The following is a 72,089-nucleotide window of genomic DNA, read 5'->3' as shown; positions in this document are numbered from 1 at the left end:
TAGTCTATATAACCATTGCATCATGCTATGTATATAACCATATTGGTGGCTATAGTCTATATAACCATTGCATTATGCTATGTATATAACCATATTGGTGGCTATAGTCTATATAACCATTGCATCATGCTATGTATATAACCATATTGGTGGCTATAGTCTATATAACCATTGCATCATGCTATGTATATAACCATATTGATGGCTATAGTCTATAAAACCATTGCATCATGTTATGTATATAACCATATCGGTGGCTATAGTCTATATAACCATTGCATCATGTTATGTATATAACCATATCGGTGGCTATAGTCTATATAACCATTGCATCATGCTATGTATATAACCATATTGGTGGCTATAGTCTATATAACCATTGCATCATGTTATGTATATAACCATATTGGTGGCTATAGTCTATATAACCATTGCATCATGCTTTGTATATAACCATATTGGTGGCTATATTCTATATAACCATTGCATCATGCTATGTATATAACCATATTGGTGGCTATAGTCTATATAACCATTGCATCATGCTATGTATATAACCATATTGGTGGCTATAGTCTATATAACCATGGCATCATGTTATGTATATAACCATATTGGTGGCTATAGTCTATATAACCATTGCATCATGCTATGTATATAACCATATTGGTGGCTATAGTCTATATAACCATTGCATCATGCTATGTATATAACCATATTGGTGGCTATAGTCTATATAACCATTGCATCATGCTATGTATATAACCATATTGGTGGCTAGTCTATATAACCATTGCATCATGCTATGTATATAACCATATTGGTGGCTATAGTCTATATAAACATTGCATCATGCTATGTATATAACCATATTGGTGGCTATAGTCTATATAACCATTGCATCATGCTATGTATATAACCATATTGGTGGCTATAGTCTATATAACCATTGCATCATGCTATGTATATAACCATATTGGTGGCTATAGTCTATATAACCATTGCATCATGCTATGTATATAACCATATTGGTGGCTATAGTCTATATAACCATTGCATCATGCTATGTATATAACCATATTGGTGGCTATAGTCTATATAACCATTGCATCATGCTATGCATATAACCATATTGGTGGCTATAGTCTATATAACCATATTGGTGGCTATAGTCTATATAACCATTGCATCATGCTATGTATATAACCATATTGGTGGCTATAGTCTATATAACCATTGCATCATGCTATGTATATAACCATATTGATGGCTATAGTCTATATAACCATTGCATCATGTTATGTATATAACCATATCGGTGGCTATAGTCTATATAATCATTGCATCATGTTATGTATATAACCATATTGGTGACTATAGTCTATATAACCATTGCATCATGCTATGCATATAACCATATTGGTGGCTATAGTCTATATAACCATATTGGTGGCTATAGTCTATATAACCATTGCATCATGCTATGTATATAACCATATTGGTGGCTATAGTCTATATAACCATTGCATCATGCTATGTATATAACCATATTGATGGCTATAGTCTATATAACCATTGCATCATGTTATGTATATAACCATATCGGTGGCTATAGTCTATATAATCATTGCATCATGTTATGTATATAACCATATTGGTGACTATAGTCTATATAACCATTGAATCATGCTATGTATATAACCATATTGGTAGCTATAGTCTATATAACCATTGCATCATGTTATGTATATAACCATATTGGTGGCTATAGTCTATATAACCATTGCATCATGCTATGTATATAACCATATTGGTGGCTATAGTCTATATAACCATTGCATCATGCTATGTATATAACCATATTGGTGGCTATAGTCTATATAACCATTGCATCATGCTATGTATATAACCATATTGGTGGCTATAGTCTATATAACCATTGCATCATGCTATGTATATAACCATATTGGTGGCTATAGTCTATATAACCATTGCATCATGCTATGTATATAACCATATTGGTGGCTATAGTCTATATAACCATTGCATCATGCTATGCATATAACCATATTGGTGGCTATAGTCTATATAACCATATTGGTGGCTATAGTCTATATAACCATTGCATCATGCTATGTATATAACCATATTGGTGGCTATAGTCTATATAACCATTGCATCATGCTATGTATATAACCATATTGATGGCTATAGTCTATATAACCATTGCATCATGTTATGTATATAACCATATCGGTGGCTATAGTCTATATAACCATTGCATCATGTTATGTATATAACCATATTTGTGACTATAGTCTATATAACCATTGAATCATGCTATGTATATAACCATATTGGTAGCTATAGTCTATATAACCATTGCATCATGTTATGTATATAACCATATTGGTGGCTATAGTCTATATAACCATTGCATCATGCTATGTATATAACCATATTGGTAGATATAGTCTATATAACCATTGCATCATGCTATGTATATAACCATATTGGTAGCTATAGTCTATATATCCATTGAATCATGCTATGAATATAACCATAGTGGTAGATATAGTCTGTATAACTATTGAATCATGCTATGTATACAACCATATTGGTAGATATAGTCTATATATCCATTGAATCATGCTATGTATATAACGATATTGGTAGCTATAGTCTATATAACCATTGAATCATGCTATGTATATAACGATATTGGTAGCTATAGTCTATATAACCATTGCATCATGCTATGTATGTAACCATATTGGTAGCTATAGTCTATATAACCATTGCATCATGCTATGTATATAACCATATTGGTGGCTATAGTCTATATAACCTTTTGGTCATGCTATGTATATAACCATATTGGTGGCTATAGTCTATATAACCATTGCATCATGCTATGTATATAACCATATTGGTGGCTAGTCTATATAACCACTGCAGCATGCTATGTATATAACCATATTGGTGGCTATAGTCTATATAACCATTGCATCATGCTATGTATATAACCATATTGGTGGCTATAGTCTATATAACCATTGCATCATGCTATGTATATAACCATATTGGTGGCTATAGTCTATATAACCATTGCATCATGCTATGTATATAACCATATTGGTGGCTATAGTCTATATAACCATTGCATCATGCTATGTATATAACCATATTGGTGGCTATAGTCTATATAACCATTGCATCATGCTATGTATATAACCATATTGGTGGCTATAGTCTATATAACCATTGCATCATGCTATGTATATAACCATATTGGTGGCTATAGTCTATATAACCATTGCATCATGCTATGTATATAACCATATTGGTGGCTATAGTCTATATAACCATTGCATCATGCTATGTATATAACCATATTGGTGGCTATAGTCTATATAACCATTGCATCATGCTATGTATATAACCATATTGGTGGCTATAGTCTATATAACCATTGCATCATGCTATGTATATAACCATATTGGTGGCTATAGTCTATATAACCATTGCATCATGCTATGTATATAAACATATTGGTGGCTATAGTCTATATAACCATTGCATCATGCTATGTATATAACCATATTGGTGGCTATAGTCTATATAACCATTGCATCATGCTATGTATATAAACATATTGGTGGCTATAGTCTATATAACCATTGCATCATGCTATGTATATAACCATATTGATGGCTATAGTCTATATAACCATTGCATCATGTTATGTATAGAACCATATCGGTGGCTATAGTCTATATAACCATTGCATCATGTTATGTATATAACCATATCGGTGGCTATAGTCTATATTACCATTGCATCATGTTATGTATATAACCATATTGGTGGCTATAGTCTATATAACCATTGCATCATGCTATGTATATAACCATATTGGTGGCTATAGTCTATATAACCATTGCATCATGCTATGTATATAACCATATTGGTGGCTATAGTTTATATAACCATTGCATCATGCTATGTATATAACCATATTGGTGGCTATAGTCTATATAACCATTGCATCATGCTATGTATATAACCATATTGGTGGCTAGTCTATATAACCACTGCATCATGCTATGTATATAACCATATTGGTGGCTATAGTCTATATAACCATTGCATCATGCTATGTATATAACCATATTGGTGGCTATAGTCTATATAACCATTGCATCATGCTATGTATATAACCATATTGGTGGCTATAGTCTATATAACCATTGCATCATGCTATGTATATAACCATATTGGTGGCTATAGTTTATATAACCATTGCATCATGCTATGTATATAACCATATTGGTGGCTATAGTCTATATAACCATTGCATCATGCTTTGTATATAACCATATTGGTGGCTATAGTCTATATAACCATTGCATCATGCTATGTATATAACCATATTGGTGGCTAGTCTATATAACCATTGCATCATGCTATGTATATAACCATATTGGTGACTATAGTCTATATAACCATTGCATCATGCTATGTATATAACCATATTGGTGGCTATAGTCTATATAACCATTGCATCATGCTATGTATATAACCATATTGGTGGCTATAGTCTATATAACCATTGCATCATGTTATGTATATAACCATATTGGTGGCTAGTCTATATAACCACTGCATCATGCTATGTATATAACCATATTGGTGGCTATAGTCTATATAACCATTGCATCATGTTATGTATATAACCATATTGGTGGCTATAGTCTATATAACCATTGCATCATGCTATGTATATAACCATATTGGTGGCTATAGTCTATATAACCATTGCATTATGCTATGTATATAACCATATTGGTGGCTATAGTCTATATAACCATTGCATCATGCTATGTATATAACCATATTGGTGGCTATAGTCTATATAACCATTGCATCATGCTATGTATATAACCATATTGGTGGCTAGTCTATATAACCACTGCAGCATGCTATGTATATAACCATATTGGTGGCTATAGTCTATATAACCATTGCATCATGCTATGTATATAACCATATTGGTGGCTATAGTCTATATAACCATTGCATCATGCTATGTATATAACCATATTGGTGGCTATAGTCTATATAACCATTGCATCATGCTATGTATATAACCATATTGGTGGCTATAGTCTATATAACCATTGCATCATGCTATGTATATAACCATATTGGTGGCTATAGTCTATATAACCATTGCATCATGCTATGTATATAACCATATTGGTGGCTATAGTCTATATAACCATTGCATCATGCTATGTATATAACCATATTGGTGGCTATAGTCTATATAACCATTGCATTATGCTATGTATATAACCATATTGGTGGCTATAGTCTATATAACCATTGCATCATGCTATGTATATAACCATATTGGTGGCTATAGTCTATATAACCATTGCATCATGCTATGTATATAACCATATTGATGGCTATAGTCTATATAACCATTGCATCATGTTATGTATATAACCATATCGGTGGCTATAGTCTATATAACCATTGCATCATGTTATGTATATAACCATATCGGTGGCTATAGTCTATATAACCATTGCATCATGTTATGTATATAACCATATTGGTGGCTATAGTCTATATAACCATTGCATCATGCTTTGTATATAACCATATTGGTGGCTATATTCTATATAACCATTGCATCATGCTATGTATATAACCATATTGGTGGCTATAGTCTATATAACCATTGCATCATGCTATGTATATAACCATATTGGTGGCTATAGTCTATATAACCATGGCATCATGTTATGTATATAACCATATTGGTGGCTATAGTCTATATAACCATTGCATCATGCTATGTATATAACCATATTGGTGGCTATAGTCTATATAACCATTGCATCATGCTATGTATATAACCATATTGGTGGCTATAGTCTATATAACCATTGCATCATGCTATGTATATAACCATATTGGTGGCTAGTCTATATAACCATTGCATCATGCTATGTATATAACCATATTGGTGGCTATAGTCTATATAACCATTGCATCATGCTATGTATATAACCATATTGGTGGCTATAGTCTATATAACCATTGCATCATGCTATGTATATAACCATATTGGTGGCTATAGTCTATATAACCATTGCATCATGCTATGTATATAACCATATTGGTGGCTATAGTCTATATAACCATTGCATCATGCTATGTATATAACCATATTGGTGGCTATAGTCTATATAACCATTGCATCATGTTATGTATATAACCATATTGGTGGCTATAGTCTATATAACCATTGCATCATGTTATGTATATAACCATATTGGTGGCTATAGTCTATATAACCATTGCATCATGTTATGTATATAACCATATCGGTGGCTATAGTCTATATAACCATTGCATCATGCTATGTATATAACCATATTGGTGGCTAGTCTATATAACCACTGCAGCATGCTATGTATATAACCATATTGGTGGCTATAGTCTATATAACCATTGCATCATGTTATGTATATAACCATATTGGTGGCTATAGTCTATATAACCATTGCATCATGTTATGTATATAACCATATTGGTGGCTATAGTCTATATAACCATTGCATCATGTTATGTATATAACCATATTGGTGGCTAGTCTTTATAACCACTGCATCATGCTATGTATATAACCATATTGGTGGCTATAGTCTATATAACCATTGCATCATGCTATGTATATAACCATATTGGTGGCTATAGTCTATATAACCATTGCATCATGTTATGTATATAACCATATCGGTGGCTATAGTCTATATAACCATTGCATCATGTTATGTATATAACCATATTGGTGACTATAGTCTATATAACCATTGAATCATGCTATGTATATAACCATATTGGTAGCTATAGTCTATATAACCATTGCATCATGTTATGTATATAACCATATTGGTGGCTATAGTCTATATAACCATTGCATCATGCTATGTATATAACCATATTGGTAGATATAGTCTATATAACCATTGCATCATGCTATGTATATAACCATATTGGTAGCTATAGTCTATATATCCATTGAATCATGCTATGAATATAACCATAGTGGTAGATATAGTCTGTATAACTATTGAATCATGCTATGTATACAACCATATTGGTAGATATAGTCTATATATCCATTGAATCATGCTATGTATATAACGATATTGGTAGCTATAGTCTATATAACCATTGAATCATGCTATGTATATAACGATATTGGTAGCTATAGTCTATATAACCATTGCATCATGCTATGTATGTAACCATATTGGTAGCTATAGTCTATATAACCATTGCATCATGCTATGTATATAACCATATTGGTGGCTATAGTCTATATAACCTTTTGGTCATGCTATGTATATAACCATATTGGTGGCTATAGTCTATATAACCATTGCATCATGCTATGTATATAACCATATTGGTGGCTAGTCTATTTAACCACTGCAGCATGCTATGTATATAACCATATTGGTGGCTATAGTCTATATAACCATTGCATCATGCTATGTATATAACCATATTGGTGGCTATAGTCTATATAACCATTGCATCATGCTATGTATATAACCATATTGGTGGCTATAGTCTATATAACCATTGCATCATGCTATGTATATAACCATATTGGTGGCTATAGTCTATATAACCATTGCATCATGCTATGTATATAACCATATTGGTGGCTATAGTCTATATAACCATTGCATCATGCTATGTATATAACCATATTGGTGGCTATAGTCTATATAACCATTGCATCATGCTATGTATATAACCATATTGGTGGCTATAGTCTATATAACCATTGCATCATGCTATGTATATAACCATATTGGTGGCTATAGTCTATATAACCATTGCATCATGCTATGTATATAACCATATTGGTGGCTATAGTCTATATAACCATTGCATCATGCTATGTATATAACCATATTGGTGGCTATAGTCTATATAACCATTGCATCATGCTATGTATATAACCATATTGGTGGCTATAGTCTATATAACCATTGCATCATGCTATGTATATAAACATATTGGTGGCTATAGTCTATATAACCATTGCATCATGCTATGTATATAACCATATTGGTGGCTATAGTCTATATAACCATTGCATCATGCTATGTATATAACCATATTGGTGGCTATAGTCTATATAACCATTGCATCATGCTATGTATATAACCATATTGATGGCTATAGTCTATATAACCATTGCATCATGTTATGTATAGAACCATATCGGTGGCTATAGTCTATATAACCATTGCATCATGTTATGTATATAACCATATCGGTGGCTATAGTCTATATAACCATTGCATCATGCTATGTATATAACCATATTGGTGGCTATAGTCTATATAACCATTGCATCATGCTATGTATATAACCATATTGGTGGCTATAGTCTATATAACCACTGCATCATGCTATGTATATAACCATATTGGTGGCTATAGTCTATATAACCATTGCATCATGCTATGTATATAACCATATTGGTGGCTATAGTCTATATAACCATTGCATCATGCTATGTATATAACCATATTGGTGGCTATAGTCTATATAACCATTGCATCATGCTATGTATATAACCATATTGGTGGCTATAGTTTATATAACCATTGCATCATGCTATGTATATAACCATATTGGTGGCTATAGTCTATATAACCATTGCATCATGCTATGTATATAACCATATTGGTGGCTAGTCTATATAACCACTGCATCATGCTATGTATATAACCATATTGGTGGATATAGTCTATATAACCATTGCATCATGCTATGTATATAACCATATTGGTGGCTATAGTCTATATAACCATTGCATCATGCTATGTATATAACCATATTGGTGGCTATAGTCTATATAACCATTGCATCATGCTATGTATATAACCATATTGGTGGCTATAGTTTATATAACCATTGCATCATGCTATGTATATAACCATATTGGTGGCTATAGTCTATATAACCATTGCATCATGCTTTGTATATAACCATATTGGTGGCTATAGTCTATATAACCATTGCATCATGCTATGTATATAACCATATTGGTGGCTAGTCTATATAACCATTGCATCATGCTATGTATATAACCATATTGGTGACTATAGTCTATATAACCATTGCATCATGCTATGTATATAACCATATTGGTGGCTATAGTCTATATAACCATTGCATCATGCTATGTATATAACCATATTGGTGGCTATAGTCTATATAACCATTGCATCATGCTATGTATATAACCATATTGGTGGCTATAGTCTATATAACCATTGCATCATGTTATGTATATAACCATATTGGTGGCTATAGTCTATATAACCATTGCATCATGTTATGTATATAACCATATTGGTGGCTATAGTCTCTATAACCATTGCATCATGTTATGTATATAACCATATCGGTGGCTATAGTCTATATAACTATTGCATCATGCTATGTATATAACCATATTGGTGGCTATAGTCTATATAACCATTGCATCATGTTATGTATATAACCATATTGGTGGCTATAGTCTATATAACCATTGCATCATGTTATGTATATAACCATATCGGTGGCTATAGTCTATATAACCATTGCATCATGCTATGTATATAACCATATTGGTGGCTAGTCTATATAACCACTGCAGCATGCTATGTATATAACCACATTGGTGGCTATAGTCTATATAACCATTGCATCATGTTATGTATATAACCATATTGGTGGCTATAGTCTATATAACCATTGCATCATGTTATGTATATAACCATATTGGTGGCTATAGTCTATATAACCATTGCATCATGTTATGTATATAACCATATTGGTGGCTATAGTCTATATAACCACTGCATCATGCTATGTATATAACCATATTGGTGGCTATAGTCTATATAACCATTGCATCATGCTATGTATATAACCATATTGGTGGCTATAGTCTATATAACCATTGCATCATGCTATGTATATAACCATATTGGTGGCTATAGTCTATATAACTATTGCATCATGCTATGTATATAACCATATTGGTGGCTATAGTCTATATAACCATTGCATCATGCTATGTATATAACCATATTGGTGGCTATAGTCTATATAACCACTGCAGCATGCTATGTATATAACCATATTGGTGGCTATAGTCTATATAACCATTGCATCATGCTATGTATATAACCATATTGGTGGCTATAGTCTATATAACCATTGCATCATGCTATGTATATAACCATATTGGTGGCTATAGTCTATATAACCATTGCATCATGCTATGTATATAACCATATTGGTGGCTATAGTCTATATAACCATTGCATCATGCTATGTATATAACCATATTGGTGGCTATAGTCTATATAACCATTGCATCATGCTATGTATATAACCATATTGGTGGCTATAGTCTATATAACCATTGCATCATGCTATGTATATAACCATATTGGTGGCTATAGTCTATATAACCACATTGGTGGCTATAGTCTATATAACCATTGCATCATGCTATGTATATAACCATATTGGTGGCTATTGTCTATATAACCATTGCATCATGCTATGTATATAACCATATTGATGGCTATAGTCTATATAACCATTGCATCATGTTATGTATATAACCATATCGGTGGCTATAGTCTATATAACCATTGCATCATGTTATGTATATAACCATATTGGTGACTATAGTCTATATAACCATTGAATCATGCTATGTATATAACCATATTGGTAGCTATAGTCTATATAACCATTGCATCATGTTATGTATATAACCATATTGGTGGCTATAGTCTATATAACCATTGCATCATGCTATGTATATAACCATATTGGTAGATATAGTCTATATATCCATTGAATCATGCTATGAATATAACCATAGTGGTAGATATAGTCTGTATAACTATTGAATCATGCTATGTATACAACCATATTGGTAGATATAGTCTATATATCCATTGAATCATGCTATGTATATAACGATATTGGTAGCTATAGTCTATATAACCATTGAATCATGCTATGTATATAACGATATTGGTAGCTATAGTCTATATAACCATTGCATCATGCTATGTATGTAACCATATTGGTAGCTATAGTCTGTATAACCATTGCATCATGCTATGTATATAACTATATTGGTAGCTATAGTCTATATAACCATTGCATCATGCTATGTATATAACCATATTGGTGGCTATAGTCTATATAACCATTGCATCATGCTATGTATATAACCATATTGGTGGCTATAGTCTATATAACCATTGCATCATGCTATGTATATAACCATATTGGTGGCTATAGTCTATATAACCATTGCATCATGCTATGTATATAACCATATTGGTGGCTATAGTCTATATAACCATTGCATCATGCTATGTATATAACCATATTGGTGTGTATATAACTGATTTACTAGTTCACTCTGAGATCATTTTCTTCAAAGTCACTGTCAGTGTCACTGGTGATATTAACATCTCTGGACACTGTCATTACAGGTTGATTTCCAGCTCACGCAATTTGTTAGCTAGTTTACCTGCCCCCCCCCCCCCCTTTTCATTTATCATGCTGAAACAGTGATTCTGCACCCTCAACCACGCCATCAACGGTAAGAAATCAATCGAGACTTGGAGACCTCTGCCAGCAGACAAAGTTTTAACTTTTTTCACCAGATCGCACAGGTTTATATGAAACTTGTATGTCGCCTAAATGCCTTAATAATTGTAATTATCTTGATTATTTTGACTCCAGCACCAATTCTTTCACAGACAACCGAAACTGAAATATCCATGACGACAAGCAAAATATGCAATATTTCCGGTAACCATGATTACTTACATTTTCCAAATTCTTGCAAGTTAGCTACATTAACCCAATGTTAATATTCGATTTTGTCTATGATGATTTGTTTATAGTTATAACAAAATAACAAACATTCTATTTACCTACACAGTATATTTTATCATGTTTTTGTTTGGTTTTACTTTTGTTTTCTTTTGGAATGAAAAATATTTTGTGATGTGGTAGGTATATTTCACACATTGCGGGTTTTACACTATGAACTGCGTCTGGGTTGTCGCAATCATGGTTATTGTGTTTCAGACGCAATGAAAACATTATAAGCTGCATGTGTTGTTGAAATCTTGTTATTTTCAATTGCACACTACTCTATGTCATAGAATTAATCCTAAGCTTTGCAAAGCGCCATGATTAGTCTGAATGTTTTTTTTATATAGTGAATGTTTTTTGACATTAAATAGAACTATAAAAATACAAAATATATTGTGTTTCTGGTAACCCGATCTTGCCTATTTTTTTTTTCAATTCGGCCCTGTATCTTTTTATGACGAAACTGGACAATGGACATTTGTACGCAGACCTGTCATTTCTACTTGAAAATCTTCACGTTTGAACCAACATGTCAACCTGTACATGCAAGATGTGGTGTATTATTCAAAAATATTCTCATATAATAGTATGGGCAAAGTGGCAGCGCGGAATAATGAATTGTGAATAATTAGATATTTTTTGTAAAATAAATGGTTATTATTATAAAATAAAATAAATCCTTCCATCCTTCTCTTACTTCTGTTTCCAATGTTACCAGAAACACACTATTTTATTTGGCCTCATCTCCAAATCAAATATAAATAAATGTCATACAAGTTTCAGATTATTTGATCTCTATTGAATGGCAAAAAAACAAATCATTATTAGTTTCGAAAATCTGCTCAGACTAGCGAGTATATGACCCAGATCAAAATGCTAGGTTTCGGGAGATTGTAGTGCGCCCTCAATCAATTGAATCGTTTTGTAAGCACGAGGGCTTCCTCTGTGGCACATGGTTACACTACAGACGGCTGGCAGTGATGTATGACTGAGGCTGATGGATTGTTTCGCGATTTGATTTGATGTGTGTTATTTCTCATGGATGCGAGTCTAATTTCCACGAAGTTTTATTGTCGTAATGTGGGCCCCAGCTTGGACGTTTTTTTTTTTCTTCTTTTGTATAAGTGGTCCAGCCACTAGTGTTTCTTTTATGAGATTTTACGGCATTTCGCTTTCGTACATCCAAAATGAAGGAATTTTAAGATAAAAGAATTACCAAGATTAGTATCAACAAATCTTGAAATTGCTTTACTGGAAATGTTTTACTATTTACGATTCTACGATAAATGTAACAAGCTACGCATTCCAGTTTGTTGCCACTTTTTTAATATTTATTCAAAACTATTACATTGGTTTTAGAAATGTTTATTTACAAATTCTATTTTAAAATAATTATAGTATGAGACTGGTTATTACACGTTGTGGTCTAATTGGTTAGCTGCTAAATAGGACTAGGTCATCGGGGAAATAGTAAATGGGTCGTTTATATTCACTGGGCAGTGAATACGTTATGTTTTGTTTATATAAACAGCGATTTTCATGAAGGCATGTACTTTATCATAATCAATGTGTAAACTCAATTTACAGTTTTAGGCGATAATAAGTGACAAGTTTGTTTACACATCCATCATCCAGTAAGAATCCAGTATAAGTAATATACTTCTGACGTCATCAAAGATGGGGGAATGAATCTTGACTTTACAGTGAATCCCATTTGTAACATTTTGACAGATTTATACTACCTATAACATTAAAGCACAGCACTTTATTTACACTTATACAAATATACTCTGAAAAAATAAAAACATTTTCGTATTTTTACAAATTCTAACCAAACCTTTCTAGAGTATTCAAGCCAATTCTCGCCCGGAGACTAAAAACTATCACGTGATGCCCTAATGACATCACGATTCCTCTTTGAAAATATTTGAGCACATTACTAGTCACTGTATTAAAGCGGGGGAATCGTCACCTGCGCATGCGTCAGATGGCCATAGCGTGTCGTTGTTTACAAACGAGCGTCTACCCATGAGCCTTTGCGTTTTAGCGTGTGTTGTTATCGTCGCCTGGGACTCAAGTCCCGCGCGTGCGATGTCAAGATGTCAATCAACTGAGTTACATTCAGGACAAAATTCAGAATCCTTCGAACTCAACAAAAAGCTAACAAACCACATGTGTACAAACACCGCTGTTATATTGTACTAAACATTGCAAGTTCCCTGCTGGCTCTGTCTAAACGTTCTCTTTTGGCTTCCAGGGAAAGTCGTCTTTCTTCCACGGCTGCATCTTCTCGCAGGAACTCGTCAATGTTTCTCTCGATCAGGAACTTTGCCATTTCCACCTTGATATCATTTCCGAGTTCTTGCAACAAATAGAATGTTATCATCAAAGGTATATCGTCCATCAGTCGAGTCGTAGCAACCTGCCAATATATAGAAAACATTACTCGTTGGGAGAGATTTATGTACATAAGTTTACTGCCCTATACCATTAACTTATTTTCACAACAATTGCCGAAAATGCAGAATGGTGTACCATGTAACTGTTAACAAATAATAATTAAATTAAATACAGTACCGGTTCTGTAACATCTTGCGTATGACTTGCGTATGATTCATATCTCCACAATACAGTTTACAAACAAGTGTCTACCCATGAACCTTTACGTTTTTAGCATGCGTGGTTATCGTCGCTTGGAACTCTATTCTCGCGCGTGTGCAGGTGACGATTCCTCCACTTTAATAACATTGTCAAACTTACTTTAAGATACACCTGTAAAGCCCTTAGAATTTTATCGGCCTGATAATCCTCGTCATAATCACGGGAGTGGCTATCCATGTTATTATCCGGTGGACTGTTGCTTACACCAGGTCGACTGCCTCCAGTGGTAGGCTGAGCCTGCGCTGACATCGAGTGTAACATTCGCTTCTCAGTATCTTTATAGATCCTATCACGTGTATGGATCATATCCTCCATTTTAAATTTGTCTTCGATTGCTTTTTTCGAGTTTGCAACAGCTTTAGTTTGCAAATCGCAGAACTTACTCTAATGTAAAACGGGATAAACAATAACATTTAATTACTAGTTTGGCGATTTACATATCATATCCGAAATTTTGAAAACAATGAGTTGACCAATGTATATTTTCCGGAAGGATAAAGGACACTGGCCACCCGACAGCCAATTTAAAATCAGATTAATTCGTTGTCGTACCATCTATGAACAAATTCATGAAGCATGCCCGGCCAGTAAAAGTTCAGCTTTGGACTCTGATGGAATAAAGGAGATGTTCAATCGTTCGACATAGAGTTACGAACATTGGGTTACACGAATGACCACGCCCATATTTTAGAAACCATATATAGTAACTCAAACTTTAATTAACAGTTAACCGAATTTTGCGTTACGGGCAACATATATTTTTTGTTTTGTTCAACGTTGTATATTTCGCGTAATTCGGAGTTAAAGTTCAAGTTACTAAATGTGGACGTTTATCAGCATCACAGAATAAAGACATTCTCACTTGATTCACAATTGTTTTTTTATCAAAATACAATGTACCCGAACAAAACCTCAAAGATTCACTAGTACTTCATGTAAATTCCAGTTGCTATTACGACCGACCATAATCAATTAATGGTGTAACCAAGATTAAACATATATAGAGCCTGATTTTTATGTTAGATTGTAATATTGGATGATTACCATCACTGTTGCTTGTAGTCTTGGAAACTGACTGTATGTATCACGGACTAGCCTTTGTCCAATCCTTTCCACTTCCATGTTAACAGCCTGTAGCAACCTCTCTGCGGGGGGTATAAATTGTTTGAGAATTTGACGAATTAGATTCTCGCAAATTATTCTGTCCTTGACAAACGGTGGTAGCTCCAACCCTCTCTGTTCAACAAGCTCCTCTTTGATCTCTGGTAAGTGCTCATCGCCTGTTTGGAAGAGAAAACGCAAATAAGCTATCACCTATTTATTAAATTGTCTTATAATACGATGGCGGCCATCCATTTCTTGTCAGTCAATTGACATACACCCCTTGTATTTGTTATGTATAAAGCCGAGTTTCGTATTGTCCTGGATTCTTTTTTATACATATAACACCAGATTTGAGCTAATGTGATAGTCACATTCATATGGTAGCAATAATATCATCCATATTATTGAGTAAGGCTTATTTGAAATCAAACTAAAAATGGATATCTTAAATATATTGTCTGCTTATCTAGAGGAAGCAGTTCTTATTTGTTCTGGGCAATAGATTACTTTATCATTGCCTCGATACATGAGCAATGTTGGTATAACATGTCGTGGACTACACTGCATTTGTATTATTACAAATAACCTGCATGTATTATTAAGTATTACACATCTTCTAGAAAATCTATATAGAATCCATCATCGGACATAAACATTGTTTATGAAATTCTTTTGCAGAATGGATGATGTGTTTGAGTTATAGATGAAATAGAGTCTTGGTGTGCTTACTGTACCAACCACGACACAACACAACACAATGCGCAGTGTTAATACACTTATTAAGCAGATAAATCATTCTACGACTCAACCCTAATTATTTTATGGAGAACAATCAAAACAATTACTGAGAATATTTGCATACTACTTGCTTATAAATGTATTTATTCGGGATACCTAATTGTGAGTGCTGAAACATGATAGTGTCACGTGACGCCTCCTCCCCTCCACTTGAAGTGAGCTCCGGAGAACCACTGCATGGAACATCAGGTGCATTCGTAGCCTTATAAGACCGTTCCTCACACAATGTTTCATTCTCTTCATCACTGTCGTCCATAGGGTCTTCTGCTTCTGGATGACTCAAAACCTCTTCTCTGGGAGAATAATAGTCTGAACCATCTGAACTCGTGTCATCAGTCAATGATTCAAAAGATAAGTTTTCCATACTGCCATGTGAAGGTGTGGATATCGAATGGCCAGCTGATTGTTTGCCGGATGAACTTTCATGGAAACCTGATCCATGCTTATCAACATGCTGACGATGTGGAGTAGTTTTTCTTCGTCGAAAAAATGGAAACTTAGACTTAGATTTATGCGGTGGAAGGAATTCTTGATAACCACCAATATCATCGGCGTTTACAGATTCCCATTCATCAACGTCGGGAGATAGAAGTGGAGACCGTTTCGACGATGAATGCATTCCTGGCTTTGCTATCAAAGACAATTCACTTTTATTTGATGCAGCACCATCACCGTGCTTTGAACTAACATGAGATTCAGTACCAAGTGTTTTGCACTTTCCAGTAGAGTTGTCTGTCTTTGACGTGGGCTGGTCCATATGCGATTCTTTGGTAGGAAATGTTCTAGCCTCTCTCATTTTCTTTTCTGTGCTGCCATTATGAGATTTGTTTTGGGACACCATTCTTCTATCGAGTATCGGCTTCCTCACAGTGACTGTCTGAATGGCTGCCGAAAAATTGAGAAGAGACATGTCACTGTGGGGAAGCTCGAGTACAAGTAGTCAGGCTGTTCCACTAATTAGATCTCAAACAAATAAGTTCGGCCCAACTAAGTTTGTAGTACATGATGTTGATTTCCCTGGGGCCAATCCAAAGTTCAAATAGATGCTAGAATTCGGCCTCCCATACATAAGTATCCTTGCCTTGCGCAATGTTATCTGCGCCCACTACATATAGACGTTAGCTTGTTTATTCAAATAGATTACTGGCTCCGCTGTGTTGCAACTACGCAGTTACAAAATAACCATGTGTCATTGTTTAATTGGTTTCCTGTGGCTCATATCGTAGTATAAAATGGTACACTAAATCAATGAGCTAAATAATTTTTCATGTTTTTTAGTGTGTTGGTGAGCATGTTAAACAGAATGGGGTTCTTTTATTGCGTTTATTAAGAAAACACATGTCTTAATTATGTTCAAGGGCAATACAATGTTGTAAGAATAAAAGAAAGAAAAGGGAAAATAATGGCTAAGACCAGCTAGGCTTTTCCTTTTCCAGATGATGCTTACAATTCTTTGCGAACAATGTGTGTCATTCGAGGTTACGAGTCAACTTACCCACGTCATCAAAATTGAGTAAGTATCACGTTATGCATAATAATAAATGCAACTATTACGCAAGATATCTATACAGTAAATAAAGGCACAATAATTTTGGTACACACATATTTAATACATCATTGTATTACTTACATGGTTGTAGTGATTCCAATTCATCGGCAAATGTGTCATACAGCTTCATCACTATAGTTTGTAATCGCATTGATCTATCATAAGTGGCGTTCTTGTAAACACCTTCGGCGGCGTTCTTGAAGTCATCTGGAAATCTGTCCAGCAGCTGTGGAAATGAATTGGTTGTGATAAAAGTATGAACCGTCAAAGTACTAGCCATAACGCATAGCATGTTTGAAACTATTATACATACCAGGACTGTGTAGATATTCTTATATCAAATGCCAATGCGCTATTCCGCAGTGAACCCGGTCCGTTTGAAAAGAAATTACAGGTGGGCCTTAAACAATTTAATTAAGTCTATGGCGAAATCAGTTTTGGCCTTCTCACTGAGTCTGTAGCACACAGTGACAATCGCCTAGGGCAAGGTTAAGTTATCATTAGTGTTAGGTTTAGACTCGTGTGTTCCAGATTATGAGTTTGACAGAACATGTTTAGAGAGCCTGTTTTACGAAAATTGTACTTGAAGCAAACATTCACAGATTACTTTCGTACTGAAGATCAAAAGCCTTAGGAATATGAAACAAAGCGAGTGTTTTGATCAAATACTAGTAGTCCACCGATGTTCAAAGAATTGTCAAAAAACAATCAAATAATACCCTGTTGATATAATATAAAAAGATGTCAGCTGACGGGGTTACATAAACGGTAAATTACACACTTACTCTGACTAGTAAATCAATTCGTTGTACGTCATTCATTGGCACTTCTTCTCCCAGCGTTGTTAGTTCCTGCTTAGTGTCCTCAAGTTTATCTTTAATAGCATGCTGTATCTGGGGAACAGATTTCTGTAAAGAATGTACGCGAATTACAATGACGCCATTGCCATATTTCATTGCAGTTATATGGCGGCAGTCGTCGTGCCGCGTCCTGTTCGATATGGGACTCATAGCGACGTATACAACGCGTGTAAAATACATGTTTATTTACATGAAATTCGAACACGCGCTGCACGACTACCACCGCGCTTTAATATGTGAAATGAAGTCCAAGCTTCTATGAAAAATGAAAACTGAGTTTGATGGGATTACAATGACTCACCAGTATTTGTTCCACAAGCTCTGTTGTTAGGCGATGTGCAAGTAATCGGGAACCAGCTTGACCAGAGAGAACACTGTAAGAGTACAAGTTTCACTTTGTTACGTGCGTCGTTTGAAATATAATACGCCCCTCACTTACCCATGATACACTGCTATAGATGGATGGCTCCTGACCGGAAATGCGGATTGTGACAAAGTTTGATGAGGCAATATTTCAGAACAATCACACCAAATTCGTCTTAACGAGGTTCGCAAAGATTTGACAAACTATTATTAATATTATTATTTCCTTTATACTATAATTATTACGGGTTCATGACAATCGGGAACGAAAACAAAACTGTTACTAGACAATATTTTGCGAAACGAAGTACGGAATGTCATGGAAAAATTATAAAATGTGCATTTAATCTTTGTTTTGGCATTGTGATAAAAGTATATTACTTAAAATGTTACTCGGTGACATTACTGAAGCATTTATGTATAATAAAAATATACTGTTCAAATAAATGATATTTTTTTTAGTTTGCAATATGTTACATAATTATTTCCCCAACGTGTTGCCCATATACTCAGTAGTGCAGTATTTTAATTCAGTAAACACCAGTCAGTCTGAAGAGAAATAAAAAAACACATTACCAACCTGTAGTGTTTATGTTCTCTGAAGAACCGTTCCTCTTCGTCCATGGCCTCCTCCAGTGACATGGCATCTTCCAAGTTCCGCTGACTTCGGCATTTCATTATTGTGTATCCTTTCTTCAAATTGATCACTTTATTTTCAGCTATTCGCACCACGACATTCTCCGATCCTTTGTCGACAAGATCTGGTTTGGTCAGCACACCTGAAATAAAATGCAAGTCATGCATAATATAGACAATGGAAAACGTAAAACATTTCATGTTACTCTTATATAATTTGCAACCATTTGCGTTCGCACCATGTTGTCAGCGGACCTTACCAAGGTCAGGCCAATGCGTTTACCCACGTAACACGGTACCCATATAAACCACGACATCTATGACCTGTGTTGCTTCAAATGTACCAAATAAATACAACTCAAACTCACGTCTCTCAAAAAGTTTACGTACCAAGTGTTCTTGATCCGGTGGGATCCACTTCCTGTGCCATCTTGATTGCTTCTGTTGTTGCTATATCAACGTTACAAGGTATGACACACAAAACAATGGCATCGTCTTTGCTTATATACTTTTTAATCAAGTCTTTCGTCTGCGTTAACAAGAAATACAAACCTGTTACCCGTCTAAAATTAATCGTTTAGTTTTTTTAACTGTGTTTTGGTTTGGAGTCAGCCTGAATCACAATTTGTTTTATCTCATGGATTAGTCTTATAGTGCCTGCAAGCATTGGAGTAAAGATGCAATTCCGTTCAATGGTATATACTAGTATACAGTAATATTATTTTAGGTTACCTAGGTTTCCGGACATATTTTCTATCAGTAATTTTTCAAAAGAAAAAAGTCAAAAATCGCTGGCAACTTGAAGGTTTTAGAAATTGAAATCGTTTTTTAAGGAGTTTCCCCCTATATTAAGATTTACCTATTTTAGCGAAGAGGTTGCCTAATCGTCAATCATGCGTATCATTTTCATGTGTGCGGGTAACGGGGCACATTGTGTGGCCAGACAACGTAACACTGAACCCCGGGGTACGTATCTGGTATGGGTAGAACTTACAAGTATTTAGCAAAATCCAAAAAAATGTCCACTGATTTTCGAATAAAAATGTAACCTTTTTTTGATAAATGCGGATTTTCGGGAAAAAATTAAAAACCCCTATTTCACCCCTTTCTGCCCATTTGGTCAGTTTGGTTCAGGTAGAACTTTCACTAACTACTTTATTTTAAAGTATCCCCTTTTATGTTTTGTGGACATGCGAACATCGAACTTCCCCTTTCTCCGCAAATTCAGAAAGCACATGCGACTAGCCCCCCCCCCCCCCCGACTCGACCCGAGTCTGTGGCCAATACTGTTGTCACACTAATTGACACGGAGTCTGAAAAAGCAAACCACAATATGAAAGAATGAGTTGACATTTATATCGAAGCTCCATCCACCTCTCATGAAAAGGTTCCGGATGAGTATTGTATTGGAACAGCGCCACCAAACAACAGAATTCCTCACCTCATCTGCAATATTACGAGACTGTCCTTCTTGAGGGACCCTTGCAATACCAGGCAAGTCAATCAAAGTCAGGTTCGGTACGTGGGCTGACTGAATCTCAACTGTTATTGAAGTTTTACTGATGCCTTTCTGTGAATTCGTGATGTCTTGTTGTGCTGAAATATCAACAGGCGTTATTAATGTCACATCGGACAATACTGGAACGTACTGGAACGAAGACAGTAGACACAACTGTTTACTGGGCACCTAGAAACATAGCCCTGCTCTTGATCCGGGTAGAATTTCGGGAGAGAAAAAAAAACAACCATTTACCCAATCATTCCATTTCCCCCTATTGTTGAAGGAGAACAATGATACTTCATGTGCAAAAAATTTTACCCCTTCAAAAGGAGATTTTAAAGTGGGGGAGTCGTCACCTGCGCATGCGCCAGATGGCCATAGCGTGTCATTGTTTACAAACAAGCGTCTACCCATGAACCTTTGCGTTTTTAGCGTGTGTTGTTATCGTGTTAGCGTGTGGACTCGATTCCCGCGCGTACGTAGGTGACGACCCTCTCGCTATAAAACATATATAAAAGAAAATACAACATGTATTTGGTTAATTTGTAAACTACTTTTACACTTTAAAACATGACTTCTCCCTTGAGCGACGGTTAATATCAGTCTTAGTACGAGTCCATCTAGTAGATGTGACTACGCCACAAACTTACATTTTATCAGAAGAAAAGAAACAGCTTGTTTGTCCTGCAATGTGCGTGTATCTGGTAACATGTGATTTTATATTATTGTCTTTTTTGTAAATATATGTATAGCAGCCTAGAATTAATTGAATAGTCATCCATCTATCCATTCATAATAAATCCATTCATTGAATAAATAAATAAATGAATAAATAAATGAATAAATAAATAACGTGCAGTTGTCATCTCACCTGTACGTATAGCAGCTCCAAGTTCATCCGGGCTATCAATGTACTTGTTTACTTGTTCCTTTGAGTAGTTTATGTACAGTATTTTGCCACACCATTCATCGTTATCCAGTGTTTTTAGTCTTAATTCTATGGGACATCGTGTCACAATTTCTACAAACAAATACACATGGGATTTTACGAGAGATTGATTTTGATGATGTATTTAAGGAGCCCTCTGATGTCAACTCCAAGTTAAAATGAGATAACACCAGGTTCACATACAAGTCAAGTGTCACATTGTGCGTTGCGGTTGAATACAGCATGACGTCTATGCAAATAAACTATGAAGATTTCTTTCACATGATGACGTAACTTTTCTCGGAATCGCCGTACGGGAAATTCAGGAAATGAGTCAGACAACTTATCAGACCATCACATTAGACAATCAACCGGATCAGCATTGAAACTCGGGAAGGCAGATTAGGAAAGCGCAGAAAAAAATGTTGAAAGAAATATTTGACAGAGAAAATAACACACAATACTATTACAGTAAACAATCTAACACACATTTAAAAGCAGAAAGCTATATATTAATATCAACGTATAAAGAAACAGGTAAAGAAAAAGACTGCGCATAAGGGGTGGACCATTAGAGTAAAGTCTGGGGTGATGGGAGAAAAACTATGCAAACTATTTACTGGGCAAATTCCCTAAGAATAAGATTTTTTTTTTTTTTTTTTTTTTGTTCCATACAATAATTATTTTCAGGATTTGTCCTGTGCAATTTTGTTTGGAATTTCTAATGGTCCACCCCTAAAAAAATAATCTCCACACCTGATTTTCTACTTTAATGTACAAGTCCATGATATTACCCCCCCCCCCCCCCAAGCATCTATGCTGTAAACCACCACCAAATAACACGTGGGGTATATCTTGACAAGACGTAGTGGCTGAGTAGCAAGAGTGAGAGACACGTGATTGAAGATTCTACGAAAAACCTGAACAAAGACAAATCTACCTTTTCTAGGAATATATACTCGTTTGTTTAGGTGTTTTGTGTATTCCAGAGTAAATAGAGTTGACTTTATGTACAAAATCGCACGCACTATTGCCTCGAACTCTCATTACTTACACCATGGGCTTGTAAATGCCACGTTTGCATGATAAATAAATTACTACCGTAGTACATGTATATGAAACAAAGACTTGTCCAGAGGGAGACGAGTACCCCCCCCCCCTTCCGCCGCCACACATATACATGTACGTATAGTGACTATACAAACATAGAAACCGAAAGTGTGACTGTCGGATACATTCCTTTTACGGCGGCAGTCGTCGTGCCGCGTCCTGTTTGATATTGGACTCATAGCGACGTATACAACGCGTGTAAATACATTGTTTATTTACATGAAATTCGAACACGCGCTGCGCGACGACCAAAGCCCTTTAATAAAAATTGGCTGACTGGAGAAACAGACATTTCATAGAATCGCTAATGACCAAATGTACCTGTCAGTTAGTAGTTGAGGTGAACGTACAGACATCGAATGCATATTATAGCGGCAACCCCGCCCTCATTTAGGGGGACCGTATTTTGTGAGACTTTTTATGTGGACTATTTATGAGCATAAATCGTAGAACAAATAAACGAGACATGCATTCTTTCTTATACTTGCCTAGTTACTTACCATTGCCTCTAGGAAGCTGAACCCCCGATATCGCTTCAAGTACGGAGCTTTTACCGACACTTTGGTCGCCGATGACAACCACGGCTGGAAGATCTACATCTTTATCCAAACCAATTCTTCTCAGCGAATCGACAAGATCGATGCAAGGACGTATGCGTTCTTGGTACGAAGCCGCCAGGGTCGGCACTTTCGAATCGGGAGCCATGTCTGCTTGCGTTACACAGTTTGAAGTGATATACGCATGGTTTGTGTCGGTTTCTTTTATTGAATGTGGTAGACGGGACTTTCCAGGTACATGTACACGTCATCATTGTATTTACATACCTGATTCAAACAAACTCATCGCTTGAGATTTAGCCCGCACTAGGGGGTCACCAATTTTGCAAGGAACATTGCCCGATTCATTCGTTAAAATATTTCGGGCAATATACGCCATGAAGGGTACAATTTGCCGGACAAACAAATGGATAAACGTTATTCAAAATGCGTCCGTTCTAAGACATTTGTCCTATTTATCGAATATTATTTGTACAGGAAAATGTGTACAAATATTTAACACTCAAAGTTGCGTAAATATAAGTGAAAATGAGAAAACAATACATTCTTAAGTTAATAATTAGGTCGGTTATATTCCTCATCCCTACCGTCGCGTCCGAGACACGGACATACCCGGTGACCCCCTAGCTTAGCCTTGATTAATACGTTTTTCCAATTTAATGTTAGAACGTTTGGATTTTAGCAAATGTTACATTAATTTATTTGACATGGGCGTCATTATTCTATGAATAAATATACAATGTTTCTGGCTAGATATCTGTATTTATTTTTTATTTCACTCAAACTGACAGGTAGCTAGGGGAGCTTACATATTAAGATAACCTCGTGATTGGAAATACCCTTACTGGTGATCAACTGACTCTAACCGCGCAAGCTGCAGAACATATACTTGTAGTTTCGATTTATTCAAACTCGGGTAAATAGTGATAATTTATGCAATCTCAGTCAGTCAGACCGATATATACTCGATCTTGTATATATTAATGTTACCTTAAACTATTTTTTCAACAAGTAGCACCATCATTTGGATCCAACGTTTATTTCGAATATTCACAAATCAAGATTTATTTTTCATAACGGGAAATATATTTCATGGGAACAATTTTAATAACTAACATTGATATTGCGTCAAGTTGCACATATACTTCTACAACGGTAACAGTGGGTAGTTTAATCACGTCTCCTGGTGACAATGGCAATTGTTTATCTATTATTAAAATTGAATTGCTCAACATGCTGACAATAGGACAGGGGGAGCCAGGGTACCTAATATGTCTGAAGTTCAGATCAACAATTATTTTGTGCATTTCAATGATCAAACCGTTTTGGGGTACTTTTGAGTATTAAGTAAACCAATGTTCATTTGTTAACAATTTTATTCTAGGCATTATTTGTGATATTTAAGGGTATCAGCTTATAAAGAGATGACAGATTGTGGTAAACTTGATGATTTGAAAATATTAGAACCATATCATGAACGTTAAGGAGTATATATGTGTTATACATTGAGGTTTCCCTACTGAACTTTTGAGAACACTTCGATGCCAGAGGAGATAATAGACAATACCTTATGTTGGAAGGAGGGGGCAAATATTTACGCCACGAAACATGAATTCATGGTCACAATTTTGTATATAAATGTTTGTGTTAATTAGTTACTCCAGTGATTCAATCCAGAATGCCTACCACTGTGCGCTGACGCCGGGGATTTCCCACAGTGCTTATAGTAATCATACATACATGCTTCAGATTGAACCATTAGTCTATAAATATGCCTATCACCCGTCGTCATGACAACTTACGTACTGACCTCAGCTGCTAACGTAATAATCGTAACCTACCTGTGGTGGCGCTTGATAGATTAACTGAACAAATGACAACTTTAGAAACTGCAGAAAGTTTAACAGTGCGGGAGCGCGTTAATGTGCACATTATAATTGCTAAGTATATCTTGCTAGGGTGCTCAGATCCGATGCCATTAATATCAATTTGTGAGAAAAGTAAGGTAAAGTTGTGATAATCAACAACCCCGCAAAGACCTAGCGCCCTCCGCGGTGCTCAAAACCCAACACAGTGAGGTGAGATGTAATGCCGTACGGCCGGCGAGGGCGCCACTCACGCCTACATGTCAGTCTAGCAAAGACACTGATAGACTGTTCAAGTTGTATTACCATAATTGAATTGTTTCTAAAGCGTTAAAAAGAAACTTTATTTATTTATTTATTTATTTATTTATTTATTTATTTATTTATTTATTTATTTATTTATTTATTTATTTATTTATTTATTTATTTATTTATTTATTTATTTATTTATTTATTTATTTATTTATTTATTTATTTATTTACTTATTTATTTGTATGAATATATGATATATAACCGTATTCAACTTGTATTGATAAGTCATTACTAACGATTGAAACCAGAATTTTTATTTATTCATAAAAGCAGAACTCGCATAATAAAAAGGGGAAGTACATGTACTTTAAAATGTCACGGCATTGTTTTACAAAAGTTTCAGTTCCGTACAATGTCCAAAACCCAGCCATGAATGCAATAGTGTTTACGCATGCGTCAAAATAACTTTACATGATTGATATGGTCAAAAAGCCACTTGAATTGTAGGCGCCTAAAATGCTAGATGAATGTACAATATCTCATAACTTTTTTTCTTGCTACAGTCATTACGTGACCCTCATTAGACCTTCATTATGCCCCAAAGGTTGACTAAAGATGACTAACCATATTTTATAACTTCCTTTTGGTATTGTGTTGAAAAATTAATCACTGGCATTGTTGCTAAAATCTGGGCATACGGGGCTTCTTCCGTTGGTCACAACTGTGTACTGGATTGTCAACATGCCAAATCTGCCGGTTTCTAGATTTTAAACGAGAACATACTCTCCTCGAGCGCCACTGGAACAATAGGCAGTGACATCAGCAGGTGTTAGCAGCAGGGGTTTAAAGTGTTATAAATAATGTTTGTTTGAAAGTATAATTGTTATAAGAGATACTTGACCTTCTGTTGACCTCCTCTTGTTTCTGTCTTTGCCATACTATTAGTTGTCACGCAATGTGATCAAGTGTATTCTGTTGATTTGGTTTTACATACACGACACAGTCCGTGTTTCATACCTACTGTAAAACCATTACATTTAACTGTTTTGTACATAATCACTGGGGTTTAATTTCACTCACGAATTCGTCAAGTGAACAATGAGTTTTATAATTGTTTCACACATTCAAGTGGATTTATTTTAGCGGATTTTACTTATCAGCAAAAATAGCGAAATTAAAAGCTAGTGAATAATTAATGCATTTACAGTATTTATTGTATATGTGTGTTTAGTGTGTATTTCTTTAAATTATTTGAAGCCAGCATACGTTTTGACATGAAACACGTTTTAACACACGGGTCGTTTGCTCATAGACCTTAGAATGAGAGGGACGGGCAACTACAGTATCTCATTCTACGTAAATGTAAGCTTTGTAAGTATCTTTCGGACACATCATAACATTATACTATTCTTTGTTAATGTTGTTTTCAAACTCTGGGGTCGATGGCAGAGAGTGTATTTCCCTTCGCTTAGTTTGTGCTATTTTTTTTCAATGATGATTTTTATGTTATATTTTCCCTAAGAAATTAGCGTGCAGATTTTTTTTTCCTTTGTACTTTTTTAAAATCCTACCCCCCGTTTCTAACGGTCCACCCCTTATATTTTAATCTCTGCATAGTCTTCGAAATGCGTTAGGGAAAGTGAAACTGGACACTTCAGTCAACACGTGACTATATTGGGTCTCGGCATGGAAGGTACTAGTGGTCCCGGTAAATTTGACCACAACAAGCTACATTAAACAAGGTCGCTAAACTAATACACATTTATATTTTCTGTCATGACAAGTTTAAAGCAACGCCACACGACGAAACAATGTCACATGCACTTTCATAGAAGTGTTGTTTCGTAATTCCATGGATACTGACTGGTAATATTCGATTTAATGAAATATACATACTAACACGCACGTATTGGTAACTATTCTAGTTTTGTCATCCCTACGGCTTGATCTCTAAGGTCATAGTTTGACCTTCAACAAGGGGGCTAATTCTTGATGTAGGCACAGTCTCTCTATGGGCTGTGATGTAGGTTTCTTACTGCACAGACGTTAGCATTTGGCCAAATATATATGGTCTACCGACAATACTTAAAATGGTATAAGAGATGTGTTTTTAATTTAAATATCAAAACTGGAAAGGTGTATCATACCATGGATGTACTAAGTACATCCATGCATTAAGCGAACGCATATAACGAGTTTACCCATATAACTTAGCATTTCTAAGGTCTCCCAAACACACATTCAGAAGGTCAGTTATTGTGACCGACCGAGGTACCCAAGAATTGATAATGTGCGCATGTGCGAGACTGTGACTACCGACTTAAATACCATCAGCGGAATATCGTGTTACTTGACCTCGGTTAAATTGACTTGTTTACCACTTTCTCAACCAATCAGCGCAGAGTCGGACCATTGTGTGCAAATCACCTCAAAATAAATCAACCTTCAGAAAACAAAAACAGACATCTCTCGCATGATAGTCTGAGATTTGTTCAAGCAGTTTCAACAAACTTTCCTAAAGTTAACCATGATGCGATTGGCAGCGGTGTTAATACTTGTACTTGTGGCGGTAGAGGCGAGACCCAACAGAACCCCAAAGGAATATAAGAAGTCGGGCGAATGGAAAGCACTTCTGAGACCAGTGGTAAGTTCGAAAATATATTGGCAACGCCCTGGGCAAGCAGAGTGGACAGATCGATAACGTAGCTAACGTCGTATTTGATACTCATTCAAAATTACACTAACGGTACGGTATGTACGTACTCAGTTGCATTAAATTGCATACACTGTAATGGGTGTATTCATAATATCCGGATTCAGTCGTTCAAGAATCGGTGGCTTTACATTCTATAGCTACATTTCTGAATCGTGGCTTATCTATGGGGGTAGACGGAGTACTCATGTTATGACGTCTGTACTATGAGTTATGATTGGGTTGTCCTGGTCTTGAAAGCAGGTCGGCAGCGAGTAAATAAACACAGTTTCCTTTGACAGTTTGGATAAACGCCACTTTATCAAAACGTAACGAGTGATTATAATCACTGACTTAGGGACCACTACAAGTTGAACAACTGAATAATGTGCACCCTGCAGGGGCGGATCTAGGATTCTGGAATAGGGGGGGGGGGGCGATACGTTGGCCTAAGGCCAAGTTCGCGAGCGCCGATGGCGCGAAGCCCTGTTGGTTGTTAAAAGTAGTGGGGGCCGCGGCCCCCTCAGCCCCCATCTAAATCCGCCAATGCCCCGGGACACATACGTCAACTTTGACGTCGAAAGAATGTGTTGTGTAATTTTAGACAAAGAATCGCTCTCCGGTTGCAAGGAGCTGGTTATATATTATACGACTACATCAACAAATCAGGCGCGTTCACAGTTTGTGCACGACGAGGCGGACAATCACCACATGTTTCATATCAAACATATGTATGAGTCCTGTGATAGATAAATTATAGAAGTATTATTTTAGTGATTATTATTGGATTGACACCAAAATAAAATGTCGAATTTGATGATGTACTTGTATTAAATTTGCACGTATTACAATCTGTTCATAGTTGCCACCCAAATTGGCACCAAAGAACTACATTATTGCCAGGGCTTTAATTAAAATAAAATATTTACTCACCAAGTCTTACAAAAATGAATATAACACGGCCACATACGAACGAGGATCAACAGAAATGGTGGATCTGGTGACCTACTCGGTCAAACACATCACGTGACATTGACATTTACGAGCAATGAAAACAAAAACCTCTGATATTTACCAAGAGTGTTAATGTATTCAACCGCATTCCTTTGAACAGTACGCTTTCTACAGTATTGTAAACGGCGCCGGGGATGGTCTTTCCCTTTGAGGCCGATGAATTAGTTTGTTGTCAAGGATCTCAAAGGAAATGAAGTCTTTTGTGTAATTTAAGTGCACTTTCGTGTCAGTGCAACCACTGTGGCATGTATGTTGACCAATATAAGGCCACCCGGTTTTGCATCACTGGTATTTTTTTGTTGGGAACCATAGTCTAACGAAGTTCGTAACGGGGGATTATAATTCGGTATTCGTCCGTCCGTCTGGAGTCATGTTTCAAAACAGTGTGGACCAACTCTTTTCATTCTTTGCATGTGCATAATACTTTATCTGGGACATGTGCACATGCAGTGGTTAACTGATTCAATCAAAGATGACTGACTGACAGCCATTTTGTTTTTTGAAAATGTGGTATCTTATGCATATTTTTTGTTCAAATTTGGTAAATACATTATACATGTTAGGATACATGTATATGACGATTCGTTTTGCAATCGGATCAAAGATGGCGGACTGACTGCCATCTTGCTTTTTGACCATACTACTATATCTTCAAAGCTTGTGGACCATTTTTATTCACGTTTGACACATACACCATGCATATAGGAGTACATGTTCATGTCAGTTTGTTCCATGATCAGATCTAAGATGGCCGACTGGCATCCATCTTCTGTTTTTTTGAAAATGTAGTATCTTGGACAGGATTTGTTGGTTTTCTTTCAAATTTGATACAAACATTTACACATGTTGCGATACATGACCATCATGACTAACTGGCAAAATGTATTGTTGACATGTTTTTTTCTTCAAATTATACATATTAGGATACATGTCCATGACAATTTGTTTCACAATCGGGTCAAAGATGGTTGACTGCCTGCAATCTTGCTTTTTGACCATACTTCTATATCTCTGCACATGAGCCTGGACAAAAAAAATCAGTTTGGATACAAATATGCATGAATAGCATCCCTGTTTAATTTCTGACTATATATTTCATTTAATACATCTAATTACTGTTGATACTAGACCAGCCAATTATTCACTCTCAGTTACTAACTATGCTTTTGATGCATATTTCTTTATTTTTGACATGAATAACATTTCCCCTAATCCCAACGGGGACTATGTCATTAACAATGACTTGTTGAGTTATAACTCCGATCCAATCATTAAAACTATTATATAACATGTACACACAATAAGTTCTGTTTTAATCAATCATTATTCAACAACGTGGACATTTCGCACATTCTGATTGGTTAAAACATACATTGTCAGTATGAAATCAACACTATAGAATATATTTTATAATTCTGGTTTTAGCAAAATATTTCACAGTGATGATTTTATGTGACCTACTACAATGCATTAATATTGTACGTATATAAAAAGAATATTATCTGATCCAACTCTTCCCCTTTTTTCATCTTTATAGTCGGAGAGTGATTCTCTAGTCAAAAAAGAATGGGAAGATATTCAGCCCAAGAAGACATACGACAAGGTTTATGGTGAGTTACCTGCGTGCGTTAGGTGTACTATGTTTGCACGTGCACGATTAGGATCAGTGCGCATGCGTTGCGCATTTCACTGCATGTTTCCACAGAACAGCATACTCAAGAAGACAAGCTAGCTCTGTTTATTACTTATATTGCCGTTTAGTGGTCGTCGCGCAACGCGTGTTCGAATTTCATGTAAATAAACAATGTATTTTACACGCGTTGTATACGTCGCTATGAGTCCCATATCGAACATGACGCGGCACGACGTCTGCCGGCCTTTAAGAGCAATGTATGTGTGCATCGCGTGTTCGGATTTCTTGTAAACAAACAAGGTGTTTACATGCGTTGTATACGTCGCATTAGACCCATGTGGAGTGTGACGCAATGCGACGACGAAAAGAGCGAACACAGTGTAATATGTTAGGTCACTTTAATAGCAACATAACAATTACATTTTAAAACGTTTGATTTCATATGCAGATCCATGTGACGATTTGAAGTGTGGTAACGGTAAACTGTGCTTTGTTTTGGAAGACGATACAGCCACGTGCATGAGTAGACGCGCTATAGAAAGGAGGTAAAGAACACTTTTAATTCAATGTGTGTGTGGGGGGGGGGGGTAATTAAGCACATACAACAAATTTCATGTATTATGACAAAAAAACAGGTAAAGTGAAATGTACGGAATCGGAATGTTTTATTCCACGTTGTTTATCAATTAATAAAAGTTAATATAGATTTTATCTTATAACTTCAGGTACAAACTACACGAGAAGAAGTACGATGAGGAGTCTTGTCAACGATGCCCAGATACCGAGTCATATCACGTGTGTGGTACCGATGGGAAAACCTACCACGATGTCTGTCATCTGGAAAGGAAAGCATGCAAGACGGGAAAGAAAATTGCCTGGATGTGTGACGGTCCTTGTCCATGCACACCACTTGACGGTATTCAAACGAAAGATTAAGTTAAACACGATAACAGAGGGCGGTCGTTATATGCTTGAGATGACGTCACGTGGATATTCCGATACTTTACGTGTCTGTAAAATTTGGAAGAATCGGCGATTCAGTAACTTGTTGTTTTATTGTTTGTTTCGAATAAGCAAGGAGCAGAAGTTTTGGGGGATTGTACTAATATGTCGTCGTCTTCAATGTTGACCGCGATGAGTTATATCTATTGCGTATTTATTTAGGAATAACAAATATTAAAGGACGGCAGTTGTCTGCCCTACGACCGCCGACCTTTAATGGAATGTAGTACAGTTGTAATTCATTAAAGCGGGGGAGTCGTCACCTACGCATGCGTCAGATGGCCATACCGTGTCATTGTTTACAAACGAGCGTCTACCCATGAGCCTTTGCGTTTTGTATGTGTGATGTTATCGTCGCTCGGGACTCAATTCCTTTAAGTATATATCCATTGCATTAATAATTACTAATTATTTGTTAGATGAGATATCTTACACCAATATACAATTAGTTTTATCAGGGGACTCGGACGCTCGCCACTAATACATGCACTATGTTTTAATTACAGAAGAAATCCAACCTGGCTTTTACAATGACTACGTCCAGGAAGTAAGTTATTTCAATATTCGATACTTATTACATCATCATCAGTGTTAATTTAAAATCGAACGTAGGTAGAAGTGGTGTCACCGGCAACCAAATTAAATAAAACGACGGTTGGCTAACTACATCGGACAAGAAATAGTCTCTCTGCGTCAGTTCTCGGACAGTCGCAGTTTTCCCTCACCGATAAAATTGACAAAAATATTTTTCTTAAAGAAGTACCCGGATTGTTGTTGTCTGGCAAGTACAATGCCTAACGCGTTAACATTTGAAAACAAATACAGTTGCTAGCAAAGAAATGTTCATTTATGCGGTATTTATTTCAGCCTAAGAAACTGGTCAAAGAAACTCTAATTCAGTCCGATGAACTGCCAGCAGGAAATGCGGTCGATCTCCCTGAACTGGAACAAACTGCATATGACGTGGCAGATGGTGAGTGGTTAACGTCACAGTGTGCACGTGACCTGTAACAGTAGCTCGTGCATGTCTTTGTTTATTCAGATTTATGAGGGAGTTTTTAGTTCAATTCGCGAAGAAACATCTAATTAAATTGAGACTGTATTGCGCTGCTATAACATAATGTTGATTAGCCCAGGGAAAGTAATATAATGAAGAAGGTATTTATCTGTAATTGCTCACAGGGAAGAAACTCATTCAAATCCCCCTTTGAACTAATTAACATAAGTAGCAGCAATACATCTTCCAAATGTATTTAATTTCCCCCCAGAGCAAGCTTGGGTGCCAAGTGAGTGCACTGATTCGGAATTGTCTGAACTTCCAAGACGGTTGATGGAATGGTTTAGATTGTTACAAGCAGAAGAAGAGGACCTTTATAAGAAACATCCACACAAGGAGATGCCCGTACCTGGTAAATATAGCAAATAACTTGCATAGGAGACACGGCATTGTCATGCATTGAATATTCATTATTCGAATTAAAGTCGAATAACGGATCGCAGTTTTAGAATCAATTTTTGAAATTCCTGTCCGACTAAGTTGTCTCTCATAACTGGTACCAGCCCTCATAGGGCAAATCAACGAACATGCGTCACTATCTTGAATGTCTCTTGACTTTAACAGATGTTGAGGTGCTCCCTAAATGCAAAGAGTCAACTGCCTGGATGTTTAACACACTTGACGTTGACAGAGATCTTGTGCTGTCTTCCAAGGAATACTACGACATGTACAACGACGAGTACGAAGTATGCATGAGAACCTTCCTAGATGAATGCGATCAAAACCGGGACTGGAAAATCACTGGAGACGAATGGTGTAACTGTTTCCATGCTGAAGAAGGTAGGAAATATATTCTTTTTGTTGCTAGGCGTTTTTCATACCCATATGTTTGATACTGAAACTAATGTTTTTGGGAGACAGATTGTGTGACTGACAAAAACACCACGTGAGTCTCGCAGTAGTCTATAATTGTAAACGCATTGGTTGTGAAGCTCTTTGACTGAAAACCATATGGAAATGTAGAAAAAATAGAACACATTGCATACCTAATATTAAACACTTGCAAATATTTAAAACGTATATCACGTTAAAATAAATACTTGTAGTATTTGGATAATTACTGATATAATTCCATACTACAGATTTCACTATGTATCGTGTAATAATAATAATTTGTATGTTACTTGTTGACAGCTGTGAGACCACCTTGCTTCCAGGCAATGGACGACGTACCTACCATGATGGTATTAGGGGAGATCAGGCCTTTAGCAGGTATGTTACATCGAATAGAATTTTCTACGCTTTACAATGGTTTCGGAAAATTTAATCTGTGTTTGGTTTGGTTGTGGTATTTTTTCTGTTTTTATTTAAATAAAAAAACTTCGAGCACATCGTACCGGCGACTGTATACACAATTTGCAATACGTCGGATTGAAGCAAATAAACTTCTTACTTGGCCAGGTCAGTGTGGTCACACAATATGGTAGAATGGACAAGTTAGTGCATATATGAGAAGGAAAAAAGTGATTTAAATAAGGAATCATGGTGATATGTAAATTGCTTGATGTGACAATTTCATCACGAATGACATTTACTCACATCTTTAATTAATAGGTGCTTTCGTTCCGACTTGTGACGAAAACGGTTACTATTCAACGGCGCAATGTCACGGCGGAACAGGATTTTGCTGGTGTGTTGATCAATACGGAGTTGAATACGAAAACACACGTGTGAGAGGAGAGCCCCCTTGTGGTGAGTGTTCGTGATAAACAGACAGTATTAGTTGTCACACAATATCAACCGTTCATACATGGATACATTACTGTGTTACACCATTACTTACTGCTACCCAAAACCATCCATTCATACATGGATACATTAATGTGTTACACCATTACTTACTGCTACCCAAAACCATCCGCTCTTACATGGATAACTGTTTATTACTATCCATTCATACATGGATACATTACTGTGTTACACCATTACTTACTGCTACCCAAAACCATCTGCTCTTACATGGATAACTGTTTATTACTATCCATTCATACATGGATACATTACTGTGTTACACCATTACTTACTGCTACCCAAAACCATCCGCTCTTACATGGATAACTGTTTATTACTATCCATTCATACATGGATACATTACTGTGTTACACCATTACTTACTGTTACCCAAAACCATCCGCTCTTACATGGATAACTGTTTATTACTATACATTCATACATGGATACATTACTGTGTTACACCATTACTTACTGCTACCCAAAACCATCTGCTCTTACATGGATAACTGTTTATTACTATCCATTCATACATGGATACACTACTGTGTTACACCATTACTTACTGCTACCAAAAACCATCCGCTCTTGCATGGATAACTGTTTATCACTATCCATTCATACACGGATACATTACTGTGTTACACCATTACTTACTGCTACCCAAAACCATCTGCTCTTACATGGATAACTGTTTATTACTATCCATTCATATATGGATACATTACTGTGTTACACCATTACTTACTGCTATCCAAAACCATTCGCTCTTACATGGATAACTGTTTATTACTATTCATTCATACACGGATACATTACTGTGTTACACCATTACTTACTGCTACCCAAAACCATGCGCTCTTACATGGATAACTGTTTATTACTATCCATTCATACATAGATACATTACTGTGTTACACCATTACTTACTGCTACCCAAATCCATCCGCTCTTACATGGATAACTGTTTATTACTATCCATTCATACATGGGTACATTGCTGTGTTACACCATTACTTACTGCTACCCAAAACCATCCGCTCTTACATGGATAACTGTTTACTACTATCCATTCATACACAGATACATTACTGTGTTACACCATTACTTACTGCTACCCAAAACCATCCGCTCTTACATGGATAACTGTTTATTACTATCCATCCATTCATACATGGATACATTACTGTGTTACACCATTACTTACTGCTACCAAAAACCATCCGCTCTTACATGGATAACTGTTTATTACTATCCATTTATACATGGATACATTACTGTGTTACACCATTACTTACTGCTACCCAAAACCATCCGCTCTTACATGGATAACTGTTTATTACTATCCATTCATACATGGATACATTACTGTGTTACACCATTACTTACTGTTACCCAAAACCATCCGCTCTTACATGGATAACTGTTTATTACTATACATTCATACATGGATACATTACTGTGTTACACCATTACTTACTGCTACCCAAAACCATCTGCTCTTTTATGGATAACTGTTTATTACTATCCATTCATACATGGATACACTACTGTGTTACACCATTACTTACTGCTACCAAAAACCATCCGCTCTTACATGGATAACTGTTTATTACTATCCATTCATACACGGATACATTACTGTGTTACACCATTACTTACTGCTACCCAAAACCATCTGCTCTTACATGGATAACTGTTTATTACTATCCATTCATATATGGATACATTACTGTGTTACACCATTACTTACTGCTACCCAAAACCATTCGCTCTTACATGGATAACTGTTTATTACTATTCATTCATACACGGATACATTACTGTGTTACACCATTACTTACTGCTACCCAAAACCATCCGCTCTTACATGGATAACTGTTTATTAATATCCATTCATATATGGATACATTACTGTGTTACACCATTACTTACTGCTACCAAAAACCATCCGCTCTTACATGGATAACTGTTTATTACTATCCATTCATACATGGATACATTACTGTGTTACACCATTACTTACTGCTACCCAAAACCATCCACTCTTACATGGATAACTGTTTATTACTATCCATTCATACATGGATACATTACTGTGTTACACCATTACTTACTGCTACCCAAAACCATCCACTCTTACATGGATAACTGTTTATTACTATCCATTCATACACGGATACATTACTGTGTTACACCATTACTTACTGCTACCCAAAACCATCCGCTCTTACATGGATAACTGTTTATTACTATCCATTCATACACGGATGCATTACTGTGTTACACCATTACTTACTGCTACCCAAAACCATCCGCTCTTACATGGATAACTGTTTATTACTATCCATTCATATATGGATACATTACTGTGTTACACCATTACTTACTGCTACCCAAAACCATCCGCTCTTACATGGATAACTGTTTATTACTGTCCATTCATATATGGATACATTACTGTGTTACACCATTACTTACTGCTACCCAAAACCATGCGCTCTTACATGGATAACTGTTTATTACTATCCATTCATACATGGATACATTATTGTGTTACACCATTACTTACTGCTACCCAAAACCATCCACTCTTACATGGATAACTGTTTATTACTATCCATTCATACATAGATACATTACTGTGTTACACCATTACTTACTGCTACCCAAAACCATTCGCTCTTACATGGATAACTGTTTATTACTATCCATTCATACATGGATACATTGCTGTGTTACACCATTACTTACTGCTACCCAAAACCATCCGATCTTACATGGATAACTGTTTATTACTATCCATTCATACACGGATACATTACTGTGTTACACCATTACTTACTGCTACCCAAAACCATCCGCTCTTACATGGATAACTGTTTATTACTATACATTCATACATGGATACATTACTGTGTTACACCATTACTTACTGCTACCCAAAACCATCTGCTCTTACATGGATAACTGTTTATTACTATCCATTCATACATGGATACACTACTGTGTTACACCATTACTTACTGCTACCAAAAACCATCCGCTCTTGCATGGATAACTGTTTATCACTATCCATTCATACACGGATACATTACTGTGTTACACCATTACTTACTGCTACCCAAAACCATCTGCTCTTACATGGATAACTGTTTATTACTATCCATTCATATATGGATACATTACTGTGTTACACCATTACTTACTGCTACCCAAAACCATTCGCTCTTACATGGATAACTGTTTATTACTATTCATTCATACACGGATACATTACTGTGTTACACCATTACTTACTGCTACCCAAAACCATCTGCTCTTACATGGATAACTGTTTATTACTATCCATTCATACATAGATACATTACTGTGTTACACCATTACTTACTGCTACCCAAATCCATCCGCTCTTACATGGATAACTGTTTATTACTATCCATTCATACATGGGTACATTGCTGTGTTACACCATTACTTACTGCTACCCAAAACCATCCGCTCTTACATGGATAACTGTTTACTACTATCCATTCATACACAGATACATTACTGTGTTACACCATTACTTACTGCTACCCAAAACCATCCGCTCTTACATGGATAACTGTTTATTACTATCCATCCATTCATACATGGATACATTACTGTGTTACACCATTACTTACTGCTACCAAAAACCATCCGCTCTTACATGGATAACTGTTTATTACTATCCATTTATACATGGATACATTACTGTGTTACACCATTACTTACTGCTACCCAAAACCATCCGCTCTTACATGGATAACTGTTTATTACTATCCATTCATACATGGATACATTACTGTGTTACACCATTACTTACTCTTACCCAAAACCATCCGCTCTTACATGGATAACTGTTTATTACTATACATTCATACATGGATACATTACTGTGTTACACCATTACTTACTGCTACCCAAAACCATCTGCTCTTTTATGGATAACTGTTTATTACTATCCATTCATACATGGATACACTACTGTGTTACACCATTACTTACTGCTACCAAAAACCATCCGCTCTTACATGGATAACTGTTTATTACTATCCATTCATACACGGATACATTACTGTGTTACACCATTACTTACTGCTACCCAAAACCATCTGCTCTTACATGGATAACTGTTTATTACTATCCATTCATATATGGATACATTACTGTGTTACACCATTACTTACTGCTACCCAAAACCATTCGCTCTTACATGGATAACTGTTTATTACTATTCATTCATACACGGATACATTACTGTGTTACACCATTACTTACTGCTACCCAAAACCATCCGCTCTTACATGGATAACTGTTTATTACTATCCATTCATATATGGATACATTACTGTGTTACACCATTACTTACTGCTACCAAAAACCATCCGCTCTTACATGGATAACTGTTTATTACTATCCATTCATACATGGATACATTACTGTGTTACACCATTACTTACTGCTACCCAAAACCATCCACTCTTACATGGATAACTGTTTATTACTATCCATTCATACATGGATACATTACTGTGTTACACCATTACTTACTGCTACCCAAAACCATCCACTCTTACATGGATAACTGTTTATTACTATCCATTCATACACGGATACATTACTGTGTTACACCATTACTTACTGCTACCCAAAACCATCCGCTCTTACATGGATAACTGTTTATTACTATCCATTCATACACGGATGCATTACTGTGTTACACCATTACTTACTGCTACCCAAAACCATCCACTCTTACATGGATAACTGTTTATTACTATCCATTCATATATGGATACATTACTGTGTTACACCATTACTTACTGCTACCCAAAACCATCCGCTCTTACATGGATAACTGTTTATTACTGTCCATTCATATATGGATACATTACTGTGTTACACCATTACTTACTGCTACCCAAAACCATGCGCTCTTACATGGATAACTGTTTATTACTATCCATTCATACATGGATACATTATTGTGTTACACCATTACTTACTGCTACCCAAAACCATCCACTCTTACATGGATAACTGTTTATTACTATCCATTCATACATAGATACATTACTGTGTTACACCATTACTTACTGCTACCCAAAACCATTCGCTCTTACATGGATAACTGTTTATTACTATCCATTCATACATGGATACATTGCTGTGTTACACCATTACTTACTGCTACCCAAAACCATCCGATCTTACATGGATAACTGTTTATTACTATCCATTCATACACGGATACATTACTGTGTTACACCATTACTTACTGCTACCCAAAACCATCCGCTTTTACATGGATAACTGTTTATTACTATCCATCCATTCATACACGGATACATTACTGTGTTACACCATTACTTACTGCTACCCAAAACCATTCGCTCTTACATGGATAACTGTTTATTACTATCCATTCATATATGGATACATTACTGTGTTACACCATTACTTACTGCTACCCAAAACCATCCGCTCTTACATGGATAACTGTTTATTACTGTCCATTCATATATGGATACATTACTGTGTTACACCATTACTTACTGCTACCCAAAACCATGCGCTCTTACATGGATAACTGTTTATTACTATCCATTCATACATGGATACATTATTGTGTTACACCATTACTTACTGCTACCCAAAACCATCCACTCTTACATGGATAACTGTTTATTACTATCCATTCATACATAGATACATTACTGTGTTACACCATTACTTACTGCTACCCAAAACCATCCGCTCTTACATGGATAACTGTTTATTACTATCCATTCATACATGGATACATTGCTGTGTTACACCATTACTTACTGCTACCCAAAACCATCCGATCTTACATGGATAACTGTTTATTACTATCCATTCATACACGGATACATTACTGTGTTACACCATTACTTACTGCTACCCAAAACCATCCGCTCTTACATGGATAACTGTTTATTACTATCCATCCATTCATACATGGATACATTACTGTGTTACACCATTACTTACTGCTACCCAAAACCATCCGCTCTTACATGGATAACTGTTTATTACTATACATTCATACATGGATACATTACTGTGTTACACCATTACTTACTGCTACCCAAAACCATCCGCTCTTACATGGATAACTGTTTATTACTATCCATTCATACATGGATACATTACTGTGTTACACCATTACTTACTGCTACCAAAAACCATTCGCTCTTACATGGATAACTGTTTATTACGATACATTTATACATGGATACATTACTGTGTTACACCATTACTTACTGCTACCCAAAACCATATGCTCTTACATGGATAACTGTTTATTACTATCCATTCATACATGGATACATTACTGTGTTACACCATTACTTACTGCTACCCAAAACCATCCGCTCTTACATGGATAACTGTTTATTACTATCCATTCATACATGGATACATTACTGTGTTACACCATTATTCACTGCTACCCAAAACCATCTGCTCTTACATGGATGACTGTTTATTACTATCCATTCATATATGGATACCTCTATTAATTTGTTACGCAATTACTGTTACTGTTATTGAATATTTTAAATATTTCTTTGTTTAGATGAATTGTTTGACGACACTATCGAGGACGAAGATGGCTCCGGTTACATTTACTAGTCGTATTTGTAGAACAAAGCATGAAGGTAAAAGACCTCCATGAACAAAGCAAGAGAGTCTACACTATAGGGTGGATTTTACGCCGGGTTATGTGAATTTTCGTTAGGACAAATATAACCGAATAGGATTACGTATACAATCTGCAAAAAAATCTTTTTTTAATTGAATATGCATAACTTTATGTAAAAATTAAATATTTACAATATGAAACACTATTCATGGGCAATTCATTTCCTTACACAAGATTGTGATTCATCGTAAATTATACGTACTATTTGTTATCACACGTACAATATGGGTTGTTTGATGAAATAAACATTAGTCAAACAAATGCGCATGCGCAAAGCAATTTATGGTACGTACTGATAATTAAAAGAGTGTGCCTATATTGTTTTACTCAATCACTTAATTTATGGTATATCACAATCTAATTTGAAGAAAAAACCCAATATTTTCTTTCTTCAGTGACCATTCAACAATAAGGGAAATAGATTACCGCTGTCACGAAGGTTACAAAGAAAATCAGATTGTTGACTTGACAGGAGTTTATTTTGTTATTGTTTTCAACGGGAGAGACGATACCTTTGTGCTATGAATTGCGCCCTCAAGCGACGAAGCGCTCAAGTGACGCCTGAATGACGTTGATATATGTAGTGTGGTTAAAGTAGACAGCTTATTTTTTAGTCGTTCGTCACTAGTGGGAATATAACAAATAGTCCTCAAAATATTATTCAAAACTTGAATGATATGATGTCATTCATGTCACACATTTACTGTCACAGAAGCGCTTTGCCGCGAGAGGGCGCAACTTAGGAAACAGTACTTTTGATATTAAACCCGGTAATTCCCAAATCAGTAACTGTAATCTGTAATTAGTAACGTATCGGGGGTATGCAGTACCATTTCACCATACCTAGGAGCACACGTACATACCGTTAATAAATATATATATTGTCACAGATTGCACCGACTACTATTCTAAATTCGATGCCGTTTCTAGGGTGGCCAGACCTCCTTAACTGCAGCAAGAATGATCATATATGCTTTTCAAACGTACTGATACCTGATACTCGTTATGGACGTTGGCGACGTGAGCATTCTTCTACTCTATATCGTTTAGGTAGATTTGAATTTGTTATGTAGTACGTTTCATCAAAGACTTCAATAAAGCAACAACGTCAGGAAATGTATATGTGAGTTATTTTTCTTCAGTTGACAAAGCGAAAGCATGTCTGCCACTAATTACTGACGATGTCGTATGGACGGTGATATCTGTACGGACGCTCCAATAACTTGTTTGTGCGATGATTGCAAAATTGATCGGGGGTAAGTTATTTAGTCGTAAAGATAATATCGCCGAAAAAGCGTGACAAAATCATTCTGAACGAAATGGAAAACATTATGTGTGAAAAATCGTGATATGGAAAGCCAATGGTAGTGAAATCTCATCTCATCTCGTGTTGTTAATCTCGTGGTTATCTTTAAAACCTGGAAGTGTGAACTGGAATCGAAAATAACCTGACACAATGTCAGCGCAAAATTCCCGTCAGTATCACGTTGAACGCGAGAGAGCAGCGAGGCTTGTTTTCGCCTTTCAACGCACACTCTGTAACAGGCATAGAGCCAGTCCTGTGAAACGACAGTAGCCATGCTTACCTGCACAGTAAGTGCCGTTGAAAGAATACGTCTCTGGTTTACTGTCGACAACGGTGTACCCGTAGCTGTACCGAAATAAGGAGTCGGCTGATGACTGAGAACGACATATCAACGTGGACTGAAAAATAATAATACTGTCTCTGTATTGTGAATGTGCTATTTGCGCCTATATGCGTACACCGAGTTTCATGAAAGCGTGAATTATGTATAAAGTATATATAAAGTAAAGATAACTATTAACCTCTTCTGCTTATTACGAAATTGTTCATATATCCAATGAAAAGATCTTTCGGGGTAAACATTTTACCAATACTTATAAATGTTCATAAAACAAATTCACGTATTTGAAATGAAAGTGCGGGTTATATGTTCTAATATGACAGGACATCAGAATCTCTAGGTTGAACTCCCACATCGTAATATTGATGGATTCGTTTTGTTCTGCTGACAAAAAAGGTTGAAAATGAAAAGAACCAACAAAATTCCACGAACAGTAACTTTACAAACGACCACGTTTTATTTTTAAATCACTGTCTATTTAATATAGAGAAAATTGTAACTTTGGAACAGTATTATAATCGACGTACAATTGCATATATGTATTGCATGATATTGTAATTTAATGCATCGATAAAGTGAGGGAACTGAATATGAACAAACATTTGCAAGATATATTGCACAACAGTGATCGGCTAATTTTCAAATAGATAAGTATTTCATATCTCAAACCAAATGACTAACAATATATTTATGTTTGAAACAACACATGCAATCACGAATCGCATGTAAGAAATATAATGTTCGAATGTTAATGTTTACGGTTGAATTTATTTTTATATTTATATCTTTTATTCCTGCAACAAACACAAACACAACTTTGTTCCAAGTCAATACAAAATACACACAATTAAAAACAGCAAAGAAAAAAAACAAATATGTGATATGGTTAATAAAACTATAAAACTTAATTAAATATTCACTTCTTATCTGACCAAGTCCTTATTGGCTTCCACTTCTTATGCTAATAACATAGCTTGGTTTTATTTCGGTATACTTCGTATTCAATCTGTTCATTCTAGCTCGCCGAGGCAAAAATAGGCAGCGGTTTTTACTTTTTAAACAATAATAATTTTTTAAAACAATAACATAGAATGATAGATATTGACACCAATAAACATTAAAATTAGTTTTGCGATTTAATAAGTCAATTCTCCGATAGCTTTGTCGTCTAAACTAATCGGTCCTTCGTGCGAATTATGTACCACGCGTTTTAACTTATTAGTGTATTCTTCTGGAAGCCCTTTCTGCATAGCGCCCGCCACGACCATACTCAGATATTGAGGAGACGGACGCCTTTCGCCAGGTAAGGGGTTTCGTAATTCAAAGCTACTGCAATCCACAGTCCGGTTGTCAGGGTACTTTACAGTCACTCGAATAAGTTGGTAAATTCCATTGCTCCCAGTCAGGTTCCTGAAATTTTATAAGGGAGGATTACTTATGACAATTTCTGCTTACAACTCTTTTTTTATCCATATGAAACGTGTGCGTTTTGAACAATAGAATAAACAGCTAATGACAATAGAGCAACCAACCATGTATTTTGGTTCATTTAGTTACTTTCTTTGACTCAGCCATGTCAGCAGCCCTCAAAACATTAGTTTACACATAGTTTTTAAGTTTTCCTCGTAAAGCCGATTTGACTGTTCCCTCTCTGTTGTACTCAACAAAAGGGCCATGCTATAATCCAAAACCTCCTTGGAAGAGTTGTAAGCAGAAATATTCATATGTAAACTATAATCATTCAGAATATCGACTTAAGTTCATAGTCCACATGAGCACGCTATTATTCTAGAATCTTATCATACAAAATGAGTCTAGAGTGAACAACAAAATATGTTTACCAGGTTAATTAAAAAATGCTGGTTTTTATCAGATTACTATAATCTGACGGCGATATAGGGGATGGTACAATTTAATACGTTACATCACCTCGTCAGACAATGGATAAAATAGTCTAATAATGAATCAGCAATACTGGAAAGTTCTATTTACTGACTAGTGAAATACTAAATATAGGTGGCAATCAAATGTTTCAAAGTGTCATGTTATCAACAATTGTTTTCTTACCGACGCTGATAAGACACTGTGTTCTGTAAAATGTGCATCACAGCTATAATTATTGTAACATTAGGCCGTAATTCATGACATCTTAATCACGTATTTTCATAAAACAATGGATCGGCGGAACGCAGTTTCCAAAGTATAAAAAATGTAATTACGCCAGCGTTCTGCAAATATTCACAGCTAAAGTTATTGTAACAATTGGACCATATGGCGTTGTCAACTTAATATAAATTCACGTAAACAAGTGTTTGCCGATGACACCTCGTTATCAACTTATCAATTCATCAACTTATTATAAATTCACGTAAACAAGTGTTTGCCGACGACACCTCAAGTTGTCAACTTATTAATTCATCAACTTATTATAAATTCATGTTAACAAGTGTTTGCCGACGACACCTCGTTATCAACTTATTATAAATTCACGTATAAACAAGTGTTTGCCGACGACACCTCGTTATCAACTTATTAATTCATCAACTTATTAAAAATTCACGTAAACAAGTGTTTGCCGACGACACCTCGTTATCAACTTATTATAAATTTACGTATAAACAAGTGTTTGCCGACAACACCTCGTTATCAACTTATTAATTCATCAACTTATTATAAATTCACGTAAACAAGTGTTTGCCGACGACACCTCGTTGTCAACTTATTAATTCATCAACTTATTATAAATTCACGTAAACAAGTGTTTGCCGACGACACCTCGTTATTAACTTATTATAAATTCACATATAAACAAGTGTTTGCCGACGACACCTCGTTGTCGGTCAACTTATTAATTAATCAACTTATTATAAATTCACGTAAACAAGTGTTTGCCGACGACACCTCGTTGTCAACTTATTAATTCATCAACTTATTATAAATTCACGTAAACAAGTGTTTGCCGACGACACCTCGTTATCAACTTATTATACATTCACGTAAACAAGTGTTTGCCGACGACCGATACTAGTCAAAATCACTACAAAAAATAAAAAATAATAATTGTGTGGGGGGCATTTGTCCCACGAGGGCGATTGTCCGAGGGGCGATTGTCCTGATACCGTCTGACGCATGTGAAGGTGATGACTCCCCCGCTTTAACCTCTGCGTTTGTTAAATACTAGTCATTACTGATTGTTAGCTTATCAGCGGGTTTTCAAAACCGACTAGACATATAATAACATAGTCGTAAATGTCCCTTATGTTTACACATGCACACACAAGCTATATAGGTAACAATTAGGCATCACTCACATGGCAGATGACATATAATGCACAACTTAAACTATTAATCGTTATCATATACACCCCTGTCCTATATCTGCTAAGTCCCGCCCAGTCATTGCAGGTCCTGGCATTTTGTATCCCGCCCTATCTATCTACAATGATTGTTGGAAATTATACTCACTTCGTCAGTCGTTCAGCGGTCTGTTTATCGAATTCATGTATAACTCCCCATACATCGTCGTCGTCGTTACTCGATGGAATAATATTGGCTATTGCCCCATGCCACGGACTTACATAATCGACAATGTCGTTGAACACCAGTTTATAATTCTGTAATGATAGATAACTATTACGGTTGCTAAATACAGTCTCGTTAAACATTTTTTTTTATTTTGCGAATGGATTGTTCATTGCTATTCCATGTTGTACATGTATGTGTAAAACAAATTGGAGTACGAATATAAACTTGTTATAAACTTGATATCATTGTACGTGGATCACGGAGTTGGGCATATAACTCTATGTCGTAAATACCAGAGGGAAATTCTTTCTTCTCTGAGGTTCTCCACACGTGTCAGGGGGGAATCTCGTCTCATCTCTATATCTCGTTCCCTTGAGGTACATGATCGGGAAAGTCGCTTAAGCCTTACAGTCAAATAAGACACACACAACGAAATACGTTTCAACTCTCGTCTTAGTCGGTCAGTCGAGCACTCTATAAGACACAGCGCCCTGGGGAAAAGTCCCCAAGACTATCGCAAGGCTGACCCAAGACTCGCCCAAGACTGCGTCAAGACTCGCCCCAAGACTCTCCAGGACTCTCCAAGACTGCGTCTGTCCTGGTGTACTCGCCAAGACCAACTAAAACAACTTTATTCATTTTCAAAACCTTAACCAATTACAAAGCAGTAAAAAGACTCTAGGGCGTAACCTTCAATCATACAGCCAATCACAATAAGTACTGAACACGTCATATCTTTTGATTAATCGTTCACTACATTAATAACTACGAATACTAACTGTCAGAAATAGTAGTCCGAATAGCGACGGTTATCTCGAAATTAGTTCCAAATCACTGAGTCAAGTTCCGTCCAGAACCTCAAATGGCCTAAACGGTGCCAGACATAACACAGCAATTCGCTAATAATCAACTAAATAAGTCGGTCAACAGATACGCGCAAACAAATTCATCATATAAAAGTGAAACACGACTCGTTCAATTAGAAAAAAAAAATCTTTGATTTTTTTAATCTCGAGATAATGAAAGATTGTGTGTGAAATTAGAATTAAATAAAAAATAAACAATGGGGGACGCACCCGGGTACGAAGTTTCAGAGGTTTGCCCTATGCTGATACATAGAACGTGTTCTCGTGTACGTCCCCTTGGATCACACCCACGTTCGGAAAACTATATTGAGCAACTTCAATAAAATGATGGTTGTATTTTAGTTGGTAGTTGCTACTTTTGCAGTTTTATAACGCTTTTACCATAGATTCCTATGGCAGAGACATTTTGAGGTTATTCTTGAAATATCGGAATTTACGTCCGAGTGAATCGTACTCAAAGTTATTGTCCGAGACGCGAAAGGAATAAGTTCTGATATTATGTGCGCTTGGTTGCGCAAATACAGCGCCTTCAAGTTGTGGCAAACTAGCCCTGAGAGCGAAAGCGATATTTTAGCTGACCTTTTCCTACCAGCGTCTTAAAAATGTACAATAAGACTACTAACAAAATACCCGAATTTAGGTTCTCGTCCACACATGTGGTTGAGAAAATATATAAGCTTGAGTGTGTCCCACAAAACACTTGATGGTTTCCCGAAATAGATAGGAAGCAGATCTATTATCAATGGATCTTTATTCAGCGGTGAAACGTACACGTCAAAATACACTGCTGCTAAGATGAGACAGAAAAAAGAGAGAGAGAGTGCCGCACGCGACCGGCACGCGACCAACTAGAAATTTTAAACAATGTAACAACGCTCAGGCGCCAACGCGGACGCACGAAATATTAATGTACTCGTAAGCGAAGAGTCGCGTAACACGCAATAAATGTAACTAAAGCAATATTGAATGGAAATAAATGATCATTCGAACCCATCCCCGACATACTCCCGCCGCGAAAGATGCGTCTAGCATAATTTTCGAATGAGACACGTTTCATTTCCGTGATAATAAAGCGATAAAGATAATAACAATGTGCATGAATAACGCAAATATATAGTTTACATACAAAGCAGTTTGAACGAAAGTACATCATAAAGTCGATTATGAAATAAAAGTTATTATTATTAATGTCACACAAGATCACGCTGGATCAGATTTTCAATTCTTCGTTCAGCTATGCGAGCCGTCGCCCTTTTCGATCGTCGTGGCTGGATGGATTCACCACCGCTCCCATTGGAGCTACTTGCGTGTGGTCTTTGGTCACCGTCCCCGGCGGGACTGCTTGTGTGTGACCTTCTTCCGGCTTGTTCATCTCGTTGATCAATATTCATATTGGGTTTCGAAATCATCAAATCTCGGGTTAGATGTGATTCGGTCTCAGATTCAGTAGACAATTCTAATGGAATCAGTCGAGTTATAGATCGATTTGTGGAACCGTTTTTGGTTGCTAGTTCCACAGCACGAACTATACCGTCGGCTCCCGGTAACAACTTTGTCACACGGCCCATACGCCAATGTACCCGCTTACGCACATCGTTGTGAATAAGTACTATGTCGCCGACCCGTACAGTGTTGATTTTAACTCCTCTGTGTTGATTAAGGTGTCGTTCTCGCAGTGAAACGATATATTCGTTAGACCATCTTTTCCAAAATGCGGTTAGCAAGGTAGTTAAATACGCATAGCGCCGGTTGGCTGACTGGTGATCTGTGGCGAAATTGGAGTTAGGATTGATGACTGTTTGCCTTGGTAAACAGCAAATATTTCTTCCGTTGACCAGGTGGGAGGGCGTAAGTGGATTTAAATCGTTGTCGTCAGTAGAAAGATGTGTAAGGGGACGATCGTTGATTGCTGACTCGATCTCCGTCACAATCGTTTCCATTTCGATATAAGTTACACAGGCGCGACCGAGAAATTTCTTTAGACTAGTCTTAGTGATGGCTATCATACGCTCGAAAAATCCCCCATTCCAAGGAGATCGCTTGGGAGTAAATTTCCAGTTGATTCGGTGATTTGTCAGGTATCGCTGAACTGCAGGATCGGACATCAGGGTTTTGAGTTCATTGGTGGCCGATACAAACGTAGTGGCGTTGTCCGAAACAATTAATTTAGGAGTACTACGTCTAGCTGAAAAACGTCGGAGGGCTTGAATAAATGATGTTGTTGTTAAGTCTGGCACAAGCTCCAAGTGAACTGCTCGTGTTATCGCACACGTAAACAGACAAATATAGGTTTTCACAACTGATTTTGAGATAGGATCTTTGACGAATAAATGTCCTGTATAGTCGATACCGCACACGGAAAAGGGGTCTGCTTCTTGAACTCGGAAAGTAGGAAGTGGAGCGGGGATCGGTTTGGAATAGGCTGGCCCATCTACTCGCTTACACACCACACATTTATTGAGTTCTATGTTCACATATCGGCGAATGGATATAATCCAATAGCGTTCGCGTATACTGGTTGCGGTTGCATTTGGTCCTGCATGTTGTAAACGACGGTGGGTATCACGTATGACCGCTGACGTGAAAGCGTGTTTCCCTGGTAGTAAAATTGGATGGATACTATCATAGGGAAGGGATGTGTTCTGGAGTCGGCCTCCTGCTCGTAGAATCCCGTCATCATCGAGAAATAACTTGAGTTGATTACAAAGTGGTCCAACTTGTTTCGCCTGGCGCTGTAAATAGAGTATTTCGTCCGAGTAGTGAATGTGTTGAACAGCTTTCAACCACCTGTGCTCAGCGTCATTGATCTCGGACGCAGTTGGTGCGTTTCCATGGAGACTAGAAATGTTCAATGGCCGTCGAGTTAGCTTTGCTTTAATATTATGTACGAAACGTAGTACAAGAGCCGTAATTCGTAATAAATGAGAGAGATCGCGATAATTATTGACTTGAAATATACTGTCAATACTGAATCCAACTTGGCGCGGAAAATTGTCAGTATTCACTGGAGTATCACGCATATTTGTAGCGGGTAGTATGTCACCGAATTCTGTTTGCAGCAAAGTTGGCTTAGTGACAGTTGACATATGATGTATCGCAGTTTCTGTGAGACATTTTGGCGCAGTCGCAGGATCCAATTGTTCGTTGACACTTTCGGTTATTTCGATAGGAAACAATTCACATTTCGGCCATAATGCGCTATTAGTTAACCAATCGGGGCCAAACCACCAAACACGAGACTCACTCAGTTGACGCGGAGAAATTCCCCTGGTTAAGAGATCAGCTGGGTTCTGTGAAGTGGGTACGTAGCGGTACTCTTGGTGGTGGGATGTGATTTCCAAAACGCGGTTTTTAGTAAAGACATCTTGTCTCCCTCGCCCGTTCAACCAGTGTAGTGTTATCTGATTGTCCGACCACAGAAGGCGTTTGGTAATATTGAAATTGTCTTTAAGGGATTCAGATACAAACTGGCCAAGCCGTGTTCCGATCAATGCTCCCATCAACTCGAGTCGTGGTAATGTCAACGCTTGTTTACCAATGGGAGTGACACGTGTCTTCGCGATAACAAGTGTAGATTCTTGTTCAGAGACCAAGTATACTGAAGCACCGTAAGCACGTTCTGAGGCGTCTGCGAAAACATGAATTTCGACATTCTGAGGTTGTATTGTAAAGTACTTACGTGGAATTTCGCTGTTCTTTGTTACTTGATAGAGATCCGCTGCGATGCCTTGCCATTGTAGGAGAAATTTAGAATCGATGGCTTGGTCCCAATCACTGTTGTTTAACCATAGGGCTTGAATAAGTAGTTTTGCTCGGACGTGAACCGGAGAATACAATCCCAATGGATCGTATAAACTCGCGCTGTAAGAGGTGACGTCTCGTTTGGTAGTAAACTTTCCAAAATCGGGAGATTTCATTTTCTTTACCTGAAGATAATTGGAACTGGAATTCCATAGAATACCGAGAATTGAGACTGTTTCTTTGTCACTTGAACGGCCGTCGATTTTCGTAGTTTTCTTTAAGAGGGTGTCATTTGTACTCCATGATCGTAAGTTAAACTTACGTGTAGCGAGCATTTCAGTGGATTGTTCGTAAAACTGCAAAGCTTGCATTGGTGTTTCACAGCCAGTAACCACGTCGTCCACATATAAATTCTTTTGCAAATTAATTGCAGTAGGATTATCGGAATATGAATCGGTCAGATGTCGCAGTGCCGCGTTTAAAATAAAAGGTGAACTGGTTGCGCCGAACAATATTGCCTTAAATTGGTACGTCTTGAAGGGACTAGCAATGTCAGTCGGGTCGCTAAACCACAGAAATTTAGTGAATTTTCTGTCGGATTCATCCAGCTGTATCTGCAGAAATGCCTTCTCAATGTCTGCCGTCATAGCTATTGGGTTTGAGCGAAATCGAATTAGTATCGACGTCAGCGAGTTGTGCAGTGGCGGTCCGGTGACTAAACATTGATTTAAACTGGGTTGATCCCGTTTTGAAGTTGCTGAACAATCATATACGATTCTGATCGGAGTGGACTCGCTGTCCTTCGAGACCGATCGATGAGGCAGGTAGTGTCCGATTTCTCGATCGTCGTCGGTGACTTCCTCGATGAAGCCCTGCTTAAGTTGATCTTGTATGATGGTGTCGTAAACTTTCACAAGTTCGCTTGGCAATTTGTTGATCATATTTCTGGTGCGTGAGGTGGCTGACTGTAAGTTTGTCGGCAAAATATCATGATCTGGTCGCCATGGTAACTTAGCGATATACCTTCCGTCCTTGCTGGACAAGCAATTATCAACAAATTGGCGATGTTGTTCATCATGGGTGGCTTTGGTTTCGCTTACTTTGATGGTGTCATGGATGCCTACCGTTTCGAGGTCCCAGTAGTTGGCGACAAGTTTATCGAGCTCGGGGTCTGGTGTTTTGATCGAGGAAATATGAAATGTATTCGTATTATGGCCTCTTCTCTTAGTTGAATAGACTGGTCCCGAAAGTAAATAACCAAAGGCAGAGGAAACTGCTACAGGACTGGTTCCCCTTATAATGTGGTTTCCTACGTAGTCCCAATACCGATCCGCACCAATAAGTACATCTATAGTCAGTGTGGTGTCACTTGTGATTGGATGCGCTAGAGGTAGGTTTCGTAAGTGTGGTATGTTACGTAGGTCACCAGTAACGTTATTGTCAAGATTATCAGAAATCTCATCAACGATGAGCAAGTCAATGGGACTTTTGTAGCCGTCTCGTTGTAGGAGAGCGACTGTAGTTCGTGGTATGGTTTTATACCCAGTTTTGCTATTCGAAAATGCCTTGAGATTTAGGGTCTCCAAATAGTTAGTGTCCGCTTTAATCGAGGCAGCGAACTTAGTGGTTATAAAACTCCTGTCAGCCCCTTCGTCAAATAGGACTGTGGCGACCTGAGAATTACCATTACCAATAGTAGTAATTTGAGCTGTTTTGAGAAGCACGCGCGGAGGTGGCGCTGGGTCCGTTTTTGACGGCCCGTCAGGAAACGGTCGCCGATATGAATTAGCATGCGCAAAGTTTACGTGAGTTTCAGAAGTTTTTTGCGCTGCGCTGGTCGAGGAGTCCGAATGTATAGAGAAATGGTGTTTTTTCTTGCAGGTGCGACATGTCCACTGAGAGCGACATTCACGCGCTAGATGTGAGCCAAGACAGTTATAACATAGTTTATTTTCGTGTATAAAGTTGAGTCTGTCGGGTCGAGAGCTTAAAACATGGCAGTCAGTTGTGTAGTGTTTACCTCTACAGTATATGCAGTGTGGCGGTTTGGACGCACGCTGTGATGTCTGTCGTCGGTCATTGTATCGTGTAGCAGCATTGTGTCGGTTATATTTCGATTTGTTTTTCGATTTGTATTGATCATTACCTTGCACTGTTGCTATTTGGTTACCTCCAGTAGTTTGACTGCTGGTAGTAAATGCAGAGATAGATGAAGGGTATGATGTATCGTCAACATCGTCCTCGTCCAGCCCGACTTCGAGTACGCGTATCTCGCGTATCATCGCTATGCTGAAAGTTGCCAATGTCCATGTTTGATCACCGTTTGATCGAGCAAGGGCACGTCGAAATTGGGCAGGTAACTTTTTGAGTAGAAGGGGAATTAGTAGCTCTTCGTATCCAGATTCAGGCTTTCCCAGAGCTCTGAGCGATCGCACAGTGGTTTCAAGGCTATCGTGGAAGTCTTTAAGCGATGTCGCATTATAACTCGGTGCTGGATGAGACCACAATGATTCCATATGTGCTTGTACAATTAATTGTGTATCACCGTAGCGTTTCTCTAATAGAGCGTAGGCTGACTTGTAGTTTGCTTCAGTAGTCTGATAACCATCGATTAGTCGTTTGGCTTCATCAGTGACGAGAGACCGTAGATAAGTGAATTTTTGTATTTCACTGATCTGTGGGTTAGAGTCAATTGTTGCCTTAAATCCGTCGTTAAACTCACTCCACTTGAGAGGATCGCCGTTGAACTCTTTCATTTCCAGGCGCGGAAGTTGTACCGTTTTTAGACGGGGTTGCGAAGTAGCGTCGGGTTAGCTAGTTTTCGTCCATGTCGCGACTGCCGAGTGCCGTTGTTTCATCTTGAAGTCTTCGATGAACCTCGCGATTCGTGCATATCTTTTGGCAATATCCGTTTGAAAATCTGTGATTTCGTTGAAAGCATCATCGGAAGGATCGATTACGTCGATGACGTTTTCATCGGCTGCTATGAGGAAGTCTAGGAGTCGTTTGATGTGAGCTTGAGAATCGGCGATTTCCCCGTAATCGAGTTGTGGATCTCGTTGTTGTCCATGTTCGTGAATCATCGCCTCCGTGGGTTCTATCGCCTTGAGTAGAATTATCTTTGCCTTGTTCCGTTTGTTCCGTAAACTTTGTAATTTAACCATAGTTGCTGAGTCGAAATGACGAGGTGGTGCAAACTGGTTGAAAACGCTGACTTGAGAAATTCTGGTCTATTTCGCGGAAACCGTTGAATTCAGGTTGAATCCTGGTCTCGGCACCAATTTTGTGGTTGAGAAAATATATAAGCTTGAGTGTGTCCCACAAAACACTTGATGGTTTCCCGAAATAGATAGGAAGCAGATCTATTATCAATGGATCTTTATTCAGCGGTGAAACGTACACGTCAAAATACACTGCTGCTAAGATGAGACAGAAAAAAGAGAGAGAGAGTGCCGCACGCGACCGGCACGCGACCAACTAGAAATTTTAAACAATGTAACAACGCTCAGGCGCCAACGCGGACGCACGAAATATTAATGTACTCGTAAGCGAAGAGTCGCGTAACACGCAATAAATGTAACTAAAGCAATATTGAATGGAAATAAATGATCATTCGAACCCATATATATATGAGTTGGTAGTTGCTACTTTTGCAGTTTTATAACGCTTTTACCATAGATTCCTATGGCAGAGACATTTTGAGGTTATTCTTGAAATATCGGAATTTACGTCCGAGTGAATCGTACTCAAAGTTATTGTCCGAGACGCGAAAGGAATAAGTTCTGATATTATGTGCGCTTGGTTGCGCAAATACAGCGCCTTCAAGTTGTGGCAAACTAGCCCTGAGAGCGAAAGCGATATTTTAGCTGACCTTTTCCTACCAGCGTCTTAAAAATGTACAATAAGACTACTAACAAAATACCCGAATTTAGGTTCTCGTCCACACAAGCTAGAACAAGTTTCTCAAAAAACCTCACTGTAACACGCAAAATAATACTATGTTATTGTGCTATGATATCTCAAACATGCTAATTTTCACAAAAGAGGTCCTATATCCGCTATCAAATACCCCGAGCGTACCACTTATAATCTCATTATAGCTCTTTAAATCACGTTGCTATGTACATGGAGGTGCTATGTGTATTACCGCTTTCCGAATTGATAACGTTTGCACGTTTTTTGTTTATACGACTGCGCATATTGCGTGACCTGAAACTAACAAAACTAGAGGGTAGGACAGATTTCGAACGTTCCAAACACACGGAATCGCGGTACACCTCATTATAACATGCACACTAGCTCTTTAATAACACGCTGCTATGTGTATTGCCGCTTCCCGAATTGATAGCGTTTGCATGTTTATCGTTTATACGAATGCGCACATTGCGTGGCTTGAAGCCAACAAACTTGAGGGTAGGGCAGATTTCGAAAGTTCCAAACATACGGGGTCGCAGTACACCGAATATCAATAATTCCAACTAGCAACGTAAAAATTCCCCTCAAATAAAACTGACATCATCTTTCAACTAATTAGTACCAGTCTCTGAAAATGTGCACACTATTCTGCCTAAGCAAGAAAAAAGAACATGCAAATTGTCTTTTGCTATAGCGTAATATTTTTTGCGAGTATTTTCGGAGTTGAAAAACTATGCCACGGTCATATTTACTCACACACACGTACCCGCCTGCATTTTCTCTGAAAAATCATCCGTTTCAACTGGAAATCAAATATGCCGCTGACTTTTTCCGGGGTTGCATCAATCTCCCACACAGAGTTTTATTTTTTCGACTATATCTCTGCCGCCACGTGATCTTATTCTCGTCGTAGATTGGTCGATGCGTCACAGTGGCACTACTTTCAAATACGCACAACAAAACAAGATTGCCAATCTCCCTGGTAGAGTTCTATTTACGAATATACTTTCGGTGATCTAACCGCAAGGAACTCTGGGAAGGAGAATGCATGATTGCCATACAGGTGCTCGACTTTCGAACCCGACGAAAGCGTACGCGTTGTTTGTAGATTCCGTCTGTTTTCAAAGTGAGAAACTCATTTTTTTACTTTCCGTAGCACAAACGGTGTGGCAGTAGGACGATTTAGTCGTAAATAATACGAAGTGCTTTCGTTTGTTTATGTTTCTTCGCCTGGCAATTGACAGGACGGTCAGTTTTATGAACCGAGTAACACCTTTGTAACAGTTATTCCGCAATGAAATTAATTTCTGTTGTAAATTATTTCACCCTTAACAGTGCGTTTAGTATAATGCAAAAAGAGCTCTCTAATAACACAAATACGCAAATAATACACGTAGTAAAAGTCTTATCATGGTGTTTCAGAGGCGGCGTGTGGAGGGAAGGAGAATGGGGTTGCATGTCTGCCGCTGTTCTTTTGACTTATTATATTTCTGTACGGCCATCGTCCGTTGCTAGGTAGGTTACGCATGCGCAAACATTATTGCATCGCGTCTGACGGTAATTTTAGAATCGGGAATTCCAGGGCTAAACGCATTCGTAGAACATACGCATAAATGGGCGAGGCGCATGCCCGGGCGCATGCAAAAATCGACAATTTTTGTATATTTCAACAAACTGGCGGTATGAATACCGACAATACACTATTTTAGCACATAAACGAAGCAACAAAAAGTAAAAAATCCAATGTGTTTTGTTTTTACGTAAATTTACTCAACAGACGATATTCCCGGCATGGCAACGACGGACGCGTCGATGGCGTCACGTGTTATATTCGAACGCTATGCTGCAATGAACGCGATGTTTCATCGGAATCGCAACAGACTGCAAATAAGTCACGTGCATTTACTCCGAGTCATCTTTCATATTATCTATCAACTTGTAATTTTCATTTTTCCTTGGATCTTACGCAGGCGCTATCTTCGTCGGATAGTTCATTGACCCCACTTCTCTTTATACCGACGGTATATCATGGTGTGATGATCCGTATACTGACAAGCAAGCAGGATTAAACTGTGGGCCAATTTGTGTGTTCATATCGTCTCTGAAATTATTGGCCTATTATAATGAGCCAGAATTACATTTCCAAATAAATAAACACGTGGTCCATATGCCATTCAGCATGGCGTACTAATTCTATGCAGATCATGGAAACTACCAAATGTTGTGAGAGTGGTATTCATTATGGTACTTGGTTTACAAAGAAGTGGGTGCCTGGAAGAACTGGTGGCACACCCTCTCATATTGTCGGTAATAGCCGCTACCCGCGATATTTCCTCATTAAATGTATTGATATAGATTGGTTATATAAAATGAAAACATAGCACAGATATATGAGAGGCAATTTGATTCAATTCAAATAAATTCAATTTCTTTTGGGCTGACCGTACGTTCTTTTTATTATAAACGGGAGACCCTGTATATACGTATGACAAAAACAGTTCTTTTGTTAGGCCAATCCTATAATGAATAACAAAGAACAGAGTAACGCACCTAGTAAAGGGTACTATCAATATCATATACTGTGCACTGAAATGCGTACACACGCACGTCTTCGTGGAATGTAACAACCACGTCTGTTACGCTAAATTTGTGCGGGAGAAAGTGATTAGCAACGTACCTGTAGCTTTGCAATGGAACGAAACACCGCATTTGGATACGCAAGGTAGACTCGTTCATCGAGCATGGATGTTGAGTATCCGAAGAACAGCGTCGAGGACATGGTGCTGTGGTGTACAATGAATCGATAATTGTCAGCTTGCCCTTACTTATCAGAATAATAATAGTTATAGTGTACTGAGGGCGCTGTTTATTAAAAAAAGTTCGATTGAGGTGTACTTATGCAAACATGCGGACAATCGTCACTAGGGGTGAAGCTTGATTTAATCTCCATGTTGATTCTACAAAATATTGTATGAAGTTTTTTAAGGTTGGAGATTTATGAGAAAATAATTCACTGTAAAATCTCAAACTCACCGACCGTTGTAATTCCTCAGCTCCTGGGAGCGAGGTTATTTGTAGATATGTTGGCGATCTTCGCTGTGTCTGCGGAAGTACTATGGGAGATTGCATGATGGAAGTGAAAAGTCTTTTGATTAGTAAGATAATTTTAGAAAAGTGAAAACTCGAGTGACTGTGAAATAAAGGTTGGTTTTAAATATAAAATATCATGAAATCTGGATGAAATAATGAAAGGAAATTGAACGGGTTTGAAAGGGCAGTAAATGTGGCAAGAATGCAAGGTCAGAATCCGGGGGTCAAAATACGTCACAATATATGGAGCGTAATTAACGCCAAAATTAAGATATTAAGTTTGCAAGTTAAGATATTAAGTTTGTAAGTTAAGATATGCATTTGTAAGTTAAGATATTAAGTTTGTAAGTTAAGATACATTGTATTAAGTTTGTAAGTTAATTTATTAAGTTTGTAAGTTAAGATATGCATTTGCAAGTTCAGATATTAAGTTTGTAAGTTAAGATATTAAGTTTGTAAATTAAGATATTAAGTTTGTAAGTTAAGATATTAAGTTTGTAAGTTAAGATATTAAGTATGCAAGTTAAGATATTACGTTTGTAAGTTAAGATATTAAGTTTGTAAGTTAAGATACATGTATTTAGTTTGTAAGTTAAGATATGCATTTGTAAGTTAAGATATTAAGTTTGTAAGTTAAGATATTAAGTTTGTAAGTTAAGATATACATTTGTATGTTAAGATTTGCATTTGTAAGTTTAGATGTGTATTTGTAAGTTTCGATTTCAAAGTTATGAGTGCGCCCTCATCCACTTAAGGTCGTTCGCGGGCATTCGCCGTAAAAGTGCGCCCTCAGTCAACGATATCGAATACACTTGAAAGTCGGACACCCTAAGCCAATCTCCCCAGGCAGAGTTCTATCACGAATATATCTCTGCCACCACGCGATCTAAACGCAAGGAACTCTGGGAAGGAGAATGACCCTAAGCTCGAGCAGTTATGCTGTTCCAATATGGCGTCGCGTGAAGTTTTTTCGGCCTCTCGATGCGCTAAAGGGATTAAAAATGATGTGTATGCCATGAATCGCATTTTATGCAATGTAGATAATGAAAATATTGAAGCCGACGTAAACCTAGCAAGTAATACTCATCATACGGCTTCTCCTACGAAAAATAACAGCGCGCCAGGGACGAACAGCATTCCGATACCAGCGAGTCGAAGTTGGCAGGACGGCCGGAGAGTTGTGGAATTGGCTGTTTTAGCTGAGGGGCTGGAAAAATGCCGTTACTGCTCATTTGGACCATTGTCACTTATGTTTTGTAAAAAAGAAACCAGATATGGTCTAGGAGGTATTTTACATGTTGAGTGTCACCATTGTCAAAATATCAACCAAATCTATACTGGAAAAGTAACCTGTAGAATGCTGTGTGGGTAATATTTTTATATTGATTTTTGTTGCATTTGCAGCAAATAGTTACCAAACAATGAGAAATCTATAGGATTGGATATACCTCTCAGCTGGCTTCACATGCATAGTTCAAGACTGCCTAACCGGTGCTTATACCAGGATTTAGTTGCAGCACTGTGGTCTGTGGTTACAGCTTCATTAATCACAAGAAATTGACATGACAATAGAAATTCATGAAAGACTGGCACTCCCATACAATTAATAGCAAGTGAAATTCCTGGAATTGAAACATAGATTTTGAAGTCACTGGTGTAGGCATTGAATAACTTCAAGTTGGCATAAAGACGAGGTAGTTTACTTAATCAGTGCTGAACTAGAGGTTGAACTTATAATTAAGTTCGTTGTCATATAATTTGTTTATTTAAATTTCCCCTGAATTCAAATAGAATACACTGGTGAAAGGATGTTTTTGAGGTGTGGTTACATTGTGTATGGAGTGGTAGGGTTGGGTGTCATATAATTTTTTCATTTTCAACTCTCATGAAATCACACAGAATTTCACTTAATTTATTTTCGATGAAAAGTTTTCAAGCATACGGTGTGAATCAAATTTTCACTGTGCTGTGTCAAGTCTCAATAGAGTATGAGGGAAATGGCATTTTCACTGGAATTTATTTTAGCGGAAAAATGTTCACAGTGAAAGGAAGTATTCCACATTATTACATATATACTGCAGTTTATTTTGATTCGTCCCTGAAATCAAAATAGGTACTTCCACACCCCATATGCAAATGAGGTCTAAGAGCGAATAAAGTAGTCCGTTCAAGAGTAGCGTTTTTCGAAACATAGCAGAAATATACAACATTTAGAAGTACGATACTTTACGTTTGGGTACATGAATATATTTGCCGAGTGAAATGAAATTTGAACAACAGTAATGGTACTTCTAAGCAGTAACTTATTTTGACTAAAACTAATTTGCATATCACCCATGCAATGATGTTTTTGGTATTTTCACGGTCAATATGCAAATGAACATGGTATTGGCGATTCGCTCCACTTGGATTGCCCTTAAAATCACTTTAATTTTGTGTATCTGTGTGTGTGTGTGATTTCTCGTGTTTTCACGTATTAATTCTTCTGTGATTTGTTTGGCTTCAAGTTGGCCGATTTCGCTCAAACTTAGCAGGTAGGTCACACCTTCACCCTAGTTATCAGGAAATGTATCTCCTACAAATTTTGGATGCAACACCTCAGACATAGCTCATTTTGCTCAGCTTGAGTGTGGCCACAAAGTTACTATTGGTAAAATCTAAAAACAAATTCTGACCACCGTTTCCATAGAAACAGCCTACAACTGAATGTTTTAATACCTTCACGCCAAATGTATCACACCCTACATATCTATGATTAAAAAGCATGGACGTAGCTCATTCTAATCCGCTTGAGTGTGGGCAACAATTTACTGAGATTTTTTTTGGCTTGGCTAATTTTGTTTATAATTGACAGGCAGGTCGTACCGTCACTAATTGGCAAAACAATCCTGGTCCACAGCTACCATGGCAACAGCCAAAAACTGTTTTTTGAATACTTTCGACCCCAAATTTATTACCTCCCACTAGTCTTGTATTCATGCCTTTTATTTTGGCTACGTTGCACACCGGTAAGAGATCACCGGCGCCGACATTGTTACAATGTATCAACGTAATCCCGACGCAACTTTGAACTTTGAATGAACTGTAAATGCTGCCTGCAATCTAGAAAATACTATCGGTTGGAAATAATAAATTTAAGGGATTGTTCAGTTTCTCTGGCCTGGGGGGGGGGGGTCGGCAGATTCCATTTTGTCAGCTGTAAATCTCAGTTGACCCACCCCTATCAACAACAAAAAAGTGGGCGACCCCCTAACATTATATTTTAAAACATGGTGACCCCCCCCCCCGAAAAACAAAGAAACATTAACAGTTTTGGCTCTGACATGATTACAAAATGTATGATGTGCATTGAAAATATCGTGGTTTGCCGTAATTTTTAGTGTTTGCATTTAATAGACCAGTCACCTTAGGAGGGGAGGGGAAGCATAAAGCCAAAAAACGACTACAGAAAAGGCTGCAGGAAGTAGGGAAATCTATGCTGCTAAAGATAGTAAATAAAAACAAAGCTGTGGAGTACTCACTTGATAAACGCTCTTATATGATAGGAAAAGAGGATTTGAATCTAGGCGGTTCGAAAACTAATTTGGATTTAATATATCTTTCATATCTTATAGACCAGGAAAGCTTTACACCTGAAGCACAGTCTGTGCTTATGAAAACAAAGGACACTTTGATTATTGTATAAATTTGTGTTGGATTTTGGTATTTTACAGAGCAAAATATGCATATTTAAAAGTTAAAAAAAACAAAAAAATATTTATTTGTGTACATGAATCCATTTAACTTTTTTGATTTGCTGAACAAAAACTGTCACTGCTCTTTGTACTAATTGCTGTGTTTTTCCGTCTCCAGCTACAATTGGATAAATCCAGTAAATATCTTATACAATGGTGACTTCAGACTTTAAATAAAATAATCTGATATCACATGGACTTGGGATGTGTTCAAAACTTAACTGTATAATTGCATGGGGCTCTGCCGCATTGCATAATCTGTTAGTTATTTGTCAACTTCAACCCCAAAATATTTAGCCTATAACATTTTTTGCATCAATAAATTTATAGGCAATATGGGTAATAGTTATTATTAAGAACACATTTGTACGATTAACTTTTTAATCTATTGTTCTGAAATAAAATTTAAAAAAATATATGCATAAGCGCGTGTGTGAATTGTGGAAAACAGAGTGACCCCCCCATTCGCAAAATCAAAAACAGGGTAACCCCCCTACTGATCGACCCCCAGGCCGAAGTAACTGACCAATCCCTAACAACAGCATACGTCCTAGCAATAAAATAAAATGACTTCTAAGGACTGAATGTTTTTTTGCAAACTTTGTATACGGTGCCCAGTTTTAGTTATAAACCGACGTTAGCTTCACGTTCATGTCCCACCATGGCAACAGCCGAAAACATATTGCTAGTTTTTTTTTAGTGGAGTGGATCGCCAACCGGGTTGTTTTCATTGGCAAAATCGTTCAGCAACTTGTTTGGCATATTAGGTGTACATCACATGGACTACTACGATTGAGACAACTTTATGTATGTTGAATGAGTTTTATAAACCCCGAATGGCTCTTGGAAGATCCACCCGAAGTAAAATTAGCGATTGCCATGGAGGCGCAACCATCAACATCAAAATCCCAGGAGGTTTCTGCTGGCGACGTTACCCAGTTCCAAATAAAGATCACCAACGCCAAATAAGCAACATTTTAACCGGTAATCAAGATTAATTCAATCCACGGCTAACAAGCAACATCACAAGTGAAGTTGTAGCGTGAAGCTAAGCGACTACTGCTGACAACTAAGTCATGCTTGCGTGCCTTCACCATTGTATTCAAACGAATCACGTGGTGTGCCGTTCTCTTTCAAACCCGGGATTCGATCAATAGGGGAGTTTCAGTAAAAAAACACATTGCAAATCATGCAAATTCAACATTTTCAAACCAGTATACTTAAACAGAAATGCTCAGCGATGCAAAAGAAGGATAGATGTTACTTTTCATTATACACATTTCTGTTGATACAATCCCTCACATATTCTATTCCCAGTTATACCTGCGTAAATGGATTAGCCTCTTTTGATGTTGACATTCAGACTAAAATCACGTGACAGGCTGTTAAAATTGGCTGTTGCATACACTTTCGCCGGTCTGGAAAATGTGTTTAGTTAGCTCTCATTCAAGTAACAATGCAGATTTCCCAGTGGGAGTGAAACTATTCGACTCTGCCATTAAAAAATAGGGGTGTTTTGAGCAAAAAAACGAATAACCCTGGAGTGCACACAACACACTGAATTTCGGAACAAATCTTGCATTATTTACAGCATGGAAACACTATATATATGTATTTCGGCCTGAACCCTCTCTATTGCAATTCCAGGAATTACCCCCCATATGTGCAACCATTTTCCCACTTGGTACCACCCAAGCCTGAAAACAAAATCTTAATACCACGCTGAAGCGTTTGGTAAAAAGGTCACCGGATTTCGATCCAACTCGCACCAAAACCAACTCGCACCAAAACCAACTCGCACCATACCAACTCGCACCAAAACCAACTCGCACCAGGCCAACTCGCACCAGACCAACTCGCACCAATGCCAACTCGCACCAAACCAACTCGCACCACGATCATATTTCTAAGCATTTGTGTGGTTCGCTTTGTCCCTTTGTTGCTAGGGACTTTTCTTGGATAATAAAAAAAATACCCAAAATAAGTCTGCTTAGTTAATCAGCGGCAACCGGTACAACCGCCCATGAGTGGGAGGCGAACGTACCGGCGACTGACTAACCATGCCGACCCTACTGTAGGTCATTTTTAAACTCAAAGAAAACGGACTGGCGATTTCCGGTAAAGAACTGCATTTATATCGAATTAATCACGATCAAAAGTGAAACTGACTGAAACCCGACAAGAAGTCCGCCATCGGGACGCTGATGGAGTGCGTGGTGGCGGGGGTCGACGACAGACAATGGAAGACTACTGCAGTACATTCAAAAACTAGTAACATGTTTTTTCAATGTATGTGTCTTAACGGGCGAAATAATATACGATAGAAATTACACAACATCGGAGTTCTTGAAATTATTAACGGCGAAATAATATACGATAGAAATTACATAACATCGGAGTTCTTGAAATTATTAACGGCGAAATAATATACGATAGAAATTACATAACATCGGAGTTCTTGAAATTATTAACGGCGAAATATTATACGATAGAAATTACACAACATCGGAGTTCTTGAAATTATTAACGGCGAAATAATATACGATAGAAATTACATAACATCGGAGTTCTTGAAATTATTAACGGCGAAATAATATACGATAGAAATTACACAACATCGGAGTTCTTGAAATTATTAACGGCGAAATAATATACGATAGAAATTACATAACATCGGAGTTCTTGAAATTATTAACGGCGAAATAATATACGATAGAAATTACATAACATCGGAGTTCTTGAAATTATTAACGGCGAAATAATATACGATAGAAATTACATAACATCGGAGTTCTTGAAATTATTAACGGCGAAATAATATACGATAGAAATTACATAACATCAGAGTTCTTGAAATTATTAACGGCGAAATATTATACGATAGAAATTACACAACATCAGAGTTCTTGAAATTATTAACGGCGAAATATTATATGATAGAAATTACACAACATCGGAGTTCTTGAAATTATTAACGGCGAAATAATATACGATAGAAATTACATAACATAGGAGTTCTTGAAATTATTAACGGCGAAATAATATACGATAGAAATTACACTACATCGGAGTTCTTGAAATTATTAACGGCGAAATAATATACGATAGAAATTACATAACATCGGAGTTCTTGAAATTATTAACGGCGAAATAATATACGATAGAAATTACATAACATCGGAGTTCTTGAAATTATTAACGGCGAAATAATATACGATAGAAATTACACTACATCGGAGTTCTTGAAATTATTAACGGCGAAATAATATACGATAGAAATTACACTACATCGGAGTTCTTGAAATTATTAACGGCGAAATAATATACGATAGAAATTACATAACATCGGAGTTCTTGAAATTATTAACGGCGAAATAATATACGATAGAAATTACATAACATCGGAGTTCTTGAAATTATTAACGGCGAAATAATATACGATAGAAATTACATAACATCGGAGTTCTTGAAATTATTAACGGCGATATAATATACGATAGAAATTACACTACATCGGAGTTCTTGAAATTATTAACGGCGAAATAATATACGATAGAAATTACACTACATCGGAGTTCTTGAAATTATTAACGGCGAAATAATATACGGTAGAAATTACATAACATCGGAGTTCTTGAAATTATTAACGGCGAAATAATATACAATAGAAATTACACTACATCGGAGTTCTTGGAATTATTAACGGCGAAATAATATACGATAGAAATTACATAACATCGGAGTTCTTGAAATTATTAACGGCGAAATAATATACGATAGAAATTACATAACATCGGAGTTCTTGAAATTATTAACGGCGAAATAATATACGATAGAAATTACACTACATAGGAGTTCTTGAAATTATTAACGGCGAAATAATATACGATAGAAATTACATAACATCGGAGTTCTTGAAATTATTAACGGCGAAATAATATACGATAAAAATTACATAACATCGGAGTTCTTGAAATTATTAACGGCGAAATATTATACGATAGAAATTACACAACATCGGAGTTCTTGAAATTATTAACGGCGAAATAATATACGATAAAAATTACATAACATCGGAGTTCTTGAAATTATTAACGGCGAAATAATATACGATAGAAATTACACAACATTGGAGTTTATATATATATTTACACATAGAACAATGACTTACGTTGTCTATAGTTCTGAACGCATCTCATTATCACGGCGGCAAGAACAATTACTCACAGGTTACACGGTAGTTTACTCTGCTGATTTCCTACTCTGCTTGTAGTATACGAGTGTATGAAAACGGAGTAAATTCTCTGATACAACATTCATGATTACTAGACAGTTTCATATCGTGGATAAGCTGTCCAAAGCTTCACGTTCGTCCACCTAATCGGCCTCATGCCGATCATGAAAAATACGAAATAAGCTTAGTCTATGCAATGCTGTATAATAATAATTGCGTATCCCTATTGGGATTTTGACTAAAATGCAATACAGATGTGGATAAAAACAAACAATTAAAATGAGAATAAAAATACACACAATCAAACAAGCAAATAAAAGTAGAAAAAAAAATGAATGGTAAAGTAATTTGGAATCTTTTCCATATTTGTGTTGGTGAATGTTTGGTTTACTAATGCATGTACATGACCTTATCTTGAGTTAGCTGACTATATTGTTTTCAGTTTTACCTCTCTTGTTTTGAAACAGTTTTCTTTGTATTTTGCTATTTCTATTATTGTTTTTGCATTTTTAGTATTTAAAAAATATATGTATGTGTTAATGTGTTTATTGAACATTGATGTCTATTCCCTACTTGAATTCGGATTGGTCACAAGAGATCCTGGCACCACAATACGTACGAGAGAACCCGGCACCAAACGTGGTGTTGATTTACTATTGTTCAAGGTTTCAGCGTTTGAACCTGCCGACTTGGTTATGTGTGACTTGCGCAAGTATTGCGCTATTTTACCATTGTAGGAGGCGTCAGTATTTGAACCTGCCGGTTCGGTAATGTGTAGCATTCACAACTGGCGTAGATCGTCTCAGGCGTCGGTATTTGAAACTGCTTTTTTGGTAATGCGCGACTTACACAAGGATTACGTAGTTTTAGCATATATATAGTGATAGCCCAGAGTACAGTCCTGTAGGTTGGCCTCCTTCCGCTGTTCATTCGGTTCCCACAGTCATGAAAAGTCGCATAGACCGAGGATTCGACACCCGCCTACACATTTATGGCGTTCTGCAGTTTTCATAATTTTAACCAGCTAAAACATCTATCTAGCGACCACAAATACCTTTTTTTGGCCGAAAAATGAGCCTACAGTACTGGAACTAGTTTTACGCCAAGAACAAGATAGCGGCGTATGTTTTCGGTTGACATTGGAAATTGTCGATTTTATCGACCCTGGTGGGAAATCTTATGTAATTTTGCTTCCAGTTAAGGTATTTAGAATAGTTAGACGTATCGACCTGTTTATTTTTAACTGCAAAGCTGGATGCCTCTTAAATCGCCCAATACATTAGTGGTGGTGCGAGTTGGTTTGGTGCGAGTTAGCATTGGTGCGAGTTGGTTTGGTGCGAGTTAGCATTGGTGCGAGTTAGCATTGGTGCGAGTTGGTTTTGGTGCGAATCGTGTTGACCTGTGACCAGGTCACCGATCTCCAAATAAAAATAATAGTGGAGTCCATATTTGGGACATAAACACAAAAGTAGCAACAGGTGAGTCTAATTGAAGTTCTATTCCACGGTTAGTGTTTCTTGAGCTTCCAGAATTACTAATCAATGAATTCGTCATTCTTGCACGGGGTGGGGGGTGGGGGTGGTGGCACTTTTGTTTACATGAAACTCCATGCTGTATTTTTTTATCAAACTTAATTTTACAGGAATAATACACACTGGAATAGGTGAACGGCAATTTAATTTATTGCTGTCTGTATTAAATATACCTGGAATTCACCACAAGTCTCTGAAAGAAAGAGAGAGGGAAGCAGGCACTGTTTTATGCAATATTGCTCAGGAGTCATGCAAGAAAATTATAGAAGAAGAAACTTTGAAGACAAAAGAAAGGTAGTTTTACAATATTATCTATTAACCAGCAAATACAATCACAGCAGCCAAATTTACCTGCAATATTGTAACATTTCTTTAAAAATATGAATACACTATTTGATTTTTTTTTCATATTGTATAAAATTTGTTCATATTTATATTTAAATTTTTTTTTTCATTTTCAAAAAGAAACCTGGACTGTGGGCATAACATCAGTGCATCATATGATGCTGGGTGGCAGAAGCGCGGAAGTGGTAGGACTTTTAATAGTTCAACAGGTTAGTGTTTGCATATGGTACATGCAGATGTTCATAACTTTAACTTACCATTGTGATAATTTCCTATTTAGTTATTCTGCATTGAACAATTTGTTCATGCTCAATATTTAATAACAATGGTGTATGTTTACCAAAGATCCTGCCAATTATAACCACAGTAGCCTACCATATCGGAAAGACTTGGCTGGAGCAGAGTTAAGAAGAGTGCTAGATGACTTGTTTAAAAATTTGGCAAAGCAGTCACAGAAGTTAGCTACGTATACACTTGGGAGTTCGCAATCAAATGAGAATATAAATCATGTGTATGCGAGTAAAGCACCAAAGTCAAAGCATTATGGTGGGTCTGAGAGTCTCAAATATCGTTTGAGTGCTGCAGTGTCACAGAAAAACATTGGATATACTTATCCAGCAGAAGTGAGTAAAATGTTATGTTAGCATATTGTAAATGTTTTCACAGTATACAGTATACAAAATAATAATGCAACAGAGTATGTTTTGAAAGATAAATGTTATACAATTTATGAGAGTGGGAACCCTTTTGTTACCACAAGTCATTACTACCACTAGTCATTTAGAACACCTTGAAACAGTGACACGAACACAATCTTTATATATCAAATATACATAGATATCAGTTTTATCAAGAATGAACTGAATAAAATAAAGTCCCTGTACATAAGCAAAACAGTGAAATTATATAAGCTACAATATACCAAACATAAAATAAATATGTATACTATTTTCTCCAATAGGGCAGTTCAATATCGACCACTTGCTATTTCAAAACTGTTTTTACACTGATTATTACTCTTATGTAAGTCATTGTATTGCATAATTGGTTAATAGCAATCTATATCATGTGAATATTCTCTTTACTATTATAATTTCAGGCAAATAAAGAAAATGGTTTATCTCCAGGAATTTTCACCATGTCTATAGCCGATCGCTTTAATGCTTCTGCAACCAAAAGAAAAAATAGAGATAACACTAAAGACATCAAAAAACGAAGACAACATTTAAAGGAAATCAAGTCAGGCAAACAAAATTCACAGGAAAACAGAGAAGGTCAAACATATCTGAGTGGCATTGAATTGCAAGTGTCTTCACCAGATATTGATTTTACTCCAGACCCACCCAAGCCCCCAGTACTACAACAACTTCCTGCTAATGTGATGTATGATGTAATTTATTTTGATTTAGAGACAACTTCTACAGGTAATAGCAACTTTTAAATATTTTTTCAATCCTGTAGATGTCATAATTCTAATATCATTCTGATAATCAAAACATAAAAGTTGTTTCTATATTCTTTTTTTGAAATTAATAGAAATATGAAACATAGTATTTTTAAACAGTACTGTTTTATATAAAAAAAATATATGTACAATACTAACATTATAGCACTAAAACAAAGTCAGAAATATAATGTATATTCTGTTAAATTTCAGGTTTGAATGCTCATATACTCCAGATTGCAGCTGGGCATAAAGATAAAGTCTTCAGTCAATATGTTCATATACACAGACCGATAGCCTCACAAGCGTCTGCAGTGACAGGTTTATCTTTTATAGGAGAACAGTTGTTTTATAGAGGAAAATCAGTTGACACTGTACAAATTAAAAATTGTCTGTTTAATTTGTTGGAGTGGCTAAGTCATTTTAGTCATCCACTACTCATTGCCCACAATTGTAAAGTTTTTGACAGTCGACTGCTTGTATTAGTTTTAATGAAATGTAATCTTTTAGATGAGTTCACAAACACAGTTGATGGCTTTGCAGATTCTTTACCTTTTTTCAGGACACTCTATGCAGACAGACATTCATATTCACAGGAATGCCCACAATGCAATAGATGATGTTGAAGCTCTGCAGTCATTATTTAAAAAATGTGATATTCAGATAGCAAGTATTCTGCAACATAGTTTTGGGATAAATTATACTACAACATCTGTGAATATATCATTATTAAAAAAGAAACACATTTTATCATTATTTCCACTAATAGAGCACAAAGTTTTAAGTAGATGTATGGCTGAACGAATTGCAGCATCTGGTCTCAGTTTGAATCACTTGAGACTAGCATATTCAAGGGAGTATTCTGGAGTAAACCAAAGATTACTCGTGATAGCCGAATCATAAAGAATATTAATGACTATTTAAACACTATTCAATTATGGAGATTTATAACAATTATTTATGATTTTCATGTAATTTGTTCATACTTTCATTATTGTGAATATAAAATATTCTTGTTTCAAGAATTTTACATTTAAGGTAGTACTTCTTATTCTTGAATTACAATTTATTATTACAATTCTATATTCAGCTATGGCTTATGTATGGCCATATAATATTAAACAACTTAGGGGGTCAAATATTTTGCAGTCATGATGGAGGCCTGAAAATTCTGTTTTTAGGCCTAATTTTTACTTCTACCAGGAATACTGGATTGGATACCCCCAATTTTTATTAATTGAAATAAAAGAGCTAAATTCGCTGAGTATTTTATTAAATTTTAAAAGAAATCTGACGAAAACCTTTCTAGATTTAGTAAGGAGAGTAACGTATATTAACAAAAAAATAACCTTGGTATGTTTTTAAAATTGCAATTTTGCCCAATAATGTGAAAAATACTGCACAAATTAGTATTTCAATGGCCAATTGTCAAATTGAGACAATAAAAATTGCGATAAACTGTGTTGATGGTCACTTTTATAAAACTTTTATAGTTATTAATGAAACTTAAAAATCACAATGTATGCAGATTTTGTGTCACTTTTTTGACGAAAAGTAACTCGGTAACCATACATTTTTATTTTGAATTTAGCAATAATATAATGACTGCAAACTACATGGAAAGTTTTATGAAAATCTGGCGAAAATTTTTAAAGGGAGCCAACTACCTTAAATGGGCAACTTACAAATGCCATTTTATGAACTCTTTGCGCACATAACTAAGAGGTATTCGAAACGCCGGAAGTTGGATATAAAAACAAAATGGCAGACGAAAGTTATAAGGGACGTTCAAACGGTCATAAGTAGTTTACATACTGATTTAGAAAGAGAGTGCAGCGATGTCGATTTTTTGCAGCATAAATCAGGAAGTTTGTTACATTTACTTCGGCAGCTAAGGGCCCCTCGGAACGTTTCCTGGATAATAAAAAATGACCTAAAGT

The 72,089-nt window shown here is 36.7% G+C and overlaps 4 protein-coding genes across 4 annotated transcripts; 2 read left to right on the top strand and 2 right to left on the bottom strand.

The window, feature by feature from the left end:
* Window positions 1-13,754: 13,754 nt before the first annotated feature.
* LOC100376259 (uncharacterized) lies at window positions 13,755-24,270 on the bottom strand. Its single transcript, XM_085493525.1, has 12 exons — window positions 24,020-24,270; window positions 22,353-22,502; window positions 21,422-21,576; window positions 20,371-20,509; window positions 19,925-20,123; window positions 19,283-19,355; window positions 18,907-19,029; window positions 18,203-18,347; window positions 16,669-17,457; window positions 15,715-15,950; window positions 14,770-15,054; window positions 13,755-14,431 (listed from the first exon to the last, which is right to left on the bottom strand). Exons 1-12 carry the CDS (start codon window positions 24,222-24,224, stop codon window positions 14,201-14,203), a joined length of 2,730 nt encoding a protein of 909 aa, XP_085349651.1. The 5' UTR covers window positions 24,225-24,270; the 3' UTR covers window positions 13,755-14,200.
* Window positions 24,271-28,609: 4,339 nt separating this feature from the next.
* Window positions 28,610-42,222, top strand: LOC100376106 (testican-1-like). Its single transcript, XM_085493543.1, has 11 exons — window positions 28,610-28,838; window positions 31,438-31,510; window positions 31,982-32,078; window positions 32,259-32,449; window positions 33,042-33,082; window positions 33,403-33,508; window positions 33,804-33,944; window positions 34,157-34,372; window positions 34,727-34,804; window positions 35,147-35,284; window positions 41,952-42,222. Exons 1-11 carry the CDS (start codon window positions 28,722-28,724, stop codon window positions 42,005-42,007), a joined length of 1,254 nt encoding a protein of 417 aa, XP_085349669.1. The 5' UTR covers window positions 28,610-28,721; the 3' UTR covers window positions 42,008-42,222.
* A 1,935-nt stretch (window positions 42,223-44,157) lies between these two features.
* On the bottom strand, window positions 44,158-58,565 carry LOC102801350 (gamma-glutamylcyclotransferase-like). The gene is made up of 3 exons (XM_085493629.1): window positions 58,448-58,565; window positions 47,189-47,337; window positions 44,158-45,133 (listed from the first exon to the last, which is right to left on the bottom strand). The coding sequence occupies exons 1-3, from the start codon at window positions 58,547-58,549 to the stop codon at window positions 44,860-44,862; spliced, it is 525 nt and encodes a 174-aa protein (XP_085349755.1). The 5' UTR covers window positions 58,550-58,565; the 3' UTR covers window positions 44,158-44,859.
* Window positions 58,566-59,809: 1,244 nt separating this feature from the next.
* On the top strand, window positions 59,810-71,052 carry LOC102802238 (uncharacterized). The gene is made up of 8 exons (XM_085494064.1): window positions 59,810-60,146; window positions 67,342-67,536; window positions 68,471-68,654; window positions 68,826-68,914; window positions 69,051-69,328; window positions 69,805-70,129; window positions 70,363-70,470; window positions 70,712-71,052. Exons 1-8 carry the CDS (start codon window positions 59,810-59,812, stop codon window positions 71,050-71,052), a joined length of 1,857 nt encoding a protein of 618 aa, XP_085350190.1.
* The last annotated feature ends 1,037 nt before the right edge of the window (window positions 71,053-72,089 follow it).

The sequence above is a fragment of the Saccoglossus kowalevskii genome, chromosome 19 (assembly GCF_978046115.1).
Source record: "Saccoglossus kowalevskii chromosome 19, keSacKowa6.1, whole genome shotgun sequence".
NCBI lineage: Eukaryota > Metazoa > Hemichordata > Enteropneusta > Harrimaniidae > Saccoglossus > Saccoglossus kowalevskii.
This window is presented reverse-complemented; position numbering and strand designations above follow the sequence as displayed.

What these genes read in the sequence shown, in the direction of transcription:
- LOC102801350 (XM_085493629.1), bottom strand. Translation starts at nt 58,549, where the DNA reads ATGTCCTCGACGCTGTTCTTCGGATACTCAACATCCATGCTCGATGAA. An exon ending in GTTCCATTGCAAAGCTACAG is followed by an intron (nt 47,338 to 58,447) that starts GTACGTTGCTAA and finishes CTATCATTACAG; the next exon opens with AATTATAAACTGGTGTTCAA. An exon ending in ACCGCTGAACGACTGACGAA is followed by an intron (nt 45,134 to 47,188) that starts GTGAGTATAATT and finishes ATAAAATTTCAG; the next exon opens with GAACCTGACTGGGAGCAATG.
- LOC102802238 (XM_085494064.1), top strand. Translation starts at nt 59,810, where the DNA reads ATGGCGTCGCGTGAAGTTTTTTCGGCCTCTCGATGCGCTAAAGGGATT. An exon ending in GATATACTTATCCAGCAGAA is followed by an intron (nt 69,329 to 69,804) that starts GTGAGTAAAATG and finishes TTATAATTTCAG; the next exon opens with GCAAATAAAGAAAATGGTTT. An exon ending in TTTAGAGACAACTTCTACAG is followed by an intron (nt 70,130 to 70,362) that starts GTAATAGCAACT and finishes GTTAAATTTCAG; the next exon opens with GTTTGAATGCTCATATACTC.
- LOC100376259 (XM_085493525.1), bottom strand. Translation starts at nt 24,224, where the DNA reads ATGGCTCCCGATTCGAAAGTGCCGACCCTGGCGGCTTCGTACCAAGAA. An exon ending in CTCGTAATATTGCAGATGAG is followed by an intron (nt 20,510 to 21,421) that starts GTGAGGAATTCT and finishes TTGTTAACGCAG; the next exon opens with ACGAAAGACTTGATTAAAAA. An exon ending in CTTTACAGGTGTATCTTAAA is followed by an intron (nt 14,432 to 14,769) that starts GTAAGTTTGACA and finishes ATATATTGGCAG; the next exon opens with GTTGCTACGACTCGACTGAT.
- LOC100376106 (XM_085493543.1), top strand. Translation starts at nt 28,722, where the DNA reads ATGATGCGATTGGCAGCGGTGTTAATACTTGTACTTGTGGCGGTAGAG. An exon ending in AGACGCGCTATAGAAAGGAG is followed by an intron (nt 32,079 to 32,258) that starts GTAAAGAACACT and finishes TTATAACTTCAG; the next exon opens with GTACAAACTACACGAGAAGA. An exon ending in GGAGATCAGGCCTTTAGCAG is followed by an intron (nt 34,805 to 35,146) that starts GTATGTTACATC and finishes TTTAATTAATAG; the next exon opens with GTGCTTTCGTTCCGACTTGT.